The sequence below is a fragment of the Chlorocebus sabaeus genome, chromosome 12 (assembly GCF_047675955.1).
Source record: "Chlorocebus sabaeus isolate Y175 chromosome 12, mChlSab1.0.hap1, whole genome shotgun sequence".
NCBI classification, from domain to species: domain Eukaryota; kingdom Metazoa; phylum Chordata; class Mammalia; order Primates; family Cercopithecidae; genus Chlorocebus; species Chlorocebus sabaeus.
The window spans coordinates 1,609,746-1,664,273 of record NC_132915.1 but is presented as its reverse complement, the minus strand read 5'-3'; the positions used below and the strand labels follow the sequence as shown (position 1 = coordinate 1,664,273).

Below are 54,528 nucleotides of genomic sequence, written 5' to 3'. Positions count from 1 at the left end.
ACTGTTTATTCAAACCTTTTTTTCCCTTTTGAGGGACAAAGCTTAAAATTTTTTTTCTTTCTGTCTTTCTTTTTTATTATCTGCTTTTCTTTATCGCCATTGCAGATGAGAAGAATAAAATCTCAGAAGGCAAAAGAAAGGGAGACTTAAAGCTGGGAGAGAAAGGAGAGGAGGGAGGAGGCCGCTGAGCGGCCCTGGGTGGCGGCTGCTGGCACCACACGCATTCCTGGGCAGCCTGTGATTTCCTCGCAGGGAGGCCGGGCCCTGAAACCCGCCCGGCGACGTGGGTGGGCCTCTGTGAAGACAGTGTCTCTTCCCATTCAGGAACTGCCCTGGGCCGGCCCCAGGCAAAGGGATGTTTGTTGTTTAAGTAAATAAACTGGTCAGAGGCTCGGCTAGCTGTGCAGGCTCCGATGCCTCCCACAAGCCTGGTCCCAACCGGGAAGGGGCCACCAACAGAAGGGAGCCACCCGATGCCACCCACCGCGACACGCCCTTCTCCCCGGCACTGCCAGGGGTGCCGGGGGCCAGAGGTCAGTGCCCGGTCATTCCAGGCAGCCGAGCTGTCCCTGCGGAGGCTGTGACCAGGGCCTTCCCTAGACATTCCAGGAAACAGAGGAGACCCACATCCCCCACTCCTCAGCTCCCGTTCCCCCTAGTTGGTGAGGAGTCTGGGCCCTTCATCTTGTTTTTTCAGATGCTTTGTGGGGTTCTCTTCCTGGCCCACCTACTGACTAAGACACTTCACAACGGCTCACTTGTGTCTTTTGCATGTGGGCTTGAGCCCAGGGCTACTCAAAGGGCCGTCTGGGGACCCGCAGCATCAGCCTCACCTGGAGCCTTGTTAGAAATGCTGATTCTCAGACCCTGACCCAGCCCTGCGGAAACAGATGCTGTGGGAAGGGCCCAGCCATCTGCAAGGGCAAGTCCTCGGGAGGCGCCATGCACGCGCAGGCTTGTACAGAGCGAAGCTGGACTGCAGGCTTCAGGGAGCTTGGTTTTCTCTCTTCTGTGCACTGTAGGGTCCCCAGAAGCAGAGGACTGTCCAGTAGACGGCAGGTGCTCAACCCACATTCACAAAGAACAGGTGACGTAAGCGAGAGGCAAACCACGGATTTGGGTTGGTGTTTTCCTCTTGCTCCTTCCTAGAGATTCATCTCTGCCCGGCCCAATGAAGCCTGTCCATCCCCGTGAAGAGCCCTGGGTTTGCACCTCAGTTTTGCCATCTTCTTGCCTTTCCAGAGGTGAATTAAACTCAGAGACAAGATCGGGGATGGAGGGAGTGAAGGGCTGTGGGATGTGGAAGACAGTTCTTCTGAGACTGCTTCCAGAATCTTCCCTCTCCACAAATCTCCTTCATCTTGCTTCCTCATGCACACCTGCACTCTCTCTCACACCCACACTCTGCCTTTAAACCCAGAGGTTTTTGGAGGTTTGTTTTATTTTTTAGAGACAGGGTCTTCTTGCTCTGTTGCCCAGGCTGGAGTGCAGTGGTGTGATCGTAGCTCACTGCAGCCTCCAACTCCTGGCCTCAAGTAATCCTCCTGCCTCAGCCTCTGAAATTGTAGGGATTACAGGTGTGAGCCACTACATCCGGCCTGAACCTATTTTTTTTTTTTTAATTAGAAACACTAGGAAGAGTCAAACATCCAGATTGCCTCAGTCAACCTGGTTCCCAGTGAATGCTGGAAGCCGCCTGGACAGGGGTTCTTTCAATGCTGTCCATCTCGTGCTGGGTCTGACATCTGACATCCGCTGACTGCCTCCTATGTGTCACACACTGTGCTGGGCATGGGGGCTCCCAGGGACAACACAAAGAATCAGTGTCTACGTTCATGGCGCTTCCATTTTAAATTAAGGAACACACATAGTAAAATAATTTCAATAAAATAAAATGTTACAAGTATTAGAAAAGTGTTAAAGTTTCTGTTAATTACACACCATCTCAAGACATCTCTTGCCGTCTTGACTTGTCATTGGTGGGATATTTGCCTTTGTGATTAGCCTGTTGACTTCGGATTCTTCTAGCTGGATGTGCAGCCTCTGAGGGATGAGGATTTCTTACCCTCTTGGCTTTCTCAGTTCTTAACCAAGTGCACTTCAGGTGCACCGGTGGTTCTCGCTGGGGGAGACTTTGCCCCCAGCAGACATGTGACACATCTGGAGACGTTTTGGGTTGTTCCGACCAGGGAGGCGTCTGGTGGACAGATTCCAGGCATGTTGCTAGACATCCTCCAACACACAAGGGGGCCCCGCAACCAAGGATCACCTGCCCTGAAATGTCTATCGTGCCCTATTGAGCAGCCCTGGGCTAGAACAAAGAGAGAGAGAAGTTTCTTGAGGAAGACTTGAAGGCAGGGTTCACGTGGGAGACCCAGCATTGGGCAGGAGGTCTGTGCAAGAGTCCATTCTCCTAAGGAAAGCTTTGCAGACACAAGCCCTCTGCATCTACTTGGGATGTGCTGGCCAAGTAATGTGTACCGCTCTGCGAATTCAGCATCGGGGGAAGAGTTAAATCCTACAACATTTTCATGCAAGTGTCTTTTGAGCCAGTCTCTCCCAGCCAGATCCTCTGAAGGGAAACTGTTTTCTAAAGGGAGGGGAAGCGAAAATCCCCACTGTTTACTTGAGGACCTGGAAGAACGTCCACGAGCTGGCGTGCTGCCGCCTCCTGAGCGCAAGGCTGGGTCTAAGCTGAGGTAGGCAGACCTCAAAGAGCAGGCCTGCCTTGGCCTGAGCATTAGATTCAAATGACAGGAGAGCTCTGCAGTTCTCCCTGTGGGATGCAGGCTGCACGATGGCCGGCCAGGGAGAGGGTATTGGTCTTTACTCAGGCTGTGCCGCCGGCCCAGACTCCAGTGGCAAGAACAATGTCCCGATGTGGGGATGCCTCATGGAGGGGGCTGGTGCAGGTGAGGGGAGACCACCTTGGCAGAAGTGGGAGGACAGAGAGGGCCCCCTCTGAGGCAGGCTCCTCCTTCTGTGTCTGAGCGGGGTCCATTCTGGCTGCTATAACAGCACACCAGACTGGGCGGCTTAGAAACAACAGAAATGTATTTCTCATCGTTCTGGAGGTAGGAAGTTCAAGACGGAGGTGCTGGCAGATCTGGTGACTGGTGAGGGCCCATTATCTGGTTCACAGACGGCAGTCTTCTCACGGTGTCCTCACATGGCTGACGGGGTGAGGGAACTCTCTAGGGCCTCTTTTATAAAGGCACTAATCCCATTTGTGAGGGTTCCATCCTCATGACCTAATCACCTCCAAAAGGCTCCACCTCCAAATAACATCACCTTGCAGGTTAGGATCTGACATATGGATTTTCGGGGGACACAAACATTGAGTCCTTAGCAGTATCTTTATCCTGCCTTGTCCCGCCCTGTCCAGGGTGAGCCTGTGCCCTCCCTGGGTGCTCAGAGTCTCCTGAGGCTCCCATTCGACAAGAAGGTCTTTCTGCGCACACTGATCCATGGGGCACCTGTGGACACGTTCTTTGTAATCCCTTTAGTCATGCTGTAAGATGTGCATATGAGAAATACAAATGGCACCTGTTGAGAAATGCACAGGCACCTTGTGAATGGCTGCATGCGGCTCCATCCCAAGCCTACAGGTAACAGAAGAGCGCCAGTTATTAACCTCACTTCCCTGTATTTGAAAAAGCAAAGGTCTTTGGAAATAAATGGGCTCGATCTGAATGCAGTTCTGAAAGACTTTGAATGATCACCCCATGACTCTGCGCCTTGGTTTCTGTAGCTACAGAATTATTAAAGGATTGAAAGAATCTTTGTGGGGCAGTTAGTACAATGTCTGGTCCAGAGTAGGTGCAATAGGGAAGCTGCTTTTATTATTATTGTTACTGTTATTATTTCCCAGTCTTCGTTCAAGGCTAAGAAAGTCTGAACTGATAAAATATTTTGCAACTGGGCCAGGCGCAGTCGCTCATGCCTGTAATCCCAGCACTTTGGGAGGCCGAGATGGGTGAGTCACTTGAGGTCAGGAGCTCAAGACCAGCCTGGTCAACATGGTGAAACCCTGTCTCTACCAAAAGTGTAAAACATTAGCCGGTATGGTGGTGCATGCCTGTAATCCCAGCTACTCAGGAGGCTGAGGCAGGAGAATCACTTGATCCCAGGAGGCAGAGGTGGCAATAAGGTGAGATCGTGCCACTGCACTCCAGCCTGAGAGACACAGCAAGACCCCCCCCCAAAAAAATTTGCAACTGGCAAATGGGGTAATTGTACTCTTCTTTACCTGTAGCTACCTTAAAGCTTCTTAAAACTTTTGGTGGTATTTGTGACAACTAATACATGTAGAGATGAATTAATCAATGCATAAATGTGTATATTGCATAAAAGAAGAGGATGTAAGATAGCTTTTTCAATAAATATTTAAAAATAAATTCTCTTGGGCAAACCTCATACTTATATACTAACATCACCTGGGTGAAAAAATTTTCAGTGTTCCCACCATTTGGTAAAGTGCTTGCTGAATGAACCAAGATGTTACTGTCACAAATTAGTAGCTGAAAAGGTAGTTTTAGTATTATGCTTTTATGTTTTCAATATTATCTTTCCAAATCTTGTATTAATTTTGTATTGGCTGTCTTAGAGAAAAAGCATAAGGAGAAATGAAACAGTTTCCTAGATTCTTTGTTTGAATAAGTTGGAGCTGTGTGTGTGTGTGTGTGTGCATGTGTGTGTAAGCATCTCATCCATTCAGATATTCTCTCTCAGGGTAACTTTTCTAAAAGTAAGTGAGTAAAAACCTTTTTACATTTAGAACCCAGTAGTTGAAAACGTTAAATTCAGCGCAGATATAAAGCAATCCAACGTTATCTTATTTCCGAAAATGACCATATATCTATTTTCTTATTTATTAATTTGTACACCTATTATTCACTCTTTAATATTTATTGATGACATTCAGGGTGTAGAAAGATCCTAAGGTTAAATAGGCATGGAGGGTGATACTGTGTGCAGAAGAAGGTACCTTTCTTCCAGGAGTTTATGACAGATGAGAGAAAATGTCCATCTCTCCTTTTCTCTTGAAACATTCCATCTTGCCCCTGGGTTCTGATTAGGAGCGGAGGATGAGGTTCCTGAAAAGAAAAGGTTCTGCCCTCTGCTTCCCTCTTCCCCTCCTAGCTGGTGGCACTCAGGTGCCAGAGGGTGGGGAGCTCTGCTTCCCTCTCCTTCCCCCTCTAGCTGGTGGCACTCAGGTGCCAGAGGGTGGGGAGCTCTGCTTCCCTCTTCCCCCTCTAGCTGGTGGCACTCAGGTGCCAGAGGGTGGGGAGCTCTGCTTCCCTCTCCTTCCCCCTCTAGCTGGTGGCACTCAGGTGCCAGAGGGTGGGGAGCTCTGCTTCCCTCTCCTTCCCCCTCTAGCTGGTGGCACTCAGGTGCCAGAGGGTGGGGAGCTCTGCTTCCCTCTTCCCCCTCTAGCCGGTGGCACTCAGGTGCCAGAGGGTGGAGAGCTAAGCGTGGTCCACGGTGAGGACCGGGCCATGGCGAGCACAGTGGAGCCACGACGCGCAGGGAGCCGGGTCCCCACACCGTGGGGCTGCCTCTGGGGCCGCACATGCTCCGACAGTTCTTGCGAGAGAAATAAACGTTGTTCTTATCGAAGGCATCGCTGTTTTGGTGTGTGTTTTGGTGGGGAAGTCTGTACGCCAGTGACACAGCGGGGCAGGCCTGAGTGCTAAACAGGACCCCGGGACCAGCAGCACCGGAGCCTTCGGGGAGGCCCCGGGGGGAGGCGGCGCTCGGCTGCGTTTCTTGGGCTGGTCGGGAAAGCAGAGGCCGCTCCAGGTCGGAGGCCAGGCCACCTGGATGCAACGAGGGTACGGAGGGAAAGGCTGGGAAGACGGGGCTTGGGAAGCCTGGAATTCCCCAAACAGAATTTCACGTTTGTCCTGAAACCAAGAGGAAGCTGTGGAGTTCTGGAAGCGCCTTGGAGGGCAGCTCTGGGGCTGGCCGTTTTCCTGGTGGAGGGAGACCAAAGCGAAGCTGGTCCAGGGGTTTTCCAGCTGCGTTCCACAGAAGCCCTGAGGTCCCGCAGAACCTTCTGGGACATCAGGGAGGGGACGGGAGGGGGAGGGGGCAGGGGTCCGCGCTCCTCTTCCTAATTCATCCGGAGAGTGTCCTTTTGATCTGTTGAATGCAGGCTCGGGGCTTCTTCACTTGAAGAAAGGGCGTGGGGCTGCGGCGTTCAATGTCTTGCAAGCCACCGGGCTGTGATGGGGCAGGGTGGCAGGTGGCAGGTGGCAGGTGGCAGGGTGGGGGCACTCGCGAAGGCAGCGAGCCCAGCCTGAAGCCTGCGCTCAGCGGAGGAGGCTCCGTGTGCAGGTGTGTGTGGGTTTCCAGGGTCAGGAGCTCTGGAGTCACCGCCTGCAGCGTGTGCCAGCTCCCCTGCCAACTAGCTGTGTGACTTTAAGCCTCAGTTTCCTCATCCGTAGAATGCTGAGAAGCAGTCCCTTCCTCAGGAGGATGTGGAGAGGCCGAACAAGCTCAGGTGTGTGGTGCTCATCAAATAGCACCTAGCACATATGAACTCCTCAGGCAATGTTGGCTGATATTATTGTTATTGCTGTTATTATTATTATTATCTGATCTATTATTATATCTACTGCACGGGAAACGTGCAGTAGATTATTAAGCCAGTGTGGACAGATGGGGAATGAAAGGTGAGAACTGGTGGAGAGTGGCAGTTAGAAATCCAGCTTTCATTGAAAAATCCCCATTGGGAATTAATTCTGGCTATGGGAAGTGAACGTACAGCAGATGTTGTGTTGGTGAACTGTTAGCTTTCTTGTAAGACTGAACCGTGATGGAAAAACGACTGTAGCATAGCTTTGCATAATCTAAAATACGCTTAGCACACAACAAAATCTACTGGGGAGTTTTGATGATGTAATGTCAAAAGGAGAGTGACTTTCCTGTAGGTGAGTTCCCCAGGGACAGTCCTCAAGCTACACCCACATTTCCTTGTTCTGTTTTTCTCCCAGAGGCTGTAGGGAGTTGCCCCCCCACCCCCACTTTTATTTTTTGAGATGGAGTCTCGCCCTGTTGCCCAGGCTGGAGTGCAATGGCATGATGTTGACTCACTGAAACCTCTGCCTCCTGGGTTCAAGGGATTCTCCTGCCTCAGCCTCCTGAGTAGCTGGGATTACAGCCGTGGGCCACCAAGCCTGGCTAATTTTTGGATTTTTAATAGATACAGGGTTTCACCATGTTGGTTAGGCTGGTCTTGATCTCCTGACCTTGTGATCTGCCTGCCTAGGCCTTACAAAGTGTTGGAATTACAGGCGTAAGCCATCGCGCCGGCTTTCTTTCTGGCCTCTCTTCATCTGCTTTTCCCAAGAGTCTTTCTTCTGACAGCACAGAAGAGCAAAGAGATAAGAAACATCTCTCCCACCCTCCAAAACACGTGCCATGAACCCTTTGCCATCTTTTCTTTGTTTTAAGCTTGTTACTGTTTGTAACTATAGGGAATGGACAGGGATTCACAGAAATGATGAGCAGGGAGAGCATTTCAAGTTCCCAGGAAATCCGTATAGACGCTGCTCCACGTTGCTGGCCTCCGTTGGTGTGCAATACAGACTGCTTCTTGTGTGTGTGTGTGTGTTGGGGGGGCGAGGGGCGGTGGCGGGGGGATTTATCTTCTCTGACTTCCTTCTTAAGTGTTTCCCTGGACTTCTAACTCTTGTCTTAAAAACAGCCCTGCCCAGTTGTGTGTAGCTGGGAAGTTGGAGTCAACAACGTACACTTTAACTCGAGAACCACGAATAAGGCGTACTTTTAAAACTCCATTAGGAACGTCAAGAGGAGAAAGGAAGAAATCATCTTTCGGGGTACAGATTTTGTAAGGATAACGTGAGATAAAGAAAGTGGAGTGCCTTGTCTCCCGTGCCGTGTTCGCTTCTCCACGCTTCGGGTTGGAGGAGTGGAACAGATAGGGACACGAGAAAACACTGAGCAGGCGAGTCCACCACGACAGAGGCCACGGCGGGCATCTTGGCCGGACCTGCAGATGAAGTTGATTTAATTATTGCTTGTAATCGTGGGGTCATAGGAAACAGACGGCTGACAGAAAGCTAGAAAAGGTCAAATGTCACGGGGTGTGTTTTGTGTGTGTGTGTGTGTGTGTGTGTGAGAGAGAGAGAGAAAGAGAGAGTCACATGTTGCTGGCTCCCTCCACGAGACTCAGCCTGTCCGGCTATCAGAAGCTGCCCCACTGGAGAGTGGGGGTGCACCTGCTCCTGGCTTCCTTCTTCCTCCTCCATGGTTGCCTTGGGCTAAGCATGTCTGAATCACAACAGAGCATCGAAAGACAATTGAGCATCACAGCTCTTGAAGCCATGGCCCAAGAAAAACCACTGAAGGAACTAGTGACTACCTTTGAGAAGAGAGGACCCAGGGAGAAGGAAGCTGCCCTCTCATGCTTCTCCACGTGCCAGTCACTGGGCCACGCACTTCCTACAAATTATCTTGCTTACTTTTCCTAGCAAGCTCATAAAGTAGGGTGAGAGAGCTTCAGCACTTGGATGTTGGTCTTGAGGTTAGGGGGGCGTGGTGCTGAAATCCAGTGTGTCTTGCCTTTGCCTCCGTCTGCTTGTAGAGAGGAATAGTAGCCACACAAAAATATTTGAAGGGCATTCACAGGGAAGGCGGTTTCACTTATCCTTGAAGCTTCAGGGAACAAAGCGAGAAACAAAGGTAGGGGTTTAGGAAGGTAGATGTGTGTTCCTTTACAGAAAATGAATGCTTCCAATAGAGTGGCTTGAAATTAGAGCTGGCTGAATGGGGGTGGGGATGGAATTGAGTTCCCTGCAATGGACTGAGTGTTTGTATCCTCCCAATATTCATCTGTTGAAACCCTAATCCCAGTGTGATGGTACAAGAAGCTGGGGACTTTGGGAGGTAATTAGGTCGTGAGGGTGGGGCCCTCAGCCATGGGATTAGTGGCCCTAGCAGAAGAGTCTGGAGTGCTCTCTGCCCTCCTTCTGCCATGTGAGGATACAAGAAGACAGCCGTCTGCAGCCCAGAAGACAGCCCTCAGCAGAACCCGGCCACCCTAGCACCCCAAGCTCTGACTTCTGGCCCAGACTGTGAAAAACAAGTGTCTGTCATCTATGAACCACCCAATGTATGGCACTCGTTCCACCAGCCCAAGCTGGCCGGGATGCGCCCTGTCTGTTCAGGTGGTTTTCTCCCAAGCCGCTGAGCACCAGCGGATAGCAACCAGGGAAGACCAAGCGTTCTAGGCCCTATTGATTGATTGCCAAAGACTCCCTGCTCCAGGCTGCCCAGCCCTGAGCTTGCTGTGGTCTCTTTCACCCTTGAAGAGCCACATGGCAACCCCTTGAATCCTCCTCCTCCTGAACCCTGGCTCTGTGGCTGGGGAAGGAGTATCTTCCATTGGTTCCAGTGATTTTGTTTCTGGTCACTGCTCCCTGTACTGGGAAGTCTCTTGCGCCCCATCAGAGAGGCTGCCCCTAACCACCCACCAACCACCCCACTAAGCAGCAGCCCACTCCAGCCCCCTAGTGTCTGCACAGCGTCCACCATCACCTGAAATGAAATATTTTCATACCTTTCTTTGTTACTGTGTGGATCCCCGCACTAGGATGTGAGCCCAGTGAGGGAGGGGCCACATGTGCTTGGCTCACTGCCCTATCCCGGGCACCTAGAACGGGGCCTGGCACACGGTGAGCTCTCATGAAGGAGGTCATGGCTTCACGTTGTCCTGCACTGACCTCCCAGCTGTCTGGTTGGCCCCTCCTAGATGTCTGCTAAACATCAGCTCTGCCTTCCCCCACCATGCCTGGCCCTTTCTGACCCTCTCTGTGTGCCTGAGGCCTGTTCCCTGGCCAGTTGTTCAAGCTGATTCTACACTTGGCTAAACCAGCCTTTTCTCTTTTTCTTTCCTTTTCACTTCTTTTCCCTCCTTCTATCCCTTCCTCCCTCCCTCCCTTTCTCTTCCCTCCCCCCTCCCCCTCCTTCCTTCCTTCCTTCCTTCCTTCCTTCCTTCCTTCCTTCCTTCCTTCCTTCCTTCCTTCCTTCCTTCCTTCCTTTTCTCTTTCTTTCTTTCTTCCTTCCTTTCTTTCTTTCTTTCTTTCTTTCTTTCAACTCTCTTTCCTTCCTTCCTTCTCCCCTCCCTTCTTCCTTCCTTCCTTCCTTCCTTCCTTCCTTTCTTTCTTTCTTTCTTTCTTTCTTTCTTTCTTTCTTTCTTTCTTTCTTTCTTTCTCTCTCTCTCTTTCTTTCTTTCCTTCCTTCCTTCTTCCCTCCCTCCCTTTCTTTCTTTCTTTCAACTCTCTTTCCTTCCTTCCTTCTCCCCTCCCTCCCTCCCTCCCTCCCTCTCTCCTTCCTTCCTTCCTTTCTTTCTTTCTTTCTTTCTTTCTTTCTTTCTTTCTTTCTTTCTTTCTTTTTTCTTTCTTTCTTTCTTTTTCTTTCTTTCTTTCCCTCCCTCCCTCCCTCTCTCTCTCTTTCCCTTTCTCTTTCTTTCTTTCTTTCTTTCTCTCTCTCTCTCTCTCTCCCTCCCTCCCTCTTCTCCCTCTCTCTGTCCTTCCTTCCTTCCCCTCTCCCTTCCTTCCTTTTCCCTCCCTCCCCTCTTTTCTCTCTCTTTCTTTCTTTCTTTCTTTCTTTCTTTCTTTCTTTCTTTCTTTCTTTCTTTCCTTCCTTCCTTCCTTCCTTCCTTCCTTCCTTCCTTCCTTCTCCCCTCCTCTCTCTTTCTTTCTTTCTTTCTTTCTTTCTTTCTTTCTTTCTTTCAACTCTCTTTCCTTCCTTCCTTCTCCCCTCCCTCCCTCCTTCCTTCCTTCCTTCCTTCCTTTCTCTTTCATCTCTCCTTCCTTCCTTCCTTCCTTCCTTCCTTCCTTCCTTCCTTTTCCCCCTCCCTCCTGTATTTCTTTTCTTCCTTCCTTTCTTTTCCCCTCTTTCTTGCTCTCTTTTGCCTTTCATTTTTTCTCGCCCTCCCTCCCTTCCTCCCTCTCTCCCTCCCTGCCTCTCTAGACTAAGGTCTCCCTAGTGGCCAGAGGCCCTGGAGGGTGGCCATTCCCACCTGAGAAGACTGCCTGCTCACCCCCTCTTCCTGCTGTATCCTGCTTTCCCTTTGTCTGGGCTGTCTCAGCAAGCTCCCTGTGCCTTCTGGGAGCCCCCAGCTCCATAGATGGAAGCCATCCAGTGGCTAGTGACGAGGAACCCAGATCCAGGAGTGCTTGCCCATCCCTCGGCAGGAGTCTGCACCACACCGCCATGAGCCCTACTGTGTTTTCCTGGGAGAGTTCTCTACCAAAAACACACGGGAAACTTTTATTTTGGAGCCTGTTGGGTGACTTACTGGCGAGAGCCACTTCGCCTGCCAATGGGAACAAAAGAACGAGGACAAAGTTAGGGAGAGGCTTGATCATGTATCAAGAGATGATTGCTGGAATAATCGTATTATTGCAAAAAGTAAATCAACATATTTAACATTTAAAGCCTTGAACATGCTGTGAAAGTCAGGTTTGTTCCCATGGGAAGAAAAGAGCTGTTGCTTCTCTGTTCCTAGTGATGTTAGGGTGACCCCAACCTCCTATAACCTCGTGGTAATGAACTAGAGTTCAACATGGCTTAAACGTTCAATCCGTAATACTCAGAGTTCCCATGGCACGTGTCCTAATATCTGTGCTTGCCTCCCCAGAGTGGGTCTTGTCTGAAAAGCCACATTTATTGAAGTGATTTCTATCAACAATTTAATAATTAGAGTTGTTCTAAGCTGAAGAGGAAATGGTTCACTGCAGCCAATAAATGTCTTTGCAATTTAGTCACTACATGTCTGACCTCAATTTTTTTTTTTTTTCCAGAGGAAACCACAAAAAGTACCTACTACAATTGTGTTGAAGGTTCTTGGGGCAGAAGTTACGAGGGGTGGTAGAGCTGCGACTGAACCACCTCCAGGACCAGTGGGAGGTCACCAGGAGTTCTCACCTTAGAGACATTGATTTTTCTTCAAACACGATCTTAAAACATTTTGTCAGGGTGAAATGGACTTGAATCGCTCCTGATCTATTGCTTTAATTTTTCCCCTGCTGCTTGGGAGTGTGGATGGTCTGGGTTGAGGTGAGTACACACACACTACACACATACACCACACACACCACACACACTACACACATACACCACTCACATGCACACCACACACACACCACACACACACACCACACACATACACACACCACACACACACAACCACACACCACACACACACACCACACACATACCACACACACCACACACACACACCAACACACCACACATACACCACACACATACACACACCACACACACCCCACATACATACACCACACACATACCACACACACCATACACACAACACACCACACACACTGCACAAACCACACACACCACACACACCACACACACACCACACACACCACACCACAAACACTCACCGCACACCACACACACCACACACACCACACACATGCCACACACCATGCCATATACCACACCACACTCCACACCACACTGCACACACACACACACACACACACACACTTTCCTCCCCTGACGTTTGGCTCTGTTTTATGTGGAGAACCAGCAGCATTTTGATTTTGAAGGAGACTATGTTAAAGGCCACAGTGTGTCCTGTTTCCTGATCGGAACGGCAGGGATCAGCGCTGTGTGCAGGCGCTGCTGCAGTCCCCACGCGAGCACTGCTCTCCTCGCCTCACGGTTTCAGTACACGGGGCCATCTCCGCACTCACAGGGCTGTCCGTGCTTCTCCTTAGACAAGAGCTGCATTTTTGAACAGATAGGGGCTTGAGACAACAGGGCTGAGCTCTGCATCTGGCAATTACTGAGGGATGACACCCAGGCTGTCTCTCAGAGGTGGGCACACCCGGCCCACGAATCAAAGTCTGGACTTGCAGAAAAGTTAAAGGAAATAGCTGCTGTATTAGTGGGGCTGATCACAAGCGTCTGGGGAAAGGAGAGAACAACACGGCATTATTGAAACTTCACCCATTTCCTTGAGAAATATAAACCCTGCACCAAACACTGCAGATGAAAAGAGGAACAGGGTCTTTCTATGGGACATGACGCACGCACCCAGGACAAAAGTAAGGCTGGCCGTTCTGTTTCAGCACAGTAACGTGTGTTAGTTCAGGACTGACGCCCGGCTGCCCCCAGTCTGGCGGTGGGGTTTGCCTCCTGCCTTTGTTAGGAGAAGCGAAGTAAGCTAAGGCCCCTGGAGCCAGCCGTTTCCTGCTCCTCTGCCCCGCCCCCCAGACACCTCACGCGTAGGGACCTCTTAGTGTCATCAACACCTGTCGTTTCCAGGGCCAAAAATGTCATCAGGCGCTGCTTGGCTGGGCTGTCAACAATGGCGTGATTTCGCCAATTTTGGAACAGGAAATGGACTATTCTTGAGCAGTGCTTTCAGGATGGCTAGGTGAGCTGTGTACGATGGTATGTGCACACATCTGTGCACGTGCATATGCACACACATGCACCTGCGCACCCAGCCCACACTCGCTGCCGCCTCAAAAACTGCTTGTCGATTGCGTTTTCTCCAGTAAGAGAAATGACGACTCTGATGGGAAATGCACAATTAAGCTCTGAGGTGATTTCCCTAGAAATCAGTAAAAGGGTTTACTGGAACTTAAGAAAAAAAGATGAAAAGTCTGTTTTTCCTTAAGGATTTGCTCCAAAGAAAGCAGCTCTCACCATATGTTCTCCCGGAGGGAGGAAGGAGGGGACAGAATGTACAAACTGAATGCTGACTAAATGTTGCAGGCCTGGATTGCGGGGGTGGCTAGTCACCCCATCCTGGAAAGGCTGGCAGAACCATCACGTTGAAGGCAGTTTAGGAAAACCCTGGGCAGACTCGGGGTCTGATGGATGTGGAGCGGCCTGTAGCTTGATCTATGATCGATAAGTGCAATGTTTTCCTCAAGGCAGGTGAGAAGGAGCTCGGGCTGTAGTAAGTGTTTTAGTATTCTGCAGCCTTACTGCGTTCTAATTCAGAAAGCTCATTGCAAGGTACTGTATAAGACCAAAGTATTGCAAATGACTTAAATACTCAACAATATAGGATTGACTAATGGAATAATTTGTTCAGCAAATACCACTGAGCACCCTACAGGAGTGTCTGCTGTGCTCTGACACTGCTTTGGGAATATTCTTCTCAGACATGTGCTCAAAATACCCAGTGTGACCCAATGTTGAATTGTTGAACCCAATATTTACATGCTTGTATAAGCGTGTAAACTGATATTCGACCAAAGACAAACATTGCCAGCCTAGAACTTCTGGGTTTCATGGATACATCTGAAATTTCATTTAAGAATTTTTTTTTTTTTTTTTTTTTTTTTGACAGAGTGTTGCCCTATTGCCCAGGCTGGAGTGCAGAGGTGTGATCTTGGCTCACTGCAGCCTCCGCCTTCCGGGTTCAAGCGAGTCTCCTGCCTCAGCCTCATGAGTAGCTGGGATTACAGACGTGCACCACCATGCCCAGCTAATTTTTGCATTTTAGTAGAAATGGGATTTCACCGTGTTGGCCAGCCTGATCTCGAACTCCTGACCTAAAGTGATCTACCCGCCTGGGCCTCCCAAAGTGTAGGGATTACAACCTTGAGCCACCGCACCTGGCCTTATTTAAGAATCTAGATAATGTTTCAATTTTCATTTAAGAACTTTAGTAGTTAAAATTGTATTTGATTTTTGGTTTTTAAATTGATGCATAATAGACATACGTATTTCGGGGATACAAGTGATAACTTTATACATTTGTGTAATTCATACAGATCAAATCAGTGTACTTGGAATGTCCATTCCTTGAATGTGTATCTTTTCTTGAGGCCAGAAACATTTGAATTAGTCTCTTCTAGCTATAGGGAAATGTATCTAGATTATGGTGGACTGTAGTCACCTTATTGATCTATCAAACAGCAGGTCTTATCTCCTCCGTCAAACCAGATGTTGGTACCCAGCAGGGAGATTTTAAAGCTTAATATTACAGTGTGATAAGAATGACCTCTCAGCGCCGTCCCTGGGCAGGGTGCGCCTGTGGTCACGGTTTTCAGATCCGCGGTGGGAACAGAAGTCCGTTTCCAAGAAACCTGTGGGGCAGTGCAATGTGCTTTGGTAGCTTGGTCAGCACCAAGTCAAGCAGACGATGCTGGTACCTGAAGCAGATCAACGGGACGGTGCCATGGCGGGTTACCAGGTAAGAAGTGAATGCAGATGTGAGTCGGCTTTCCTTCGTTTAAGCCGGTGGTTCTAGGGGTGATTCTGCCTCCCAGGGGACATGAGGCAATGTCTGGAAATTGGGAGAGTGTTGGGACCGACGTCTACTGGGTAGAGGTCAGGGGTGCTGCTAGCTTTTTACGATGTACAGGACTCTCAGCCCCTTACAACAAAGAAGCACCTAGCCCACAATGTCAATAGTGCCAACCACAGTAGAGAAACGCTGCTCTAAACATAGACACAGTGGTCTCCCTGGCTGCAGTTTTGCCTTCAGCCGTTTCAGTTACCCACGGTCAACTGTGGTCTGAAAATAGGTGAGTACAGTACAATAGGATACTTTGGGAGAGAGAGAGACCACATTCACATAACTTTTATTACAGATATTGTTATCATTGTTCTATTTTATTATTAGGTATTGTTGTTAATCTCTTAGTGTCTTAGTCTGAATTTATAAATTAAGCTTTTCCATAGGTATTTATGTATAGGGAAAAATGTAGTACAGTTTTTCGTCTGTATACTTGAGTTTCTCACCCCTCGAACGCTGTATTTTTGGTCCTGGTTTGGTTAAAAGAATCCAGGTATTACTTGCAAGGGTCTGGTGAGGGCTAGACAGAAATCCCCGCAGAAGGATCGGTATCACAGGGACACTAACCCAAGAGGCCAAGTCTGTCCTGGCGTCAGGAAGGGTCCCACTGGGGAGAAACAAATGGTTGCACGCTTCAAACATTTTCAAGTGGGAATGGGAACTACCCGTGCTGTCTGACACCTGTGTTGTATATGTAGGGTCCATACTGTCTGTGGTTTCAGGCATCCATAGGGGGTCTCGGATTGTTCCCGCAGATAAGGGGGGGCTACTGCAACCGCTAACATCAAGTGTTCTCCTCTCCCTACCGCCTGGGCTTGAAGGTGTGGTTGCAGGAAATGCAGCAGCCACGGAAACAGAAGCTGCATGCTCTGCTGGAGGAGTCTTCTGGGCACGTCAGCAGCAGGCTGCAGATTGCTGCCTTCCCTCGGTCATCTTCATTTCCGATAATTTGCATGCATTTGAGGAAAAAATTGTCCTCAAGTGTTGGATCTAAAAATTAACAGTGGAGCACTGGAATAGGCTTTTAAGCTAACACTGTGTCTCTAAATGTCCATGCTCCTCAGCACTTCTTGCAGGCAAGTTAATCCCAGCACCTTTCCCGCTGGGAAAATAGGAGGCTCTAAAGCAGGCGGAAGAAGAAAATAAGTGCTTGCCTCCCAAAGTCCATGAAGCAGGTCACTTCTTCAGCACCTTCCAGCAAATGAGCTGCATTCTCTGCAAGCAATCTTATGCCAAATTGGCTTTGCTTCCCGCATGGTACAATTTTAAGGCTTTTTCTTCTTCTTCAAGGAGGCTTTGAACACGGAATAGCTACTGTTCCAGTTTATTGGAACATTTTGTAAAATTACACGATAAGGCGGTTCCAAAATCTCTTCTATGTCATGTAGTTTATCTTTGGATAAAAAAGAATGGTGAAAGCAGCCCACTCGCTGGAGCTTACAGGCAGCAATTCTGTGCCATAATTGCTTTCTCAACACAGAGCTGAAGAGTGTGAACAAACCGTGGGGTGCTTGTGATTCCCGAATCACTTGTAGCCTTCACCATGTTTGTTCCGTTGCTGGAGAAAATTGCCCGACACTTTACTTGACGGACTTTTCATTTCATAAATATTTCTCCAGTAAGATTCCCTTTACTGGGAAGAACCACAGCCTCTTGGCAACAAAATAAAGATGAGCACACGCAGCCTCACCATTAATCCACCAGGCTGTCAAACTGATGGAAAGAATACAAAAGCAGCACATTTAATAACACCATTAAACTTTGAGCACGCAGCAGAATGTCATGCAGGAAGAAAGCGTTTCCTAACATGGTTCCTGGAAAGAACGTTGTACCTAATCACTTCAGTATATTACAAAAGTTCTTTGTCTTCACCCACTGAATACAGTTGTCAGTGGGTAACATTTTGAGAAGCTTTTTGTTCAAACGTTTGGTTTCCACAGAACTGAAACCCTCAGGAATTGTGCTTTTAAAGAATTCATGTGAATTCTATTGTTTTGAATTTGGCTAGTGAAAATGTATACTGTGGGTGCCACGTTTTTCCTGAGTACCTCTTCATCCTTTTATATTCTGTATTACAGCTGGATCAGTCATAATTTTCCAGGCATCTGTTGTGATTATTTTGGACTTGTTTTCCTCCTTATGAAATTTTGAGGTGACAAAGATGAAATGCTGCTTGTCATTTATAGATAAGAATATCTAAATCGGGGGTGTTCGATCTTTTGGCTTCCTTGGGCCACATTGGAAGAAGAATTGTCTTGGGCCACACGTAAAATACTCTAACACAAATGATAGCTGATGAGCTTTAAAAAATCGCAAACAAATCGCATAATGTTTTAAAAACGTTTACAAATTTGTGTGAGGCCACATTCAAAGCCATTCTGGGCCACATGCTACTTGTGGGCTGTGGGTTGGACAAGCTTGATCTAAGTAGAATATTTTCTTGAAAGACTAATGGCTTATGTGAAATTAAGTAACCAAAAATTAAATGTAGTTCTTAAAGTTTGTTTAGGTTAATATTATCAATGCTCCCATTCAAATAATTCATCAAATATTAGAATTATAGTATCATCTAGTGATTATTTTCCTCTGTATTTTACTGAAATTTTGATAAATGATTATTGGCACTAAAAACCAGAGTTCTTCCTAAAGTTGCTTAGCTAACACCCTCTCTTAATATTTGTATTAGCAATGTATTTCCTTACTTAATGATTGGAAAGTTGTTAATAATTTTTATGTGAAATGAATGGTTTTCACAAACTATACAATTTATTTCTGCATATAACTACTCTTATTGGTAATCATTCATTCATTTATCAACTGGCTGAAGAATTTAATATTAAAACACACAAGGAGGCTGGGTGTGGTGGCTCACACCTAAAATCCCAGCACTTGGGAGGCTGAGGCAGGAGGATCATCTGAGTCCAGGAGTTCAAGATCAGCCTGGGCAACAAAGTTAGACCCCATCTCCACATAAATAAAAAAGTAACCACATCTGTAGTCTCAGCTGCTTGGGAGGCTGAGGTGTGAGGATGACTTGAGCCCAGAAGTTGAGGCTGTGGTGAGCTGTGATCATGCCACTTGCACTCCAGCCTGCATGAAAGTATGAGACCCTGTCTCAAAAAAAAAAAAAAAAAAAGCAAAAACAAAACAAAACCAACAAAACACAAAAGGAGATTTATTCAATGTTCTATTCAGAATGCAGAGAAAGTGAATAATCAGGTATTAATTATCAAGTTAAATGACAGGTCTTGCCTTGTTCGTGCCACTGTTGTGACACTGATTAGATATGACGAGAATCTAGGGGCCTCACAGTTATTGGTTGCGTCCAATATTAAGATCACACAACAGTCGACTCTAAAACTGCGTTAGCGTGTCCTCTCAAATTGTAAACTAGCAGTGTCTTTTCAATTTTGTTTTATTTGCATAGATAATACTGAGGGAAAAAGAAGCATCTCCTTGTTTTCTCTTGAGGTGGGTTAAAATGTAACAGTTTTTTAAAATAATGTTCCAGGGACTGTGTGGGTCTCTGCTTAGGAGAGCTCATCCTGTGATGCGAAACTAGTAGGAACTTTGTGCTTCCAGAGTTGTGGGGGCCGAGTGCCCCACTGGGAGACAGTGGGTGGACAGACACCCCAAGACTAATGGGAGGACAGAAGTCTTGTGCTCACACAGGGTGGACAGGAGGCATGACCCCAGGTGGTGGGTGCTGGGGTAATTATGCTGTGACTTTGGAATAGCAGCAGAGGTCTTTGGGGCTCAGTCAACGGTCAGCAGAGAGGACAATTGTGAGGCGTCCTCATGCCATCTTGGGTGGAGTGTCTGCAGATGGTGAAGAACTGTAGTCCAGTGGTTGCAGAGCCTTTACGTGATGGTGCCACTGTAATAGCAGTGACCATCCTGCAGCAGGGACCATGACAGCCCCTCTCCGCAGAAGCACGATAGTCCAGGGTTCTGAATGGATCCAATAGAAGGCATAGGATGGAGCCCCAGAATGGCTGACACTGGCCTTATCAGGCTCAGCCAGGTTTAGTTATGATTTAGAATAAGAAACGTGATGTCTCTGGTACCCAAATACTATGGAGCTGTTAATACCCATCGCATGTATGCATGCATGCCTCCTGAGCCAAACCACCATCCATTGTATGCATGCATGCCTGCCTCCTGAAACAAACCACACTACATAAACATCAACATAGTAGAACTGGTTTCTCTGAGTGGAGGAATCGGGGGAGATTTTAGTTTTGGTTGTAATTTTCCTACTTTATTTATTTTCCAAAATCTCTAGAACAAAAATTCCGAAATCCCTAGAATGTATACAATTTACAATCCAGAAAAGTAATTCTAATAAGCCAGCTGATGATTTAAAAATAAAGAAAATCTACAGTGATTAAGACATTCAGAGTAACAAGAATTATGTCCCGTTGTCTATTGCACCTCTTTGTCCCAGCATAAAACAATGGCTGCTGTTTTTGAGAACCAGGGCACTGTGCTAGACATTTTATGGTCATTATCTTAATTAATCTTTCAACAATAAGACAGGTACTATTATTATCCCCCTTTTAAAGTGAGGAAAAATTGTAAAAACATTCTTGAAAGAACTAAAATAAGATGTGAAGAAATAAAGAGACAGTCGAAAGACCTTGGAGACATCCATAACCTTGCACATAGCAAAGGTTGTCTGAATTGCTCTGTAAAGAGCCACATGAAAACTATTTTAAGCTACGCAAGCCACGGGGTCTCTACGACAACTGCTCAGTCCTGCCAGGCAGAAGCAGTCATTGACAATATGTAAATGAATGAGTGTGCTGTGTTGCAATAAAACTTTATTTGTGAAAACTGGCGGTGGCTAGATTTGGCTCACGGACTGTAGTTTGCTGGCCTTGCATAGAGAAAGACAATGTCATAATATAAAACTTTCTAAAGTGACACTTGATTAGAGCAATTCTTTTTTTTTTTTAAATTATACTTTAAGTTCTAGGGTACATGTGCACAATGTGCAGGTTTGTTACATATGTATACGTGTGCCATGCTGGTGTGCTGCACCCATTAACTCATCATTTACATTAGGTATATCTCCTAATGCTATCCCTTCCCCCTCCCCCCTCCCCACAATAGGCCCTGGTGTGTGATGTTCCCCTTCCTGTGTCCAAGTGATCTCATTGTTCAATTCCCACCTATGAGTGAGAACATGTGGTGTTTGGTTTTCTGTTCTTATGATAGTTTGCTGAGAATGATGGTTTCCAGCTGCATCCGTGTCCCTACAAAGGACAATGAACTCACCCTTTTTTATGCCTGCATAGTATTCCATGGTATATATGTGCCATGTTTTCTTAATCCAGTCTGTCACTGATGGACATTTGGGTTGATTCCAAGTCTTTGCTACTGTGAATAGTGCCGCAATAAACATACGTGTGCATGTGTCTTTACAGCAGCATGATTTATAATCCTTTGGGTGTACACCCAGTAATGGGATGGCTGGGTCAAATGGTATTTCTAGTTCTAGATCCTTGAGGAATCGCCACACTGTTTTCCACAATGGTTGAACTAGTTTACAGTCCCACCAACAGTGTAAAAGTGTTCCTATTTCTCCACATCCTCTCCAGCACCTGTTGTTTCCTGACTTTTTAATGACTGCCATTCTAACTGGTGTGAGATGGTATCTCATTGTGGTTTTGATTTGCATTTCTCTGATGACGAGTGATGATGAGCATTTTTTCATGTGTCTGTTGGCTGTATGAATGTCTTCTTTTGAGAAGTGTCTGTTCATATACTTTGCCCACTTTTTGATGGGGTTGTTTGTTTTCTCATCAGGGATTTAGGATATTGTTTAACCTCTAGGAAGGGAAGCCTTTTAAAGCAAGACAGGGCTGGGTGCGGTGGCTCACGCCTGTAATCCCAGCACCTTGGGAAGCCGAGGGAGGGCTGATCACAAGGTCAGGGGTTCAAGACCAGCCTGGCCAACATAATGAAACCCCGTCTTTACTAAAAATACAAAAAATTAGCCAGGCATGGTGGCGGGTGCCTGTAATCTCAGCTAGTCAGGAGGTTGAGGCAGGAGAATCGCTTGAACCCAGGGGGTGTAGGTTGCAGTGAGCCGAGATTGTGCCATTGCACTCCAGCCCGGGCAACAGTATAAGACTGTCTCAAAAAAAAAAAAAAAAAAAAAAAGGCAAGACAGGCAACCAAAAAGTCTCAAGGGAAAAGTCTGACAAATCTGACTCCATAAATATTCTGATCATTTTGCATGGCAAAAGACAACACAAAAATATTGACAGACATGATGAGACTAGAGAAAATATTTGAAACACATGACAGAGGATTAACATCTCTAATACTGAAAACCTCTGAGAAATCATTAAGCAGGAAAAAGTTGGAAATTCGGTAATTCGCTGAAGTTGAAATGAAAACGATTGTCAAACATTTAAACATATGCCCAACGTCACTAGTACTACGGAGAATGGCTATCACAACAGTAATGAGACTCAATTGTTTGCTGATCAGGTTGGCAAAAAATAGAAATACTGATGATGTTTAGTGCTAGTAAAGGTGAGGGGACAGTGATGTCTCACCAGATGCTGTTCGAGTCTGAACTGTCATGTGCTTTGGAAAAATGACTTGGTGGAAAAGGCTAAGTAGCTCTTACCCAAAATACTTTGGCTCAGAAGTGTTTCAGATTTTGGAATAATTGCATATACATAATGAGATATCTTGGGAGTTGGATCCAAGTCTAAGCCCTAAATTCATTTATGCTTTATATACACCTTATACATACAGCCTGAAGGTAAATCTATGCAATATTTTAAATAAGTTTGTGCATGAAACAAGGTTTGTGTTAAGCACTTATTTGTGGAATTTTCCACTTGTGGCATCATGCCCTCCAGAAATTGTGGAGTTTTTTTTTTTTTTTTTTTGTGAGTTGAGGTCTTGCTGTGTTACCCAGGCTGGAGTACAGTGGCACAATCATAGCTCACTGCAGCCTTGACCTCCTGGGCTCAAGCCATTGCTTCCCAGCTGTGATGAATGTGGGGCTTCCCTCTCTGCCCTGGGGGCATTTCTTCTGAGTTCTCCTTCATTATCCCTCATGCGCACTCCGGGGCTTCCTTTATTTTGGGGCGCACTGTCCCCTTCTTATGCAGCCATGTTTGTGGGGTGGGCTCTTGCGATGGGATAGGGCGGAGGTCATGCCTCTCCTCTGATGCGTTGAAGGGTGCAGCTGTGAAAAATCATTTCCGGGCTCGTGAGCGGCCGTGCTATGTGCCAGTTACTCTAGAAATACCGTGACACAGAGAGAGGTCCTAGAAATGTCTAAACTGAAAGTTAGTACGCAAAGGACCAGAGGTGAGGGTGGAGTCAGGGATGGGGTGGGGAAAAAATGACTTCTTAAGGTCCCTAAAGACCTTTGCTACAATAACCACGCAAGGTCAAGGCATGATTTATTACAATAAAGAAGTATATTTCATCCACCTCCATATCAGGGAACTTCCAAATCGGGAGGGTGACAACCTCTCTGTGAACCCAGGCTCGAAGCTGCAAAAAATAAATGTGATGACTTTGTATTGTGTCTTTCTCTGTCTTCAGAGATGAACACACATCTGTTGGCTCCTTGGCCCACCCATCGATCCGCAGGGGAGAGGCGCCTGCTGAGCAATCTCCCACAGCCCAGCAAACGCTACAGGGCCCAAGTCCCAGCAAACGCTACAGGGCCCAAAGCAAACAGAGCGCCTGTCTGACTCGGATTCAGCGGAGGGAGACATGAGAAGGGAATTTTCTCCATGTGGCTCCCTCTCTAGCGATGTCACTAAGCAAAAAAAAAAAAAAAAAAAAAAAAAAAAAAAAAAAAAAAAATGAGGCACGGTGGGAAATGCGTGGAAGAAACACTTGGAAGCCTGATCTGGACACACAGGAGATGCTTACGGGGGCTTCCGTGGTGGGAAAAGCGTTCCCTTGCATCTCCGCTTGTCTCCCCAGATCACACATGGGAGCTGTGCTGCCATCTCAGAATCGCGGGGAGGCAGCGTCAGGCCTTGCATGAAATATTTTAATTCATTTCTTATGACAACTTATTACCCTGCTCCTCAGCCTGAGCATGCAGAGGTCCGGTTTTACCTCCGAGGGAGATGGGACCAGGCTCTGCCCCGGCCGGCTCCGGTTCAGGGTCCTCCAGCCTCTGGTGCCTCCCCTGCCTGCAGCCCAGGCCTCCCTGTGGCGGGCAAGGCCCCCGCCTTCAGGACGCCACTTCGACAGCATTGCAGGAGGAGGCCAAGGGGGAGACGGCGGACACTAAATCCTTTATATGTGCCCTGAGTTTGGGGGAAACATTTATCTCTGAAGCATTAAAGAGTGGGCTCTTGGGTGTCATGCGTGTCGCAGGCCCTGTTCTGCAGCGCCCCTCAGGTGCCCATGAGCCCCCTTCTCCTGGAGACGTCCGCCGCAGGCGCTGGGTGGCTGGTGATTTCCATCCCACCAGCCATCTAAAACCTGTAAACACACGGACGGCAGTGGGCCCAGGGGTGTGAGAAACTCGCAAATGAACAACCAATGCAGGGAGAGGAAGGCCAGACCAAATGGACTGATGTTTCTCACAACCACGGAGAGGTTTAATCCCCTGTCCCAAACCATATGGCACACTCCACACCAGCCGGCGAGGGCGGGGGTGACTTGGCGGCAGACCGTGGAAGCAGAAACGCAAGGCGTTTTGTTTCCTTGTGTGCGCTTTTTTTGCCTTTAAATATTTACTTTTTGTGTTTTGCCAGGATGCAGTTTCCATCCCATATGCACAGCAGGCTGCCTTTGCAAATGCGGGCCTGGCTCGAGGACCTGTAATAGGACACTGATTCTTTCACGTCCGGCTGCTCTTCCCACCTCCCGGGGTGATGGCGAGCAAAACCCGCTGCAGATTTCGTGTGTAGGTCCGGCCACTCCGGAGAAAGGGTAGGGGGTCTTGATCCCTGTCTATCTTTTCCTCAGGGGCTCCGCTGGCAGGACCCCGGACCGCATCCACAGGGTTAAGTGGGCCCGTGGTGGGAAACGCCGACCTTACCAGGAGGTGGATGCCCCACTCCCCTTGCTGGGCCTGAGGCTGCGGGTGGGCAGGGACATAGCCAACCACAAAGGAGAGGGGAGTCTCTGGCTTGGAGGCAGCTGATGGGGCATCCTTCGCAAACCTTCCGCCCACGGGAGAGGCAGACCGGGAGCAAGGGTGGCAAGAGGGGTGGGTGGGCCAAGGAAGAGCAGCTGGAAGAGGGGATGGGGTGGTGGCAAATTCCCAAGGGAAACAGAAATGTACCATACCAACATAAATAAATTAGTCCCGGGCCGCGAGCCATGTTTGAACCAGAATAATGTAAGCAATCAAATGCTTACTGTCTCTGATTCACTCAGCCTTCCAAACACATTACTTAACAGAAAATGGAAGGGTTTGTCATAAAGATGTGAAGTAGTTGCACAATGCTGGCCACGTGGTTAGGGGTGGCTTGGAGCTGGCAAACACAGACGTCCTGAACTAAAAATACACAGCCCTGGCATTTTAAAAATGGTTATGAGAGATGAGGGCTGGAAGAAACATCCTGGTGTTCGCAGGACGTCTCTGAAGGGTCCCATTTGTTCCATATGCAGCCACAGGAGAAGCAAACTTCCAGAGGTGCCAGGCGGAGTGGACACTCAGCGATTTTGCAAAGTGCCTTTTAGTTAATAATGTCTTCTCGCTTGTCACCATGGGGAGACACTAATATTATTGTCCTTATTTTCTAGGGCAGGGCTTTTTTTTCTTCTTTTTTTTCTTTTTTCTTTTTTTTTTGCTGACAGGGGCTTGCTCTGTCAACCAGGCTGGAGTGCAGTGGGGTGATAATAGCTCACTGCAGCCTTGGCCGCCTGGGCTCAAGTGATCCTCCCACCTCAGCCTCCCCAGTAGCTGGGACTACAGGCAGGGGCTGCCACGCAGGGCTAACATTTTACACTTTTTGTAGACACAGGTTTCCTCATCTTGCCCAGGCTGATCTTGAGCTCCTGGGCTCAAGCAATCTGCCTGCCTGGGCCTCCCAAAGTACTGGGATTACAGGCGTGAGCCACCGTGCCCGAGGACTGCTTCAACTGTAGTGTACATGGGTGCATCAGGACAGATTTGTGAATCTGAATCCCAGAGATCCTGATTCTGTAGGTCTGGGTGGAATCTGGGAATTTTTAAAATAAGCTCCCAGGCAATGCTGGTGCTCCCAGCCCACGAATCACATTTCACATCATACTGTCCTCAGTGAGTGATCCTCATGACACTTGTCACGTTATTCAACCTGGGTAGCTGGATCCTCTCTGCCAGTTTTCCTGCCAATACCGTAATGCTTCTTAGTCCTCGTGTTCTGATGGCCAGCCATGGTGCTAAGGTCAGCTGAGCCTGGACTTGTCCTCAGAATCCTTCCTGACACAGTCCTCTTGGCAGCCACCACCACCAGCCAGAGCTGGCATTCAGATGAAAACTGCTTGTCTACTTTGAGTTGGTGTAATGGGATGGTCTAGTAGTTAGAGAACCTAGGTCATTAACTAGTGTGGGGACATAGGATGAGGTTTTTAACCTTGCTGTATTTGGTTCTCTCACCTGTAATGGGAGGGCTGGATGGCACGCACAGTTCTCAACTGGGATAATCCTGAGAGTCGTATTGTATTAGTCAATATGGTAGCTCAGGCTGCCGTAACAGGGTGGCTTAAACAACAGGAATTTACTTCCCACAGTTCCGGGGGCTGGAAGTCCAAGATCAAAGCGCTGGCTGATTTGGTACCTGGTGAGGGCCTGCCTCTTGGCCTGCACATGGCTGTCTTCTCACTGTTGGGTTCTGCAGGCTGGAAGTCTGAGATCAAGGTGTCAGCAGGTTTGAACTCTCCTGAGGCCCATCTCCTTGGCTTGCAGACAGCCGCCTTCTGGCTCTGTGCTCACGTGGTCATCTCTGTGTTGTCTGTGTCTGGTGTCTTTACTTATAAGGGCACTAATCCCATCATGAGAGTCCCACCCTCATGCCCCCTTCTAAACCTAATTACTGCCCAAAGGCCTCACCTGCTGATGCCATCACACGGGGTAGGTTTGAACATATGAATGCAGGAGATGGGCACACAATTCAGCTCGTAACACCTATGAACAGCTTGTTCTAAAGCACAGCTTCCTGCGTCCTTGCTCTAGAGATTCTGGTCTGGGTCCTTTGGGTGGATCTGGGAATTTCTGTTTTCCTCTGGCGTCCCACGTGATTCTCAGCCTCAGGCAGGCCGGAGAGGCTCTGGGTGAGTCGATGACTGAGTTCCTCAGCTCCTGGGCAGTGAGTAAGCCGTGGGATCCTCCAGACCCCCAACAGTGGCTTGTCACATCTCAGCAGGAGCACTTAGCCCACACCTCTCTGGAACACTCGGCAGAGCGCGGGAAGGGGGAGCTGCAGCTTTTCCCTACGCAGATCTGTAGCCCAGCACTGGGTGAGAGTGCTGGAGCAAGGCACACAGTAGGCGCATCATTCATGTGTACGGAGGGCCTCGCCTGGGACCCCTTCTAACTTCAAAACTCTTTAGAATGTGTAAATCTTGTTCAACGAGCCCTCAAAGGGGTTTCTGACGTTATTTGGGGAAAGGCAGTGCGGCCGCCTGTGTTTTTACTGTCCAGGAGGCTTAAACAACAGCGAGCACATTTACATTGCCCTCGTCTCCCTGAGCAGCAGAAAGTGACACAACTTGAGCTGTGACTGGAAAATGAATATAAACAAGCACAAAGAACAGCCCCGCCCCTGCCAGTCCTCCGGCCAGCCGCCGCTTTCTACGGTTCCTGCTCACTGGTAAGAGCACGTGAAAACTGAGGCTTCTTAGGACAATATCGTGCGAGAGAGAAACGGGACACGTTTCCTCATTCCTTTAATTCTCTTATTCACACGAGAAATCATCCAGTGAGGAAAGAGAAGACAATGTGGAAAGAGTTTTCTTTATTAAAAGTGGGACTAAGAGGAAGAAATGCAAAGTAGGTGAACTGATGTGTAGCAAAGATAAACCCTTCTGAAAAAATCATGATGTGATGTCATTACTCACCTATTAGGGAAGCTAACATTTAAAAAAGGTGACAGTATCAGCTATTGGTGATGATGTAGAGAAAGTGGATCTCTCTCATGTTGCTGGTGGGAGTGTAAAATAGGATAAACATTCTGGAAAATTGTTTTGCAGTTTCTTGTAAAGCTAAACATGCCATATGGCCCAATGACTGCACTCCTGGGCATTTATCCCAGAGAAATTAAAATTTATGTCCACAGAAACTCATGCACAGGAATGTTTAAATTAACTTTATTTGTAACAACCCCAAATGGTAAAGCGACCCAAATGTTGTTTAGTGAATGAATGGCTAAACGAACTGTGGGATATCCTCACCATGGACTACTTCTCAGCAAGAAAAAAGCACCATCAAAGCACACAGCAACTGGGATGGATCTCTCAGGAATCACGCTGAGTGCAAAAGACAACCTCAAAAAGTTTCATGCTGCATGATTTTATTTATTTATTTTTTCAGACACAGTTTCACTCTGTCGCCCAGGTTAGAGTACAGTGGCGCAATCTCGGCTCACTGCAAAGTCGGCCTCCTGGGTTCAAGCAATTCTTGTGCCTCACCCTCCCAAGTAGCTGGGATTACAGGCATGAGCCACCATGCCCAGCTAATTTTTTGTATTTTTAGTAGAAATGGGGTTTCACCATGTTGGCCAGGCTGGTCTCAAACTCCTGACCTCAAATGATCTGCCTGCCTTGGTCTCCCAAAGTGCTGGGATTACAGGCATGAGCCACCCTTCCTGGCCTGCAGGATTTGATTTTATTTAGAGACAAGGTCTTGTCTGTTGCCCAGGCTGGAGTGCAGTGGCACAATCACACCTCACTGTAGCTTCAAACTTCTGGGATACTCTTGCCTCAGCTTCCTAAGTAGCTGAGACTCTATTTTTACTTTATACTAAATAAAAATGCATTTTTGTAGAGATGGGGTCTGGCTATTTTGCCCAGTCTGGTCTCAAACTCCTGAGCTCAAGTGATCCTCCCACTTCAGCCTTCCAAGTAGCTGAGATTGCAGGTGCAAGCCACTGCACCTGGCAATAATTTTACAATGACAAAATCGTGGAGATGAAGAACAAGTTGTGGTTTCCGAGGGTTAAGGTGGTAGTGGCAGGAAAATGGGGAGAGACAAGTGTGGCTATAAAGAGGTAGCATAAAGATCTTTGTGATGGTGATCCTGCAATTTTGCGTGTGGGTATATGCTCCAGAAAATCGAAAGCAGGAACTCCAACCGATATTTGTACACCCATAGCAACATTATTCACAATAACCAAAGGGGAAAACAACCTAAATGTCCATCAATGGATGACTAGATGAACAAAATGTAGCATGTGCATACAATGGAACATCATTCAATCTGAAAACAGAATGAAATTCTGAGCAGCATAGATGACCCTGGAAGACATGCTAAAGAGACAGGCTGGACATGAAAGCTTCCATATTCCATGATTCTGCTTAACCGAGGTCCCTAGAATAGTCATGTTTGCAGCAGCCAAAAGCAGAGCAGTGATGAGCAGGGCCTGGGGATGGGGGAACGGGGAGCTTGTATCAAATGGGGACAGTTTCAGTTCGGGATGATAAAAAATCCTAGAGATGACTGCTGGTCATGGTTGTACAAAGATGTGAATGAGCTTAATATCACTAAACTGTGCCATTAAAAATTGTTAAAAAGGTAAATTTATGTTATGGATATTTACCACAATTAAAAACAAAGCAGTACTAGAGGTAAATAGGGTCATGCACACAAAAGAGGCAAATGTTGTCAAATACTTCCTCTCACTTACTGTATGTTTTCTTTCAGCTCCAAAGATGAGTCAGTTTTACCACACATTTAAGTAAAATAACAACAGAAGGATGAATGGAAAACTGAAATAGTGCCAAGCGATGATTAGAAAAGTTAAAACTTTCAGCTTGGTATTTGCGCTCTGTGCATTTCAACCTAAAGTCACGATTCCTGTTGTATTTACTTCTCTGGCTTCATGGAACTCAGTCTGATGAGGCTACTGTGGTGTTCTGAATGCATCCTATTCTTTCCCAACTCACACCTCCCTCGAATGACCTCTGTTCTCTTTTTCTTCTCCACCTGTCCAAATAGTACTGTCCTCCAGATCTAGCTCAAATTCCACCTTCCCCAAGACAGTAATTCGGTGATTTCTCTCCCTCCTCTACTCACCAGTTTTACTTCTTGTCCAGATCCGTGTTTCGGAATCTGCATTTTTTTTTTTTTTTGTTAGATTTACAAGTGCAGCTTTTATATTCCTCCAATTAGTGTGTAAGATCCTCAAGGCACAAAGCAAGTCGTCAATCTCTTTGTAGCCACCAAATAAGTCAGTGCTGTGAATTTCAGAGTGGGTACTTGGTAAACTAGAGCCTGTTAAACAGAAGTTTTCCTCCATTTCCCTATTCAATTCTGAAACATTTGGGAAAAAAAGAAATGAGAGAACTTAGTGAAGACCTGGTCTATGAAGGATGGAGATACCTTAAAAATTCATGTTTATAGGAACTTTCTGATTTCCGAGAGTAGTGAGGAAGTGCTGGGATAAGAGATTTATGCTTTATAAAATCACAGATGGCTAGAACTGCAGGGAGCCTTCGCCATTATCAGTTGCAATGTCTATATCTCACAGAACAGGAAACAAATGCCCTGAAAGTCAGACATTGATCTAGAAACACACAGATGGTGCAGAATTGGGTCTAGAACCCATGTCTTCTTCTAAGTTCCCACTTTTTTTTTTCCACTGACCACTGCTGCCTGATGGAATTACCTTGTTTATGTATGCGATAGATAATGGTCTGTAGACATGAGAAATGTCCATTCTAATTTTCCACCTGTGTTGAAGCACATTAAATTAACGGTAAAAATAACCTTGAATGTTGAAATTAGGAGGTCTGTGGATGTAAACACGTTGTGCTGGCTGGGCTGAGACGCAGATGACCTTTTGTGGTGTGGAAATGAAGACCACCCAAAGAGAACAAGCAAAGGCTATTTCTTCAGAGCTTGCCATTGCTTGTGTTTGGCAGAGACTCAAAGGCAGGCAGAGGAGTGGGAAAGCTTTATAGGGGAAACAAGCGAAGGCTTCAGGTGTGTCCTGGTAGGAGGCTGCCGGCCTGGGAAGTGGAGCCGGGCTGACCGGAAGTGGGGCGTCCTGTGGGACTGGCTCAGGAGGATAGTTGGCTTTCTCGGTCTGCTCCTAAGCGGGGAGTGGGGACAAAAATTAGGGAAGTTGTCAGTTATGAGTCAAGTCCTGGGCTTTTTGGGCTAGTTGTTCCAGAGGTTATTGTTCGGCCTCTTGGACCAGTTGCCAGAGATAGTGGTCTGACGTATAGATTGTCGCTGGCTTTCTGGGCTGGCTCCTGTAGGTCATGGCTCGGTTTCCTGGTCTGGTTGCTGCAGATGGCGGATCAGAGTTCTCTTTTCGTTCGGTCTGAGCATTGCCTGTTTGTGTATTCAGTCTCTCCGCGGTTCCACTTCAGGAAATTGGCCGCTTCTTGCTCTGTGAATGAGCGTCACCCTCTTTAACTTGCCTTTTGTAAGTCACAAGGCCCAGACTGAACTGAAGGGGCACGTTCCGGAGTCAAGTATGTTTTCATGCCTGCCTGTCCTCAGGGAGCAGATCCTCTGTTGTATATGATGTCCCCATAAGCCTTTTAAAAATCATTGCTGTTCTCATTTTAATCCCCTGCTTTAAAAAATGTGCACTACCTCTGGCCTGGGCCTAACCCTCCTGTCCACCCTTTGGTCCTCTGTGGCCTGCTTCTGCCGCACTCACTGAATGTTCCCTTCCTCCTGCATGCTTGGGGTGGAAACTTGGCTTCCCCAGGCTGATTCTGACTCCCCTGCCCTTCCCTCCGTGGCTTCCCACTTCCTAAAATGCCTTCGCTTCTCTTCTTCAAATCCTGCCCGTGATTCAAGCTCGTATCTGGAACCTGCCTCCTGTAGGAAGCATCTCCTCATAACTCTGGTGCGGGTGAAAGTCTCCCTTTCCTGAACCCCGAGGGGCTGAACTTGCGTTCCTCACTTGGATTGTCCAAAGCCTGCGCATTGGAGATGCACCTGGGAAGCATGTGGGAAATACAGAGCACTGGGTCCCACCCTTAGAGATGCTGATTTGTTAGGAGGGGGTCCTGCAAGTCATGTTTGGACTTGCAGGGAAGAGAAGAGAGAGTGATTTTGTTCAAAAGTCACCAACATGCACAAAGGCATGGAGGTGGGAGAGTGTGCCCATGCCCGTGTGTGTGTGTGTGTGTGTTTACTGCAAAGGAGGGGAAACTGTGAAAGACTGTGGAACAGACCAAAAAGATAACTGGATTTTCCTCCTGCACTGTGGAAGGAGCTATTTGCATCTGTGGTTTCTGTACATCTCTGTTCTTTGGATTCTCCTTTGAACCAGTTCTAACATCTTCCTCGTTCTTGAATTAATTAAATAAAAATATTTGGCACAAGTTCATTTGCTACTTCTAGAGTCACAGTTACCTCTTTTAAAAAATTCTCTTTCTTACACACACACGCACACAGACACACACACACACACACACACACACAGAGACACCATACACATGCACGTTTGTAAGCCCTGTGGGGGCTCAGCCAACTCACCCTGAGAAAATGGTAGCTTGGTGAGAAAGACGGCAATCTGCTGAAAGGCCAAACCATGAAACATGAACGTTATTAGGTAGTTTGCCTTTAAGATGGTCCTTCAAAGTGTTGGAATCACCATTTTACAGTTATTCATCCCTCTAAGACACCATTGAGCAAGAATGCACAGGCAGCATTGCTCTTGCCTTTTTCTGTACATCTCTGGGAACTTGCCTCTGGGATTCTCAAACTGCCATACAAGGTAGAGTTGAGTAAGCTTTTCCGTCTTTTCACGGCTGGTTCAGCAACAAATGTTGCTGGCTGCCTTGAGTGCTTTGAGGGTCCTCACAGAAAGTCTTGACTTTTTTTTTTTTTTTTTTTTAGACAGAATCTCACTGTATCACCCAGGCTGGAGTGTCGTGGCACAATCATGGCTCATTGCAACCTCTGCCTCCCAGGTTCAAGTGATCCTCTCACCTTAGCCTCCCGAGTAGCTAATGTTTGTATTTTTTGTAGAGATGGGATTTCGCCATATTGCCCAGGCTGGTCTCGAACTCCTGGGCTCAGGTGATCTCTGCCTGCCTTGGCCTCCCAAAGCTCTGGAATTACAGGCAGGAGCCACTGTGCCTGGTCTGTCTTGACTTTTTCATCTGTAGGGAGCCAGAGAGAGAGAGAGAGAGAGAGAGAGAGAGAGAGGCCTCGGGAGCCCACAGGCATATGCCTCCCCTGCTGTGTCATATCTTCCACTGTGTTCTAGTGGGTCAGGGTGCCAGAGCCACTGAACCATCCTGAGGCCAGCAGCACCCCTGCCCAGCCACGTGCACACCAAAGACACCCACTCCTCCTGGCTCAAGGCCACTTCATTCTGTTTCTGGTCCTTGTTTTAAAACCATGAAACACAGGGTCCAGGTGCTTCCTGTGCCTTTTGCTTTGCAACTTTCCACTGACATAGGCTCTCTCCTTGACCACACTTTAGTTGGGCTCCCTGATCCCTCTTCTCAGTGAGGCCTCATCCTTGAGTCTTGCCTTCGACCTGTCTTGTCCAGTTGTTGCAATGATCCTGCTAAGTCAGTTTGGCGAGAATTCCACCACCCTCAATGCCTGATCGTCCTTAAGGAATTTGATAACTGCTCAAATCCCTCATCCCCTACCTTTAGCATGTGATCACCCTTGCCTGCCTTCAGCAAGAACGCTGTTAAGTCAGCATAGCAACAACTCTCTTAGTGCTTTTCCATCCACTGACCTCTCACTCTGCTCATCGGCTGTAAACCCCCAGCTCTCTTCCTAGGCGTCGGAGTTGAGCCCCATCTCTTTCCCTCATTTGATAGTCTTGACATCGATGGAAATCATCCTGAATCAAGTCTTTCTTATATTTTACCAAGTGTGAGAATAATTTTTTAACACCAGCAGGGTCTGACCTCACAGAGCTGACTTGCCCAGGCCATTCTGACCCTTATGGAAAGCTGACTTGAGCTGACTGGGGCCACATCCTGCTTTCTGAGACCCACCCAAACCAAATCACCATCATTTGGTCTTCCAAGGCATCCTGTGGTACGTTGTTAAGAAGATCCCTCTAGTCTGCCCTCCTGGAAGAGAATCACCCATTCCCCTTCTGCCTGGAAAACCTCTCTATGTGTAGACCCTTCTTTCAATTACTGGAACATCCTGGACTTAAAGGTCAAGGGAGATTTTGCCCCCCAGGCTGGTGATCTTGGGCTTGGCTGAATGCTAAGCAGCCAGACCTCATGCACCATCTTCCAACTCGGACTCCACGTGCTATCTTCTAACCCAGACCCCGTGTGCCATCTTCCCACCCAGACCCCACGCGCCATCTTTCTATCCACTTCTCCATGGGTAAAAGGGGTCTGATGACTTTGTAACCACCTGACAGGACCCCTTCGGGAGGTGTCTGATTCTTTAGAGGGAGGGAATTCTACATGCTTGGGACATTTTCTTCCCTTAATTTGCTCAGCCTCACAGAACCCAAACAGAAGTTAACCCCCAAGATGTGCAAGGACAAAAGGGGCGAGGAAATGGGCCTGAGCGGCTGAAACAACAAACCCTTTTCCTAAAGGGCAAAGAATGATTTCCTATGTTAGAAGGAATTTACAACTTCGGCTGCTTTCCTTTCTTATTTCTTTTTTCCAGCTTCCTCCTCCTCCTGCAATAAAGGAGACCCATTTGTCCCGGAGCCCCTTCTTTTTGATGAGAGTCCGACTCTGGGAGAGGGACTGGGCTTCAAGGAACACATAAAAGTAAGTAGTAAAAAACAAAACACAACACACAACGCAATGCCACCCGCAGTCACCTCTGACGGGCAGGGCCTTCTGGGGCTGGGTCCATCTGCATTGTGATGAGAGCAGTTTGTGAGTGATGTCAGCCTAATTAGGCAGGCTAATGTCTGGTTTCCTGGAGTGGGCTTTTGTGAAGTAATTGGCTGCCTTGGGGTCAAAATGCAGTAATTATAGGTCTTAAAAAAAAAAAAAAAAACTAAATGAGATAAACAGCCTTTGAATTCTTCAAGCAAGTAAGCCAATCACACCAAGAGACTTCTCTTTGTGCCCAGAACTGCAGTGGGTATTTTGACAGGTGATTTCAATACCATGTAGCTATTTATTTATTCTGGGTTTGGGACATAAACACAAACATCTTGGCCTACAATTCTACACGTTCACCAAATGTGGGGATTGCATGGCAGAGGGTCTGCTTCAAGCGCTGAAATAGGAGAATAAGGTCAGCAGGTATTTTGAGCTAAAGCAGAAATTCCACCACAATTTTAAAGCTAACGGAAGAGAATTATCCATGTAAACCAGCTCCCTTTCTTCCAGTTGTTTGCTTATTTTCTTTGTAAAAATCAACAACAGAAGAGTCTGGAAGGCTATGGAAAGCTAATAAAGTTCGGAAACGTCATTTTGATCTCAGGAGGCGCGGAGACTGGATCAAAGTTGAGCAGGATGCGAGCCTATTTTTACCAGTCCTGGTTGAGGTGAGGGTGGCTGACCCCACAGTTGTGCAGACCTGGAGATAGGAAGTGGAGAAATGTTTTATAGATGAAATAAGCCCCATTTCCGGGATTTCGTTGTCTTCCAGGGTCCCAGTCCCTCCCACTCCATCACAAGCTGGCTAACCCTGGAAACCCCACACTCAACCCCAAACTATGTATGCAGAGCCGGAGGTCCACTGCAGACCTTCTGCATCGTAATCTGCATTTTAACACAATCCCCAGGGATTCCTACGCTTATTCACATGAACTACTTTGTGATTGGGGTTTGTTCCCGATACCAGTGGCCCCTTTTGAGCAAGTACATTGACCAGGCAGTAGTATGAGGGCAAAAGGTAAGTACCAGGGTGACAGCCTGCTCCTTTGTGGTCTTTTAGAAGAGCGATTTGCAGGTAATCATCGCCCACTTTTCTTAGTGGTGAAACTGCTGTTGGTTGTTTGTGGGAATTTGAGCACATCCTCCTCTCCCTCACTGCTCCACCCAGGACACCTGACACTCAAGAGCGGAGGGTGCAGGCTGGCTCTATTGCTGTCTCTGTAGATGTAGCCTGACATTATAGATCAATCACCATGCATCAATTGCCATCACTCCTCCCTCAACAAATGAAAAAAATATAGATGTCTCTTAGCACTGACCATGCATATGGAAGTCTGGTAATTAACAGCTCGACTTGGATCTGCATCTCAGCATTACCACAACCTTAATGATTTACCTACCATGCTAGGTCTCCCTTATCTAATTTAATCCCAATACACCACCATGTCTCTAAGAGGACAGGACCTACCCTAGCTTTCATGGAGCTTCCCATTTCATGGAGAAGACAGACAATAGAAAATTCACTGCAAGTCCGATGGGTTTTACAGAAGGTTGCAATGGGAACATATCCGAGGGAGATCAAAGGCTTCCCGAATAAGTCAAGTTTAAGTTGCAACTGAGAACTCGCGGGATAGGGTTTTTGTGGTGAAGCTGGAGCCAGATCAAGGTGAGCTTTGGTGAGCCATGAGGATGATGTTGGATTTTATTTGATGGGCAATGGAAAGCTGTTAAACTAAGGGAGAGAGTAATCTAATCCCACAAGAAACAACAGCAGGGCTGTGGTTTAGAGACTGGATGGCTTGGAGGTGGCCAGGGAGAGTAGGATGGGATGATGATGGCTTAAGCTGGAATATGAGCCACTGTGATGGGAGCCATGGTCCGTTGAAGAACTATTTAGATGTGGGATCAGTATCACTTGATTTAGCTTGGGGAGCAAGAGAAAGAGAGTCTTTGACTCCAAGGTGTGAAACATATGTAGTAGTCTTTAGTGTAGACGCATCAACTTAATGAAATGTAATCAAGTATGACCAGCCATGCTGTAGAGAACCCTTTCTCCAAATTTTACCGCCCCTATTGTGGGCTAGGCACTCTGCCATGACAACCCTTGGAGGCTAGCGCTGTTAGGATTCCCATTTCACAGGCGAGGAAGGCGAGGCTTAGGGGAGTGAGAAGGAGCTACGTTAAATTTCAGGTCTATCTGAGCATGGTCCTCGCGTCTCTGCTTCCCAAACTTATCTGATGACAAGACTCACCTGGGACACTTGGTAAGTGTCCACGCTGCCCGGTCCCCTGATTGGGTGAGTCAGAGGCCCAGAATCGGTGTTTCCATAGATTTGTCACCAGGCCACTTTGGGAAGCACTGACTCCCGCCGCTGGGACTTGGCCACAGAAGGAGCATTTGCCGTCACCTTACCCCTCACTCTGACTAGTTTTTAATACACAGAACTTATTGCAACTTGAAATTTTTCTGTATTCTTTATTGATTTATGGGTTTTCAACCCCTGTAGAATGTAAGCCCCGAGAGGGCACCGATCAGACCAGCTCCTGGAACATGGCAGGACCAACACCCTCGTCCGTGCCCCTGTTCTCTTCCTGGAAGTCCTCTGGAGCCTTCCTGCTCCCATTCTTGCTCCTCCTTCACCCACTTTCCATTTCCTGCGTGAAATGTAAATCCCATCCCCCATAGTCCTCAGAGCCAGACCCGCTGGCTTGGCCCATGCCTGCCTGCCTCTCCTTCCCAACTTTGTCCCTCAGCTCCAGGCAGTCACACAGGCCTCCAGGGTATTTTCCAGTCCCTCCAAGAGACCTTCAGTTCCCCAGGGCACCTTTCTTGGAGGGGCCAGTGCCGTTTGGTGGGGCGGTGAGTTAAAGACCACTCTTTCTGGTGACCACCCCTTTGCCCACTGTCTTCCCTGGGTCTCCCCTGAGCTCTTCAGGAGAGAACCACCTGCTAAGAAGAGGCTTGGGAAGGATGTGCATGGTGGCCATGCCGCAGATCTGGGGTGGAAAGTGCAAGAAGGCGTCCTGAGCAGGAGGTCAGGAGGGCCACTGAGCCATTTCCGAGGGGAACAGTGGGCCTGGGCTGGTCAGGGAGAGAGGAGACTGCCGGGAGGTCCCCTGCATGAGAACTCTGCGGCAGCTCCCTGGGTGGGCCAGGCAGGCCCAGCCTCGCTGTGTTCTGTGCAGTTGAAAGAAAGCTGCAGGGCGGAGGGGCCTGGCTGCTCGGGCCGTGGCCATGGGCTGCACCACACATGGCTAAAGTACACAGACTATTAGCAATCAAGGAAGGACCTCCCTGTGAGGGAAAATGACACAGGGGTTACTTCACTGTAAACATCCCGAGAACAAGCACCGGTTCCTTTTAAGGGCTGTCTTTACTTCCTTTGAGAAGTTGCAAATGCCCCCACGGCGGGCTTTGGTGCTCAGTCACACGTGGGGGAGGAGGGACTCCTGTACACACAGTCACTCCCGGTGGGAGGAAGCCCCAAACGCCACGAGGATTTGCTGGGAGTCTGCACCCTGAAATGGATTCTGCTGATGCACAGAACCAATAGCGCTTGCAGCAGAAAACAGGGCTGCCTGCCGAGAAACGCAACCCCTGACAGCGGGGTGCAAATATTCTTTTCAGTTGTATCCTCCCAGCACCTTTGTTTTACAGGTTGCTTTTAAGAGAAGAAAATGTAGTATTTGCTCCTTGCTTGTGTAAGAACAAATTGAAATCACATGGGTCATCTATCAGGCCCTCGTGAGAAAAGGAGGGACAGAGACTCATCAGGTGTTTGGAACCTCCAATCCTATCCACGAATGTGATGCCATAGCCCTCTGGGGTCTTTTCAGTGAGTGGCTACAAGTTGTCTCCCTTCCTAGGAAGTGTAATAACAACATTTTTTTTAAGAGACAGGGTCTCGACTGTCACCCAGGCTGGAGTACGGTGGCACAGTCATAGCTCACTGCAGCCCCCAACTCCTAGGCTCAAGTGATCCTTCCACCTTAGCCTCCCAAGCAGCTAGAACTATAGGCACATGCCACCATCCTTGGCTACTTGTTTTATCATATTATTATTATTATTTGTAGAGATAGGGTCTTGCTCTGCTGCCCAGGCTGGTCTCAAACACCTGGCCACAAGTGATCCTCCTGCCTTGGCCTCCCAAAGCACAGGGATTATAGCTGTGAGCCATTGTGCCCAGCCAGCAATTTTTGGAGAGAAAGATTTGTAGGTTGTATTGATGGCTATTAAACTTGTGAGTGGCAGAAAGCTCTACACTAGCTTAAACAGCAAAGGAACTTTCTGGGCTTCTGTAGCTGGGCAGTTCGGGGATGGCTTAGGGACTCAAGTGGTAACAGTGGAAGTTAATATGTATTGAGCATGGTACACAGAGCACACAAGTCCCTGCATCTAACCCTCACCAACTCATGGCACAGGTTCTATCCTCAGGCCATTTTGCAGATGGAGAAGTTGAGAAGTAAGAGTCACAACTAGAAAGCGGCAAAGTCCAGCTGAGTCCCTAAGCCCTGCTCCGACTCAGTTCTGAGATCTGCACCCTCTGAACTTATCCCGTTCTCTCCTGCAGGGAGAAAGGCAGTGGCTGGAAGCCCCGCTGGACAACTTCCTTGCCCAGCGACTCCAGGCCAAGGGCAGTCTCCCCAGTTCGCTCTGCCGAGCAGGTCACAGGGCTCCACGGGAAGTAGACATGTGTCTGGGCACTGTGACAAGTGGAGATTCTGTGGCCCAGTCACAGCATTCCAGAGATGTAGTTCCCTGTGGTCAGAACCTCCAATTCTCAAGAAAAGCCAGAAAGTTGGATTTTTTAAAACAAAAGTTTCTGCTTTGGGAAATGCTATGCAGTCCTGACAAAATACATCTTGGAGTCACCAGTATCAACCCCTGCTCTCCAGAAGAGCCCTGGAGAATTCAGCTTCAGCTGCTCACCTATCCCTGAAGTAGACCCAGGCCTGGGGCGTTCTGCCCACTGTGGGACCGGATCTGCTCCCTGGTGGAGGAGGGACTGTGACTGGCAGCCCCACCAAGCCACCTGGTGTGTGGAAGGAAAGTCCCCAAAGAAGAAGCCATAGGGTAAACTCTAGGCCTTTTCTAGAGCCACGTGTATGAATCCATAGTCCCACAGGCCAAATCATCAGAGAAAAAATATTCCATTCAAAAGTTGAAGTTGCTTATTTTTTTGAACAGTATCAAAGCAGAGATGAACACCCTGGGCTGCTGTGAGCAGCGGTGCCTCTTCTCCAGCCTCCTCCAAGGATTGTGCCTTGGTCAGAAAGTAGGGGACCCTCTGAGGTTGAATTGAAAGTGTGTTTTTCATTTCCTATTCCCATTTCAGCCTGTCTGATGAAATAAATACAAAGGAACCAGATCCCGCCCCTTTGTGACATTTGCTAATTACACCAGAGATTTTGCTTGCCAGGCATTTCCACCTGGGCTGGGGTCTGGACTGGGAGTAGCAACTTTCTGGGCCTTCCTAATTTGGGTTCTAGCTGCATAGCCCATCTGGAAGAAAACGTGGTGTGTTCGTGGTAAACCTCAAGTTTATAAATTGTTTAGTTCTCCAGGCATAAATCTTGTGACTATTCTCTCACGCTTGATAGAAACCATCATTTCGAGGGAGGGCTTGATGTTGAGGTGTGCTATGTGGTGCAATGAGTTGAGGGCCAGCAGGGGACCCTTCTGACCTCAATGCTCATGCCCCCCACCCCCCCAACTTGTCACATAACCAAATATTACACTAGTACTTGCTTTCCTCAGGTTGAATGCATTGTGCGCTTATGTTAGCTTAAATGGGTTACACGGATCAGGGATGACAGTGTATTCTTACCTGTAACATGACCTGCTATGGACTGAGTCTGAACTGTTTCATGCACTACACATATCCCTTTCTTTCATAACCAATCTAATAATGGGTATTTTGGGCCCATTTTTCTCAGAGGAAGAAACTGAGTTTTCAGGACTTGAAATGAATCTATATGTGTGTGTACACACACATATATAGTTTTCTGTGAACTATATATACCTTATACAGTGTAAGCTCCTAATACAGGAGTATCAGGATGTTTTTTGCTACAGCTAATAGAAACCCCCAACTCCAAATGACAAGAAAACATTGAATATAAGCATAAGTCCAGACGTTGGATGGCTCTGAGGCTGGTTAATTTCACATCTCAAAGGACACCCTTGGGAATCCAGGTTCGTTTTTCCTTTTTGCCATCCTTGGCAGTAGCTGCGTCCCACACAGATATGCCCTCACCCAGAGTGAGGGAGGTGGCCCAAGTGTGTCCTTGGGTGCCCAATTCCCTATTTCACACTTGATGTTCAACATTCTGCACCTCAGTCTCTGTGGTTTTTGGTACCAGTGACATCAGTAATACCCATTTTCTTCCAATTAACAAGGAAGTTGAGAAGAGTTCTTAGCTTATGTTTTAGATGGATGCTGTATCAGTCAGGGCGGTGAACCAGTGAGAACTTTCTCCACTGAAAGTGACTCCAGTCGCGTGTCCTCATTTCTGGCTTCTGCTCCCTGTATTGAGACAGAGCTTGGATTTGGAAATCTGGTTCCACCACTTATGAACTGTGTCTTTGTGCCTCAGTTTGTGCATCTGTTTAATGGGGATCTCATTAGAACCTGCCTCCAAAGGTTGCTGTAAAGATTAAGTAATTTAATACAGGGGAAATCCTTAGTACAGGGCCTGGCCTGTTGTCAATTATTAATGTTATTCTCTAAGCTTCCTGCTGCTGCAGGGGATATGGAGGAAAACGCTCTGACATGACATCTGTACAGCTTGTGTTCCAAAGGAAAAGAGAGGGCTACTTCTCCACCTCTGATCCCAGGGGTGGACTCCATGGGCCTGGCTTGTGTGTGGTGCCCTCCTGCCAAGGCTAGGCCCTGTGGCAAGGCCCTGCAAGGAATGTGCTGAGCAGGTAATACTCCAGGTTACCCCCAACCACTTGGTTTCTTTTGAATCCAGAGGAGTTGTCGTTTTGACTGGATATGTTGAACATATTACATACCATGTTAGCTGCTGTGGTTCTAACAAATATTTGGGTCATAATGTAATCCTTTATTCTCAACTCGAGAGTGCAATCACATGTCTAACGATTCTCTCTGTATTTGAAAGAATTTATATTGTTGAAAATGAAATTTTGGAGGGGCAAATAACACCTTCAGCTTTCACAGACCTTTAAAAAAAGTTGTATTTTTTGTTATATAAGCATTACATATAAAAAAATTATGTGCAGATCTGAAATAACACAGGCAGCAAAAGTATGTCTCACTAGGGTAATGTTAATAACGTGCGTTGCTTAGAAAGCACATGAAGTACTTAAATCAAAATGACCACCTTAGACTGTCCTGCATCCTCTCCCACAATGCCATGGGCTCCTCCCAGCACTGAGCTTCTCCCACAATGCCGTGGGCTCCTCCCAGCACTGAGCTTCTCCCACAATGCCGTGGGCTCCTCCCAGCACTGAGCTTCTCCCACAATGCCGTGGGCTCCTCCCAGCACTGAGCTTCTCCCACAATGCCGTGGGCTCCTCCCAGCACTGAGCTTCTCCCACAATGCTGTGGGTTCCTCCCCAGACCCGAGCTTCTCCCATGATGCTGTGGGCTCCTCCCCAGCCCCTGAGCTTCTCCCCTGATGACGTGGGATCCTCCCAGTCCTGAGTGTCTCCCACAATGCCAGTGCTCCTCCCCAGCACCTGAGCTTCTCCCACAATGCTGTGGGTTCCTCCCCAGCCCCTGAGCTTCTCCCACAACACCGTGGGCTCCTCCCCAGACCCTGAGCTTCTCCCACAATGCCGTGGGTTCCTCCCCAGCCCCTGAGCTTCTCCCACAATGCCGTGGGCTCCTCCCCAGGCCCGAGCTTCTCCCACAATGCCGTGGGCTCCTCCCCAGCCCCTGAGCTTCTCCCACAATGCTGTGGGTTCCTCCCCAGCCCCTGAGCTTCTCCCACAACGCCGTGGGCTCCTCCCCAGACCTGAGCTTCTCCCACAACACCGTGGGCTCCTCCCCAGGCCCGAGCTTCTCCCACAATGCTGTGGGCTCCTCCCCAGCCCCTGAGCTTCTCCCACAATGCTGTGGGTTCCTCCCCAGACCTGAGCTCACCACAGGGCTTTGCCTGCATCACCAGATTCTAGGATCTTCAGGGGTAAAGAGGGAGCTTTTTTCACCTTTCTAGCCCCAGTCCCTCTGCAGTGACAGGAACACAGTAAGTGTTCTATAGCTGTTTTTTGAACAAAACTGACACTGTATATCAAAACGTATTTTTCTTTCTTATTTATTTATTCTCAATTTGCAAATAAAGATTGTATATATTTATCATGTACAACACATTTTAAAGTGTGTATACATTGTGGAATGACTAAATCAGAGTAACATGCATTACCTCGTATACTTAGCTCTCTTTTTGCAGTGAGAACAATTAAAATATACTCTCTTACCAATTTTCAAGAATGCAGTACATTGTTATTAAAAGGGGTCGCCATGTTGTACAATAGATCTCTTGAACTTATTCCACCTATCTCACCAAAATTTTGTATCCTTTAACAAACATCTTCCCAGCATCCCTCCCCCATCCAGTCCTTGGTGCCCCTCTGAGTTTGACTTTTTAAGATTCCACATATGAATAAGATCTTGAGGTATTTGTCTTTTGTGCCTGGTTTATTTCAGTTAACATAATGTCCTCCAGGTTTACCCATATAGTCGGAAAATGACGGGATTCCCTTTTCTTTTCTTCTTTTCTTTTTTTTTTTCTGAGACGGAGTCTCGCTCTGTCACCCAGGCAGGAGTGCAGTGGCCGGATCTCAGCTCACTGCAAGCTCCGCCTCCCGGGTTTACACCATTCTCCTGCCTCAGCCTCCCGAGTAGCTGGGACTACAGGAACCGCTACCTCGCCCGGCTAGTTTTTCATATTTTTAGTAGAGACCGGGTTTCACCGTGTTAGCCAGGATGGTCTTGATCTCCCGACCTCGTGATCCACCCGCCTCTGCCTCCCAAAGTGCTGGGATTACAGGCGGGGTTCCCTTATCTTTTTAAGGCTGAATACCACATTTTCTTTATTCATTCATTTGTTGATGGACACTTAGGTTGATTCCTTATCTTAGTTATTGTGAATAGCGCTTCAATGAACATAGGAGTAGAGATATCTCTCGGACATACTTAGACACACTGATATCATTTCCCATATCCACAAGTGAGATTGCTGGATCACATGGTCGTTCTATTTTTAATTTTTTGAGGAGCCACCAGACTGTTTTCCATAACGGATGCACTAATTTACGTTTCCACCAACAATGTGCAAGGATTCCCTTTTCTTCACATCCTGGCCAACACTTACTATCTTTCATCTTGATAAAAGCTCTCCTGACACATGGGAGGTGACATCTCATTGTGGTCAAACCACATCTGCTCAGGAGGGATGCAGTATAAATCACTGTTCTGGTGCCTAAAACTTGCCATGTGTGAGCAAGTATTTAACAAGTACTTTAAAAAATGCTGATTGCCTTGTTTCCTAAATATCAAAGTCAGAGACCTCCAACAAACATTTTAATTTTAATTTTTTATCAACATATGAACATAGTTTAATACAATTTTAAAAGTGAACGTATTTTACAACAACACAAAACCAAAGTAGTCTTTGTCCACCCACCCCACTCGCCCTCATTCCCACTCCTCTGGCAAACATTTTAACTCTTTTAGTTCTTTCTTCTGATGTTTATGTCCATACTGTGAAGCAACAAGTTTACATTGCTCTTTCCTAATTTTTTCAGTTTTAGATCTCAATTAACTTCTCACCATTAAATATAAATTTTGGCTCCTTTTATTTAGACTTCCTCTTCACACTCTCCCAATATAGTTTTCTCTACAGTTTAATTTTTGGTTAAATCAAAGTTCTGTTTTTACAATATCATGATTATATAAACAACTTAGTGCAATAGTGTACTATTTTTTTTTTTTCTCTCATGATCACTGTTTTGTTTCCCTGGGAGTTTCTAGTTGCCTTATTTTCATTTCCTATTATGTAATATACCTGTCATTTACTCATCCTCAAATTCTTAGCCTGACTATACATTTCTCAAAACGTTCCAATACATCAGGTAATCTATGTGACTTCTGTTTTTCTTGGTGATTATTTTCCTAGAGATTTCTGTTTCAATCTATCAGATATTCTACTCAGTTCTCCCTTTACCATAGATTTCTTTTCCTTATCTTTTCCAGAACTTTTCTTTTCCAGTATGGACTGGTGTTTCCTTAGGCCAGCTATAGAGCTGTTATCAACCTAGGAATCTTCTCCATCACCCCGGGAGTTCTCGTTTTTGATGGATATCCTGTTCCTGTGTCCTACGTCCTCCTCATTCATGGTATGTTTTCTCACTTGATAACACACAACCTTCACCAGCTTCCTGAAAATAAAATCAATAAAAAGTAGTAGTGTTTTAATTAATATTTTGAGACTGGCATGTCTGAAAATGTTTTTATCTTACTTTCACGCTTTTATTGAAAGTAAAATGTTTTTACATTGTGGGTTGGGGGCTAAAAATGCTAGGTTGGAAAGCATTGATATGGTTTGGCTGTGTCCCCACCCAAATGTCATCTTGAATTATAGCTCCCATAATCCCCACGTGTTGTGGGAGGTGATTGAATCATGACGGCAGGATTTCCTGTGCTGTTTTTGTGATAGTGAATAAGTCTCATGAGATCTGATGGTTTTATAAAGGGAAGTTGCCCTGCACACACTCGCTTGCCTGCCACCATGTAAGATACGCCTTTGCTCCTCCTTTGCCCTCCACCATGGTTGTAAGGCCTCCCCAACCATGTGGAACTGTTAAGTCCATTAAATGTCTTTTCTTTAATAAATTACCCAGTCTTGGGTATGTCTTTATTAACAGTGTAAGAATGGACTAATACACTGCTCCTTTATGTGGCTCTGGTTTTCTCTCCAGAAGGTTTAGAGTTTTCTCACTTTTCCCAGTATTTTGAAATTCCAAGGTGATCTGTTTTCATAAATACTACAGTAGTTGGTGGGACTCTTGTAATAGACTCATCTGCCCAATGCACAACAAGTCAGTATGCTGAGACACCAGGGAGCAGCAGAGAACAAATTAAATAATTATAGGGCAGCCTAATGAGATGGGAGGAAACTGCACATCCACCTCCCTGAGGAGTTTGGGGCTAGGGATGTTAAGGGGTTTGGAGTGGGCTGAGGTGTGGGGATCATTGATTGATTGATGAATTCAGGGTAAAGTCATGGGAAGGGGAGATGAAGAAACTTATTCTCATGCTGATGTAGTTCTTCTGTAAAGGTTTTCGCACTGGTTGATGTCAGCTGTTCTGCTAGAACTCAGGATCTGAAAAACATTGTAATCAATTCTTAAGCAAAAGCTCTATGATTCTAGCATCAGAGATCCTCCTTATCTTCCAACTTTTATGAGGAAGTTTTAAAATTCCATGTTACCATTTTTATGTGTTCCTCTTAATATGGCATCTGGATCTTGTTTTATGGATGCAACATCTCCCCTTTTCACTAAAAAATGAATTACAAATTTTATAAAGGTATCTTGTTCTCTATATTACCTCTCATTCCTTTATTATGTTTTTTCTTTCTTTCATAAAGACTTTCCTCAGTTATCTGCTAATCCTGAGTTCATTGATATTTAAAGGGAAAATGATTAGACTGAAAAAATGATTGGAGGCCAGGTGTGGTGGCTCATGCCTATAATCCCAGCACTTTGGGAGGCCAAGGTGGGAGGATTGCTGGAGCCCAGGAGTTCGAGACAAGCCTGAGTAACAAAGCAAGACACTGTCTCTACAAAAAAATTTAAAAATTAGCTGGGCATGATGGCACATGCCTGTAGACCCAGCTACTTGGGAGGCTGAGGTGGGAGAAAGACTTGAGCCTGGGAAGTCAAAGTGGCGGCGAGCCATGGTAACCCCACTGCACTCCAGCCTGGGTGACACCACAAGACCCTGTCTCAAAAATTTAAAAATAAACAGATAAATAAGGTTATTGGAAACTCTGCATGCAAGGGTTTTTCTTTTGGTAGGACTTCCCAGAAGGAAACTGGCTATTTTGTTGAGAAATTCTTAAACATTATTATCTGCAAATCCTATCTCTGGGATTGATGAGTTTCCCAGAGAAGAATTCTCTAATTTCCTGAGCCTGGCCTAGTTCACAGCCAAGTGAGGAAAGGGGATGCCACAAGGCTTGATTTTTATTACACTCCACTGTTTTCACCTAGACCTGGGTCCTGAGCCTGGACTTCCTTTCCTTTGTCCTCTCTAGAGGGTGACAACGACTCCCCCCATTCACTTGTCTTCTTCTAGATGAGGGAGGGGTGGTCCCAGTCCTGAGTGAGGTAGGCAAGGGAATCTCTAACTTCTTCTTTTACAGATTTTCAATTAATCCTCTGGTTTTTAGCCCACTGGGATCGTCCCCACGAGCAATGCCCTATGCTTCCACTTCGAGACTCCCTGGGTTCTGTGTTGTGAATCCGCCCAGCAGCTCCTGCCCCACCCTGTGCAGTGCTAGCTTTCTGCATCCTGTGGTCTGCGCAGTTACTCACTGCTAGATCTGACTTCCTCTTGCAGTCATTCAGTTGACCTCCCTCTGCTGTGACTCCTTTCATGTTCTCTTTGCTTTAGTGAACCAATGTCTTTTTATCTCTTTCCTGTCACTTCCATGGAGCGTTGGGAGGGAATAGAGACAAATGGCTGTGTGCAATTCATCATGCTTACATAAATCTCCATAAAGCCACAGCTCCTGACGTCATTAACCGGCCCACCTGTGTGTTTCTTATCCACCCTCCCCCCGCACTGGGGACAATCCCATTGTCTCCTAAATGCTTACCACATTTCCAGTGAAATGACCTTGCCTTTCCTTTGGATTTCAGGAGGGGCAGAGTGTTAGGATCTGCATAACAAGATGCCCCGCTTTCAATGTAGAATCAAGAATGGGAAATAAAGCAACCCCTGCTAGTTTCCAAAGTATTAGACGCCGCTCCCGGGTCTCAGTAACTCTAAATATGTCAGACTTTTCTCAAGGAGTAAAACAGCCACCCACGCCTTTGTGAAAGCTCCCAAGTTTGAAATTGTGCCGAATGAGGAAAAACTCCCACACCAGGCAGTTCCAGGTGCCCCTCTGAAAGAGGAGCCATTGCTCTTAGTTATCCCTTTGCCTCAAAACAAACAAACAAACAAACAAACAAACCTCAAAAACCAAAAACCAAACAAACAAAAACAACGACAACAACAACAAAACAACCCTCTGTGGTCACAGTGGAGAAAAGGTAGGACTAGGGGGCAGCGGGGCTTGACAGCCCCGCCCTCAAATGTTTATATAAAAGGAAGAGCTGCCTGGCACGGTGGCGACTGAGCTGTGTCCCTTCCAGGCTGAGCTCTGTCTTCAGCTGGACAATCTGAGCCAGCTGCGCCTGTTTCTCCCCCAGGGCTGAGCAGGCTTTTATTCCCAGGCGGTTTCCTGGGATGGCCATTAGTGAAGACAGGGATCAAGGACTCACAGACAATGCCCTGCAAAGACAGCCACTCCCTTGGCAATTGGGGCAGAGTTTGCATCTTGGAGCTGGAACCTTGGCGGCCCCTGAGCACAGTGTTCTGGGGAAGGCTGCGCTGAAGGGCAGCCTGGAGGCCTGTGGGACATTGGGAACGGTACCAGCTGGGGCCTGGGCTTGCCCCTGGGTACAGAATGTTTTATTCAGTGGGCAAAGCAGTGCCAGGGTGGATGAATAAAGCCTTCAGATTTTGCATGGGGGTTTGTTTAACTCTCCCCCTTCTCATCCTCTGAACACAGCCGGAGGCATTTGGAACATGGCCCATATGATCATATCATTGGTGACAATGGAATCCAGGCCACCCAACATCAATGAGTCTCTAACAAGGCACAACTGGCTGCTGGGACTTGTCTCCAGCATTGCAACGTTGCCAGCTATTCTTTGTCTAAGCGCACTCATGTTAATGTGTAAGCCATTTCCTTCCCAGTGAGAAGGTTCTTTGTGAGATTGCTGTGTATGCTCACACTTGGAGACTGAAAGTTGGACTCGTAGGTACTGAGCGTCTTGTTGTGGAGACCAGATGCAATGCCTGGGCCTCCTGCTCCAGCTCCCGTACAGCCCTGGGTCAAAGCCTGGAGGCAGAGGACAGGACAGCAGGGTGAGCTCCAGGATGTGGAGGCAGGAAGATGAGGTGTGGTGGGGAGAAGGTATGTGGGTGTGGAGGGTAGAAAAGTGTCCCCGAAAAGATAGCTCCAAGTCCTTACCCCGGTACTTGCAAATGTGACCTTATTTTTGGAAATGGGATTTTTGCAGATATGATCTAGTTATAGGTCTCAAGATGAGATCATCCTGGGTTTAGGGTGGGCCCTGAGTCCAATGACTAGTAGGTATTTTTGCAAGAGAAAGGAGAAGACTTGAAGCAGAGGGAAGAAAGCCGTGTGAACTTGGAGGCAGAGATGGGAGTGATGCTGTCACAGCCAATAAATGCCAGGAAGCACCACAGGTGGGAAGAGGCAAGCAAGAGATTCCCCCCAGAACCTTCAGAGATCAGAGAACACATTGATTTTGGACTTTTGGTCTCCAAAACTGTGAGACAGCAAGTTTCTCTTGTTTGTTTGTTTGTTTTGTTGTTGTTGGTTTTTTGTTTGTTTGGTTTTTTAGACGGAGTTTTGCTCTGTCGCCCAGGCTGGAGTGAGTGGCGCGATCTCGGCTCACTGCAAGCTCCACCTCCCGGGTTCACGCCATTCTCCTGCTTCAGCCTCCCGAGTAGCTGGAACTACAGGTGCCCGCCACCACGCCCAGCTAATTTTATTATTATTATTTTTTGTATTTTTGGTAGAGACAGGGTTTCACCAGGTTAGTTCTCTTGTTTTAAGCTGCCACAGATGTGGTACTTTTGTTATGGTAGCCCTCAGGAGCTAATTCATAGGAGAGCTAGGGGAAGGGAAGAGACAAGAAGATAGAAAGATAAGGAGGTGGGGGCAGGGACAGCCATGCAGGCTGAGGCAGCAGGGGCGGAACAGCTCCCCTCCCTGTCATAGTCATTTCATAACAAAATATCCTGGACTGGTGACTTACACAACGGAAATTCATTTTCTCAGAGTTCTGGAGGCCGGAAGTGAAAGATGAGGGCGTCAGCATGGTCAGTTTCTGGTGAGGGCTCTCTCTCCGGCTGGTAGACGGCTGCCTTCTGGCTGTGTCCTTGTAGGAGAAAAGATGGCAAGGGTGAGCTTTCTAGCTTCTCTTCCACCACGAGCTTCAAATCTAAACCCGATTATCTCCCAAAGGCCCCTTCTCCAAACACCACTTTGGGGGTTAGGGTGTCCACATGTGAGTTTAGGGAGTATGCAATTCGGTTGATAGCATGCCTTCAGTGCATGGGTGTCCCAGCATAGGTCTGGCAGTTAGAGGCCAGAACTACACGGAATCTTGCTGTGCAAAATAGGCAAAAACATTGATTGAAGGATAATTTAACCTGGAACAGAGAAGTTACATTGAGAATCAAAGAATGATAGCTTTGCCTTGGGTTTAACAAGGCTGAAAATAAAGACCAAACCAGCAGCAGTCTGGATGAAGGTGAAGGCCGGTTGGGCATCATTCACCAGATTTGGGAAGTGGGGGAACAGGGCTTATCTGTTTGGGCCTCATCACTGCCCTCCCTGTCATCTCCTGTGAGAAATAATTCCCTGACTGGTGTCCCTCTTGCTTCGGGATGAATTGTCCTCCAGCTGCTCCTGATTCCTATGTTAAAGTCTTGGTGTGGTGGCTCACATGTGTCATCCCAGCACTTTGAGAGGTAGGAGGATTACTTGAGGCCAGGAGTTCAAGACCAGCCTGGGCAACACAGTGAGACCCCATGTCCACAACAAAAGAAATTAGCCGGGCACGGTGGTGGATGCCTGTAGTCCCAGCTACTCAGGAGGCTGAGGCAGGAGGATTGCTTGAGCCCAGGAGTTGGAGGCTACAGTGAGCTGTGGTTGTGCCACCGCACTCCAGCCTGGGTGACAGAGTGAGATTCTGTCTCAAAAAAAAACTGAAACAAATCCTAACCCCTTAGTACTTCAGAATAAGACTGTATTTGGAGATAAGGCCTTTAAAGAGGCAATTATGTTAATGAGGTCATTAGGGTGGGTCCTGATCCAATATGGTGGATGTCCTTGTAAGGAAAGGGAACTAGGATGCGGACATGTGCAGAGGAAAGACACAGGGAGAAGACGGCCCTCTGCCAGTCAAGGAGAGAGGCCTCAGAAAAAATCAATCCTGCCAACACCTTGATCTCGGCAAAGCTCCAGGCATGTGAGAAAATAAGTTCTGTGGCAGCCACCCAGGCTGTGGTAGTTTCTTATGGCAACCATCGCCCACTAAGACACCTTCTCCAAGACCCTCCTCTACAGACAGACACCTGACGCCCAGACCACTCCTCAGCCTGCCTCACCTGTGGGCATGTCAGATGCCGGGGAGGCTGGCTGGGAGGAGCATGGGCTTTGGAGCCACCTGCTACACCCTGGAATCTCTGTTCATGGCCTTTTAACTGTGGGACCTTGAGCAAGTTACTCCATCTCTTTAGTCTTGGAAATCTGTAAAGCTGGAGGCAGCGAACTCTCCCCAGAGCTGTGCAAATTAAATGAACTAACATGTTAAAAGACAGATTTATTTATTTCTTTTAGACAGGGCCTCACTCTGTCACCCAGGCTGGAGTGACTGCAGTGTGCGATCACAGCTCACTGCAGCCTTGACCTCCCGGGCTCAACTGATCTCGGCCTCTGAAGTAGCTGGGACTACAGGTGTGTGCCACCATGCCCAGCTAATGTTTTCGTGTTTTGCATGTTTCCCTGGGCTTAAGAGATCCTCCTGCCTCAGCCTCCTGAAGTGCTGGGATTATAGGCGTGAGTCATCTCACCCACCCATGTAAAAAGATTGAATATGCCTGAGGCCCAACGACTCTAATATCTTCTCCAGTTTTACCTACTCTAGGGGACATTTGCTGTGATTTGCAGCCACACTGGGCAGCCTGTCTCTTTGGAGGAAATGCGGAGATCTGCGGGGGTTCAGGCCCTGTTTCCCACGGTGTGCAGATGAATCTTCTAACCACATGTCTTCTGGAAGTGGGGACAGGGAGTGGAACCAGTTCTGCCAGGTTCTCCCACTCAGACGGTGGGCTCCTGAAGAGGTGACATAGAGAACTCGTGGAGGTGACAGTGGAGACAGGCTCCCAGCGGTGGAGCAAGGACCAATGATGGCGTGAGTGTCCACTGAGAGTGCCATTGGTGGCGTCCCAGGCAGCAGGTCCTGTAGGATGACCTCACTGTCATCTATGCTTGTTTCCCTGCTTGGAGTCAATCTCCTTGTCCTCTGCCTTGTCCTGTTGGGGCCTGTTCTTGGCTGGCAATCATATTGGAAAGTTATCTAACAAATTATTTCACACTAAAGTGAGAAAGACTTAGATAAGGTAGTCATTTTCCAAAAGGCACTTGAATTTTAAGAAGGGAAAGGAAACAGGTAAGGTTAAGCATTTCATTTAACTGGCTGTGGAAAACTTAATCCTTTTATAAAATAATTTTTAATTTTATAATTTTTAATTTTTCTTTGTAGAGACAAGGTCTGTCTGTGTTGCCCAAGCTTGTCAACTCCTGGCCTCAAGTGATCCTCCTGCCTTCGCCTCCCAAAATGCTGGGATTACAGGTGTGAGCCACCACTGCCTGGCTGGGAAAGTTCATTTTTAAGACTAACTATGTATGTACCAAGGACCTGTCATGCCCCCTGGGATGTTGGTGTTCAAGGCATTGTCTAGTCTGGCATAGCTGAGGCACATTCATTCGAGTGGCCACCTCCCATGTTGCCTACTCGGCTGGCATGGCGGAAAGCTTACCTGTCTTTTGAGTCTGTGACTTCTTTAGACTTCACTGGTTTAGCCAGAAGGCTCTGAATTTCTTACTTAAATTCCCACTCAGGTGTCTGACTGCCCAACATTGGCAGGTAAAGGTGACATTTTGGCCAGATGAGGAAGGGGGTGCTGGGAGGCAACAAAGGGGTATTTTCCCCAATATCTTACCCCTTTGTTCAGTTTTTATAACATGTGGCATGACTAAGAAAAGAACTTTTAGGCTGGTCCAGTGGCGCAGGGTGGAGAACCGTACAAGTTGGAGATCCCAGAGAGAGCCTGTGCCCACACGCAAAGTCCTGGTCAATTATTTCCGCCAGCCCAGAGTGACTGCCTGCTTCTCCCCGCGTTGTCTTCACGGGGACCTTAATCAACTCTCGATGGCCTTGAATCTAGAGAAGGGGAAGGAATTCAGGGCAGAAGGTGGGCGAAAAGGGCAGGAGTACGAGGTGGCCGGGAAAGGGGCGTCCTCCATTCATTTGTAACTTCCAAGTCTGACCTAATCAGGTCTAGCAGGAAGGGCAGATTGTCACGTGCAGCGAAGAGACAGGACTGAAGTCCCGTAAATGGCAAAATCCCATCCTCAGGCTTTTTATTTATGACATTGCCGTGATATCTACTTTGTGAAATAGGGGGCCTTGCCTGCCTGCTCAAGACGTGGTCTGGGAGAAGAGGTGGACACCTTCTCTGCGTTGAGAAGTCAGTGTGCTCTGAGTTTCTGCTATGGTGCTTACCCAGAGCCTGGGGAGAGGGGCTGCCGCCAAAGAAACAAATACGTGGGTGTCTTTCCTGGTTCCCAAAGGGCTGAACTCAGAGTCGCCCGACTGTGCTGCTTATATCCCTCCAGGGCTTTGAAATGCATGCTTAGCTCTTGTGGCTAAGCAATGGACACTGCTGAAACGGACGCTAAGCTCTTGTGGGGAAGCTCTTGTGCCTACCCACGTCAGAAGGCAATTTTGGGAAGCTTTCGGAGGTGCTTTTCAAATGCAAGCTTAAGTTACCTTTAGGAACACTTTCCAATCCACTTTCCTGCTGGCCAGGCTCGTGGCTCCACGCCGTCGCCTGCTCCTGCCTCTCTGTGGCTCCCACTGTCCAGCAGGCACAGACTCGACGGGTGTCTCTGCGCAGGATCTCTCTCACTCTCTGCTTCCACAGGCAACTCCGTTCGTGCTGCTTCTGCTTCCTGCTCCGGTTAGAGCCACAGGCTCCTCCACGTTCTTCTGTCTGCTTCCAGTTTCTTCATCTCCCTTTAATCAGTCTTGTCCACCATTGCCAGATAATTAAAAAACAAAACAAAAACTAAGCTTCCATGTTATCTACAAAACAGTCAAGGTCTTTCTTCCATGTTATTTATAAAATATTCCAGGTTGTTCTTAGCCTTTTAGGAATCAGAGGAGAATTTCAACCCATTATGGGTTTAGGCCTCCAAGACTCTAACAGAAGAGTGGCGTGGTGGAAGAATAATGGGAAGTGGAAATCTTACCGCTGGCAGGGTGTCCTGCTTCTAGATGCATGCCCAAGGAAACACAAACGATATATATATATATATTTTAGATGGAGTCCCTCTCTGTCACTTAAGCTGGAGTGCAGTGGCCAGATCTCAGCTGACCGCAAGCTCTGCCTCCTGGGTTCACACCATTCTCCTGCCTCAGCCTCCTGAGTAGCTGGGACTACAGGTGTCCACCACCTCACCAGGCTAAATTTTTGTATTTTTAGTAGAGATGGGGTTTCACCGTGTTAGCCAGGATGGTCTTGATCTCCTGACCTCGTGATCCTCCCGCCTCGGCCTCCCATAGTGCTGGGATTACAGGCATGAGCCACCACGCCCGGCCACCACAAATGATAATTTTTACAAATCAAAGCCATGCAAGTCCCACAGAGACATATTAGAACATGTTTTCTTGGATTTGTAAGCCACGGGATCACAATTCTGTGGCTAAATGGCATCTGAGGGAGAGTCCGGTAGGTTCCTAACTAAGGGGCGCTCTATGTTGCCACAGAATAGGTGGAAAAGGAAGGGGCAAGGAAAGCCAGGGTGGTGAGCCTGAGAAGGAAATTGGCTGAGAAGACTCTGCGCCTTCCAGCCGTGCTCAAATGCCAGTGATAAATACACACAGACAACATACAGTCAAGTACACACATACAGAGTCTCACACACCTTACACACCACTCATGCTCATGGATGTCTAGAGCACTCATTTCACTGTCAGGTTGCCTTTTCTTTGGACGTCATTTTTCCTTGTGTGGATGTTGCCCATTCCCCTAAGCAGGACGCCAGAGGCTGGCAGTGGCTCATGCCTGTAATCCTAGCACTTTGGGAAGCTGAGGCGGGAAGATCGCTTGAGCCTGGGAAGTTGAAGATGCAGT

General features: G+C 47.5%; 1 long non-coding RNA gene across 1 annotated transcript; it reads right to left on the bottom strand.

Annotated features, from left to right (window-relative positions):
* Nucleotides 1–42,640: 42,640 nt before the first annotated feature.
* LOC119624408 (uncharacterized) lies at nt 42,641–54,001 on the bottom strand. Its single transcript, XR_005240506.2, has 3 exons — nt 53,163–54,001; nt 49,359–49,481; nt 42,641–45,620 (listed from the first exon to the last, which is right to left on the bottom strand). It is a non-coding gene; the product is annotated as an uncharacterized lncRNA (long non-coding RNA).
* Nucleotides 54,002–54,528: the final 527 nt, after the last annotated feature.